We start from the raw sequence: 67,578 nt of genomic DNA, 5'->3' as shown, positions 1-67,578 counted from the left end.
TTTGTACTCTGAACATTCACATATGCTTAAATAGACTTCCTCCAACAATAGGAGAGGAAGCTTTGAACTTCGAAAGCATGATAAACGAGGTAAGAAGCCAAGGTGATAAAAAAAACATCCTAACAAAGTTGTGCAACTCTACCACTAGAAATGTTTAAAGAGAGATCCTTCAGCATTGGGAGATTCATCTTTGAACAACTATGGCATGTAAACACGAGGTAAGCAACGGAGCAGATACTTCTTCAACGCTATCATAAAAAGAGATTTCAAGAATCCTAAGGTTGGGAGCTTTCAAGACAAGGCGAGGGATCTCATACCTGATCAGTGCAAGCCTCTCCAGCTCCGAGAGCCCGGCATACGGCTCCCTCTCCACGTCATAATCATTGTAGTACAACTCGCTTTCAAGATATAGGGTTTTCAGATTTGGTAAGGAAAGCCGTTTAGGTAAATAATGTGGTTGGAGTATGTAGAACTAGGGATGTCAATGTAACCCGAACCCGCGGGCCGGTCCGAATAACCCGATAAAAATACAGGGTTAGGGTTATAATTTCGCAGCCCGAATATAAAATCGGGCCATTCGGGCTGACCCGTTCGGGTTGTCGGGTTAGGCGGGCTGACCCCGTTCGGGTTACGGGTCGGCCCGTCGGGTTGAAGGCTTCTGCACAGCGAGCAGTTTTTGTAACGGTCATAACTTTCTCTACAAAGCTCCGATTGGGGCGTGCAATATATCCACGCGAAGCTCTTTCGAAGATGAAGAGAATGATATGTATTAGAGGTTTATCAGACTTCAAAATCGCGAGAAACATTGACTCAAACAAGGCTGCTGCACATCCACATATTTTGTGTACATTTTCTAATCAATTTTCTATCATTTCTCAACAAACATGTAAACATACCAAAATATAGAAATATAATCAAAATCATCCAAGACAACCCTCTAAAACCATGTAAAATCTAAATACGTCAACCGACTATATAAGATCACGAAAAAAATCACCATGTGGTTCATGGATTCATAAATACTCGTATATAGAAGCTTTCTTTTAGTATATTTCCAATATAATAGTGCAAAGTGTTTTGACGCCGCTTCGTCATTGAATTATGCGTACTTTGATGATTCTTAAAACAAAGATGAATTATTATTTGACTTATTTACAGCTGGAATAAATTAAATTTGACCAATCATAATTCAAGAAAACTTTGAGTTACTCCAATTAGCTAGCATCTTGATAATTCACTCTTTAACAATTCAAAATATTTTTGTTACATCTACGATGCACCTCTCACGTTATGAAAATTTTATTTAATTTTCTACGAATTGATTTGTGTTTGAATTTTGAAACAAAGTGTTGATTTATGTTTTAAATACATAAACATAAACATAGTATTGATAGATATTTTGTAAATAAATATGTAATGAATAAGTTATTTAAATTTAAATAACTTAATCTTTTTTAAAAATATTAAAGAAAATTAAAAATATGTATTTCATTGTTGAATGATTAATTAAAAATATGTATATAATTAAAGAAAATTTAAAATATGTATTATTTTTTGAAAATATTAAAAGAATTAAAAATACGCATTGGCCCGAATAACCCGGTGGGTTAGCCCGAAACCCGAAGGGTTAGGGTTAGGGTCGAACTTTTATAACCCGAAAAAATCATAACCCGAATAGCCCGTACCCGAATGGCCCGACAACCCGAACGGGTTGGCCCGAACCCGAACGGGTTGGCCCGATTGACATCCCTATGTAGAACAGTATCGATATTCACATATCCATACTATCCTAAGCTCGCATTCATGGATGCAGTTTATGAAAATAGTAGCATATGCATGGGCGGACCCACCTGTAAAGAGGGTAGGGCTTTAGCCCCTATTGAATTCAATTTTAAAATTTTTTTCTATTATAAAATTTTAAAATTTATTCATGTTTTGAACATATTGGTATATAAAAGTCCCTAATAATATTTTGAATTACATGAAAATTTATTTTTATATAAAATTTTAAAAATTTAGCTCCTACTCATGTTTATTTCTGCGTCCGCCCCTGAGCATATGCTACTTTGTGTTGCAACGGTGGTTCATTATATATTATATGAAGTTTCTATCTTTCTCATTCATAAATTCTCTAATTTATTTTCCTAGTTACTATTTGTTTTCCTAACTTAATTCTTGAATAGAGTAATTAGGTAAAAGGAAGGTTATTGATCAATATTTATTAGTTTTAATTTGTATCCTTTTCTATAAATTAGGGTTTTGTTTTTTGGTTTAACCACATGTGTACCGAATCCGCCTTTTGGCGGAATCCGACTAATCTTGCTCGACCGGGTTTGCAGATTAAGGCCGAAAGTTGGCCAAATTCTAGTCCAGTCCATAGCTTTCAATATAACATATTGAACTGACTTCATTTATCTCTAGATTAAATATTGATCAATATTTACTTTTTACTGCTTTAAAATTAAGAACTATACATTTTAGTAGTAGTAGTATAAAACGCTAAAAAAAGGACAATCGAATATTTATTCTAAAAAGATAGGAGTATTTTTATATAAATTGAAAATCATGAGATAAAAATAAATCATTAATGCTAACGAAATGAGTAACGAATACAGTAAAACTTTTCGAGGTAGAAAAAGCAGCGGGAAAATTGAAACAAAATCGAGAAAAGCATAAACCATAGCTCAAAACGCAAGAGCCAATTGAAGAAATGTCAAATTCAGCTTCTGAAGATCACGATCACGATGATGGTGTGGAAGAGTTAGGGGAGTTACGTGAGCCGCCTTATCAAAACCCTTCCGCACCTCCTCACGAGGTACTTTGCCTCACATTCTATTGATTTTATATCCTTTAACTGTTTTTATTAATGTGTATTTGCGCCAATTGCAATGTATCCGTCTATTTCGACAAATTGCTGCACAGAACATCTATTTTTTGGCCTTTTGTGATTAAGTTATGATGCTTAGTTGGTGCATTATAAGTTACTACTATTATTGTTGGAAGTATTGGCTTACTTGGCATTGAAAAGGGAGATAAAGAGTATCGTGATTAGGCTGCTGATTATAGACAGAGATAATGGTGAGTTTATGATTTTTTTTGTGCAGTCATTCGTTGTATCAACAACGGTTGATCCAAGTTACGTGATATCTTTGATAAGGAGACTTCTGCCGTCGGATGTGAATGGTTTGGTTCGTGAAGAACCAGCAGCTGAAGGCGTTATTGAGGATGCCACAAACTTGCCTGAAAATGGCAGAGGAGCTGAAGCAATGGAATCTTATGAGAACCATGATAAATTAGAGGGACGAGAACCATCGAATGGTTATAAAGATGAAGGCGGAACTGTTGGAGAACGAACTTGGGAAGAATGTGGATGTATATTATGGGATCTTGCCGCAAGTGAAGATCATGCTCAATTTATGGTATCTGTCATCTTCATTTTCGTTTAAATTTTATTTTTTTCTCAAATCCGTACGTGCCTCCCCCATATGCACACAAACTTATCTGTAGGTTAGCTTAAGCGGAAAAATGCTAATATGATAAAGAGCTAACTGAAAAAAAACATTATCTATAGTGGAAAGCATATATCTTGAAGTCAATAGCTAAAATTTGATACTTTTGGGGGTGGAGTTTGTACCTTTCATATTGTTCTGAAGACTACGATATGGTCCAAATTAACTCATATCGAATATTCATATGTAGGTTCAAAATCTTATCCTTGAAGTGCTTTTGGCTAGTCTTGCAGTTTCTCCATCCTCGTGTATTACTGTAAGTAACTCTTAGTTTGACATGTGTGTCTGATTGTTGTAGCTATTTTCATTGTTTAATATGCATCAAGACATATATTGACTTCCTTAAAGCTTGTCAGATTCACGTATTAAGGTTGCTTTCCGTTACAGGAGATTAGTCTTGGAATCATTGGAAACTTTGCTTGCCATGAAACTGCCAGAAAATGTATAGCCTCTGTTAATGGAATGGTTGGAGCTATAGTTGAGCAATTACTTATTGATGATGTACCTTGCCTCTGTGAAGCCTGCAGGTAATTGATGTCCATTGTTTTCAGATAGTTTGTCTCCTGCTGAGATAAGTTTAAACTTTTTAATATGTGGACAAATGCAAGAGGTAACTCAGTAGAATGACCCTGATATTAAAGCAGTGTGAACTACTTCTGACTAGTGTGTACTTTCATGTTAGGGCCATTGTTTGGTGAAAACAAAGTTTATTCTCTGACAAAACCTTCAATTTGAAGAAAATATAATCAAGAATACTTCCTCTCTTATATTCCCAACTGCTTTTATTCTCTCAGCGGGTGGGATACAAGTACATTGTGCTTTTAATGTACAGTAAACACCATCAGTATATGATGATATTAAATGCAAGGTTAATTGTGCATGATGTTGTGTCAATTACATGTAGTTCAGTATACCTCATATTGTGGATGCTTGTTGTCCAAATGATAGTTGTCAGATGCAACAGGGCGGAGTTTGCAACTACATCTGTCCGTTAACTGTAAATTGGAGCTCATTCATTTGCATTGTACTGATTGAGGTGACAAATTAAGTTTACTCTGACTAATTTTCCATTTTAGGGTGTTAAGCTTGTGCCTGCAAGGAGGTGAAGGTCTTATTTGGGCAGTAGCATTGCAGCCGGAGCATATCCTTTCTCGTATCCTCTGGATTGCTGAAAATGCCCTGAATCCACAGCTTATCGAAAGGGTGAAAACCAGTAACTCGGTCTTATCTCCATTTAAAAGTTGCTAGCCTGCAAATTAAGTAATGCAGGCCGTAATTCTCGGTTATTCCTGTTACTAAGGTTTGAATAAAATCTTTGTATAATACTAGCTAGTATTCAGTATATCTCAGGCATCTCAAGTACCTTGCCCAAGTAATTTACTGATAAAGTTGAGCTTAGAGTATTTCAGATGATGATCGTGAAATATTTTTATATTAGTCTATACACTGAGGAGGGGTAAATAAATATTTTTGGTGTTTCCATGAATAAGATGGTGCAGAATCATCAAAAATATTATAGGGTAGTGAGAATTTAGCTACTGATTGTATCATACAGTTAGTTGGTTTAAGAATGAAGTTATGTCATATCTACTGGTTGCTACAATTACATTTTGGTTGTCTCTGTTTCAGTTGTTACCACTACCTGTAATTTATAGATATCAGGACAGCAGGATATGTTGAAATAAGAATGTGATTATAATTTGGGAGTGTTTAATCTGATTCTCATGGAGTTCCAAGTGGGAAAATTACATTTGGAAGAAGAACCGCCCCTAATGATAAGATGGCAATGACTATCTAAGTATATGTAATTTTTTCTTATAGGTGATTTTTTAGGCAATCTCACTATACATTGTCTCTGTCTGCATCTCAAGTTTCTATTCTATTTTCAGAGTGTAGGTTTATTGTTGGCTATTTTGGAGAGTCTACAGGAAGTAGCAACTATTCTTGTTCCTCCTTTGTTGAAATTGGGCCTTTCAAGTCTTCTGATTAAACTCTTGGCTTTCGAAATGACCAAATTAAAGGAAGATAGGACGCCTGAGAGGTATAACTTTGTTTCTTTTGGAATTATTTGGAACAATGCATTCACTGTTTCCTTGTTGCCATGCTACAGTTCTGTAGTTCGCACGTTGTACATTTTGTGCTTAATGGTGTGCAGTCAAATTTAATATTATCAGATTATAATTCATGCCCCAAGGTTTCATATATGGTCAATAACTCTATTATGGTTCACACCTTTGAACATTTTCTTTCTCCAATGTTAGTTGTCACTTGTGCCCGCTCTTATCACATTTGCAGACATATATGAGCAATATATTTGGTTAAAAGGAAGTATATGTTTGTGTGTCAGTTTCTGTTAACTTTTATAGTATCTTCTTGTGGGTGAGAATCATAACAGTGTAATAAATCATAAATTAAAGAAATGTGATAGGCTAGCAACATGGTGCAAAAATACCTACTGCAGCTGGATTACCTCATCTGATTCATACTGCATCAGGTACAGTGTGCTGGATCTGATTCTACGGACAATTGAAGAGCTCTCGACTATGGATAACTGTTCAGAAGAAATATGTGAAAATAAAGAGCTGTTACAATTAGCACGAGAGCTGATCGATCTTCCTGATAAATTCGAGGTATACTATACTTGCCAAAGATGCCACTAATCACCGGGCACGCCTTACCTGGTAGAATACATATTCATGTCATGTATGTTGCTTCCCAATACTAGACAACATTAACAGTCTTATGCACTGTAGTCTTTTAGGCTTTTAGCAATGTTTGTTGATTTTTATGAAACAAAATTAGTCTAGATCAACGATACAGCACCTAACTATTTTCCATGTGAAATGGAATTCAGTCGTTCTCTACTCATAAGAGTAACACGGTTCCCAAATTATTTTAATAAATCTCGAATTACATGTTTGAGGCTGGTGCTGTGTTTCTCATTTCAACTCCAGTGTTAAATGTGAGAGTTCTATAACACTAATTTTTAACTTTTTTTTCTTCTGAAATTGTACATCCCTGCAGGTTGCTAGTTCTTGTGTGACTGCTGCAGTGTTGATAGCAAATATCCTTACTGATGCGACCCACTTCGCTTCTGACTTATCACAAGGTAAATCTTTCCATAATACAGCAGAAAATTGTTCCAGCTATTAGAATCATTGGCAGTGATACATTGGTTTGTTTCAGATTTGAACTTCTTGAAGGGTCTGTTTGATGTGTTCCCCTTTGCTTCTGAGGACACCGAAGCTCAGACTGCGATTTGGAGCATTATTTCGAGAATATTGACAGTACTTCAAGAAAGGGAGATGACTCCAGCAATATTGAACTTTCTCGTTTCAATTCTTGCAAGCAAATTGAAGATGAACTCCTCGCCCACCCATCCGATCATGAAGAACAAAGTACCTCTGATACTCCTGGCGCTAAAACTGAAGCCTGACTTGTTTCTGTATCCTTCTTTGTCACAAATGGTGGCAAATTGTTTTGAATTTAACATATGTATTTTCCAGGATTCCTTTGTATATCATTCCCTATCACTTTGTTCCCTTTACTTACTTGGCAGATGAAAAGAACCTTCGATATTTTGACGTATTGGAAATCATCCGATGATAGCATAAAGAACACCTCTTTTGATGAAGGCTGCTGCATTAATGAAGAAGATGTTGATAAAGTGTTGGATCTCTGTCGCAAAGCTTCCAGGTGTGAGATAAACTGCTCTGTTTCCTATCACTCACCTGTGGGGCATCTGACCTCCATGTTTAGATAGGTCGGCGTCTTGTTTCGATTTATGCTGCATACATTCAAAACTTATAGCAGTGTTTATCTCCTGAATCTGATCGTCTCTAAATCGTTACAGTCACTTATAAAGACCGCTTTCTCTTTAGACGGTTTGCAGATTTAGTTTTCGACAACGTTTTGAGTATGGTTATCTTGTTTCAGGTTTACTACCAGCCTATAGTTGGCAATCTGGATTCTAGAATGAGGATCTGGACGAACTTGACCTAGATGTGGCTCTCTCATCAAGAAAGAACTCAAAATGTAGTGCTGTGAAAACTCTATTCTAGAGTTGATCTTGGATTTCAAACTTGGCTCCAAATGTGATTCTTTTCTGCATCTGTGATAAAAATTGAAGGGGCTATTGAAGAGATTTATTCAATTGTTAAACATGAACAAGATAATATTGAGATATGGTTCAAATATATCAAAATGAGATACGTTCAAGATTAAATTAATTACAGAAATGGAGATGAGAACCACGCCGAAATTTTAAATTTGGTTCTGTTTTTTTTTTCAAATTTCGGTTACGTTTGATTTAAAATTTTGGCAAATTTAAGTTATCGGCTAAGTTTGGATTCGATGTATATAAATTGACTTTTTTTTTAATACTATTATACTACTACTTAAAAACAAATTCTATTTGTGTTGGTTTGGATATGTTAATTGATTGATGTGATATTTATTTTATGTAATTAAAGAAAATTAATTTTTAAATTTTCAATATATTGTGCAATTTATTTTATGGGTTCAGTTTTTGTAGTTTGGATTTCGATTTTTTCAAAAAAAAGTATTTGTGCAAAATTTTTTTTTGGTTTGGTTCGATTTTATAATTCGGATTTCAATTATTCAGATAATTCGATTCGGTAAAAAATTTTAATTTCTCAGTTCGATTCAATATTAGTAAAAAACCTAACCAAAAATTGAATACTCATTTAAATTCACAAGTAAACATATAAACTGAATGCAACTTGAAATGTACTATCTTCATTTGGTGGTTTTAGCATTTATGATGGTTTAATCTATCAATATATAGAGTTTTGAGGGCAATTTAGGTAAATGAGAGATATTTTGAGGGCAATTTAGGTAGCTAAGAAATATTAATGCCATTAAGAAAATATTGTAAGTTTTGTAACAACAATATTACAAAGTCAAGCAAATCCCATAGTAGCTGAGAGACGTTAATGCCGTTAAAAAAATATTACTAACAATAGTATTACAAAGGCCGAAGCAAACCTCATATAAATGAAATGATTCTCCACTAATTGAAATATTAAATTATGTATTTAAAGTTAATCAAAATGCCATTAAACATTTTTTGACAAAAAACGTTACATGATGATGGAACAAAAGTAACAACCGGGCAAAATGAAACTCATAAGGTGGTTCATATTCTTAAAATTGAAGTCAATTTACATTGACATTTATGGAGTGCAATAAATTGGTAAAATACATCACCCACAATCTTCTATAAATATCACACTACTTTGTGAAGGTTATGAAAAAAACGAACCCTCAACACACAAAAAAAGTTATCCATGTAATGAAATTGCTCGCCGAAAAGCGAGAGACGAGAAGGTCAAGAGAGTTAGAGCAAATATTGTTAGCATTATTCTGACTATGCGCCACCACACCGTCAAGAAGAATATGTAAATTGGTGAAGAACCGACGTGTGATGGCTCGAAACGAGTGTGGTTGATTGATTGTTTAGCCAACAAATTTTGACTACTAAAAGAAATTAGAGAAGAGACGATGAGAGATGAAGAACAATGGGTATCAATCCCGCATGAGAGAACAAAAATGTGGTGGTGAAATTAGGGCATATATTGTTAAAAATATAGTTTGTTATTTCTTTTTGCATGTAGTATTATTGAGTTAAAGTCCAAAGTTGAATGCCCACCTAAACATTTCAAGTCAAATTAATTTGTTGTACTAATATGTTTTTATTATTATTATTATTATTATTATTATTATTATTATTATTATTATTATTATTATTATTATTATTATTATTATTATATATCTTCCTCAATTTAACATTAGTCTATATTGCAGAAATTCAACATTAATAGATAAAGCAGTTGGTTTCTGCCTCAATTAGTCTTATCTCTTTCAATTCAATCCATTCATAACCTTCTCCGCCATGTAATTCCCAAACTCCAGCCTTTGCCATAACTCGAAACCTCCATTTCCATGGAAGGAACCGTCTTCCCCAATCGCCCCACATTCCCTATTCACCCCACCAAACCCGCCCCCACCCACCGCCTCAAATTCAACACCTCCACCCTCCCCCTCCCTCCTCTCCAGCAGCAGCAGCAATCTTCCCACTCTTTCCCGCTCGATTCCCTCCTCCAGCACCTCCTCCACGTCTCCCACCCTGTCAAATCCTCCCTCGCTTCTTCCCCTTCCCGCACCCAAGATTCCCTCCCGCCCCATTTCCGCAAAGATGCCGCCGCCGACGACACTTCTATTGCGATTCCGGTGATCATCCAAAGGGCTATAATCGACGCCGATTTCCTCCCGCAGAACTGTAAGTCGCTTCTCGAATCAATTCTGAAGCTCCCCGTCTCCGAGCTGCGCTCCTTCTTCGATTCCGCCAAGTCGGAATTGCTTCAAGAAGTTGATTTGATTAGTCTGCTGAAGGGTTTGGATGTCACCGGCAACGGCGCGAGGGCTGTCTTGCTGTTTGAATGGGCTGTTCTCAATTTGGACGCGTGCAATAGTGATCGATTGGATAATCAGATTATCGAATTGATGGTCAAAATTCTTGGTAAAGAGTCTCAGCACTCGGTTGCATCGAAGCTGTTTGATGTTATTCCTGTGAGGGATTTCGCGCTCGATGTTCGAGCGTGGACCACCATCTTACATTCGTATTCTCGCAGTGGGAAGTACGAGAAGGCAATAGCGTTGTTTGATTTCATGAAGCTGAGAGATTTGAGTCCGACTTTGGTTACTTACAATGTGATGTTGGATGTTTACGGCAAAAAGGGACGATCTTGGGATAAGATTTTGGGGCTTTTGGATGAGATGAAGAGTTTGGGGCTTGAATTTGATGAGTTCACTTGCAGCACTGTCATATCTGCTTATGGCAGAGAAGGGTTGTTGGAGGAGGCGAAGAGTTTCTTCGATGAGCTCAAGTTAAACGGCTATGTGCCGGGAACTGTAACGTATAACTCGTTGCTTCAAGTTTACGGGAAGGTGGGGATCTACAATGAGGCGTTGAGTGTGTTGAGGGAAATGGAGGAGAACAATTGCCCTCCTGATTCGGTGACTTATAACGAGCTTGTGGCTGCTTATGTGAGGGCGGGATTTCTTGAGGGGGGAGCTTCGTTGATCGAAACTATGAGGCGTAAGGGTGTGATGCCGAATGCTGTCACTTATACGACTGTCATTGATGCCTATGGCAAGGCGGGGAAAGAGGATAAAGCGCTGCGTTTCTTCAAGCAAATGAAGGAGTCGGGCTGTGTCCCCAATGTGTGTACTTATAATTCCATTATCGGGATGCTGGGGAAGAAGGCGCGCGCGGAGGAGATGATGGAGGTGATATGTGATATGAAGTCCAGTGGGTGCACGCCAAATCGTATAACGTGGAACACGTTGCTTGCCATGTGTGGTACGAAAGGGATGCACAAGCATGTGAGCCGCGCATTCCATGAGATGAAGAAGTGCGGTTTTGAGCCGGATAGGGACACTTTCAATACCTTGATAAGTGCTTATGGTAGGTGCGGGTCTGAGATCAACGCTGAGAAGATGCACGACGAGATGATGAGGGCAGGGTTTTCGCCATGTATCACGACGTATAATGCGCTTCTAAATGCCTTGGCTCGGAAAGGGGACTGGAGGGGGGCGGAGTCTATCGTTGCAGACATGAAGAGTAAGGGTTTTAGGCCTAACGAGACGACACATTCGCTGATGCTTCACAGCTACTCGAAAGGAGGAAATGTGAGGGGAATCGAGAGGATCGCTAAGGATATCTACGAAGGTCGTATATATCCGAGCTGGATGCTTTTGAGAACTCTGATTCTAGCAAATTTCAAGTGCAAATCACTCTCGGGAACGGAGAGAGCGTTTCAAGAGTTGTTGAAGAAGGGCTACAGACCCGATATGGTGGTGATGAACTCCATGGTGTCCATCTTCTCGAGGAACAAGATGCACGAGCGTGCTCATGAGATGCTGGATTTTATCCGGGAGAGTGGGCTGCAGCCGGATCTTGTCACCTACAACAGCTTGATGGATATGTACGCTAGGTCTGGCGACTGCTGGAAGGCGCAGGATGTACTCAACGGGCTGCTGCAGGGTGAACGAAAGCCGGATCTCGTGTCTTACAACACGGTCATCAAGGGCTTCTGCAGGCAGGGGCTGATGGAGGAAGCGATGAGGGTTTTCTCTGAGATGACGAGTAGGGGGATAAGGCCGTGCATCGTTACCTACAACACCTTCATAGCTGGCTTCTCGTCGCGAGGGCTGTTCCAAGAAGTCGACGAAGTGATGAGTTATATGACCCAGCATAACTGTAACCCGAATGAGCTAACGTATAACACCATTGTAGATGGCTACTGTAAGGCTAAACGGTACAAAGAGGCCATGGATTTTGTGGCCAGGATCCAAGAGCAGGACGCCTCCCTCACCGAGCCAGCTCTGCAGAGGCTCGTCTCGCGCATAAGGCAAAACATGGAGTCATGAGACTATGCATCTGTACACTTTTGCTAGATTATTTATACATACTGTTTTATTGGATTTCAAAGTTGTAAGCAATTCAACATCTTTCTTCTACTGTGAAATCAACAAAAATGGAAGGGTGATTTTCATTTCTTGATGTTAACTGGGAAAGAGCTTTATTCAATTGGTTACAGCTGATGACTTAAAACTAATAAAATTAGTAATCTAACCCACCCTTTACTCCCAACTCTCTTTTGATGCTTCAAACACTCACTTGTTTGGCTTTCAAGATTGTACCTTTCTATCGTTCTGCTGCGTTCCGATCCGATCCACTCTCGAACACGATACACCATTACAGGTGAATCTTTATTTTCTCTGATAGCTTCATGATGTCTGAATAGATCCTGTCTCCTCCCAGCTCCACTCCAGATGCACCGGCAGCCACGCGCAGCACATCCTCGATCAAAGCAACGTTTCCCATAATGTCGACATGTGCTCCACTCTCCAGACCCCTTCCATGTAGCAAGTTTGCAGGTGCTATGTGTTTGTACTCACGTATGTAGGTAGCGCTTCCAGAGGGATTGAACCGCGTCTTCCCTTTCCATCCCTGGGCGCACATGAAACCGGCGCTCAAAACTGGTACGCTTTCGTCTCCATCGACAAAGTATACCCCACCCTTTAGACAGCCATTGTGGCTGCCATCTGCAGAACTGTCGATTTGGAGAGGTATACTTCTGCACTTTCCCGGGGGTGAGAGCTTGTACACGTATGATCGCTCTGTAGGAATCCCGACCCCATATAAACTGTAAATCTCCATGTCCGGAGCTTCAGGTAACCTGCAATCGAAGAAGAAGTTATGCATTGACAGTGTGTTGAAGTTGATAGTCACAGGCTAAATTATGGAGTTGTGCTCTTACTCTGTCTCGAGCGGATTCGACCAGTACTTGTAGTGGCTATATTTCGGATCGCTGAGATTTTCTGCTATGCCATGTGAGAAGTGAGCTTCAGCCCTCTTCATCATCTTTGGTGCAACGGATCGAAGAAGATCCAGTAAAGTGTCTGCAGTGTACACTCTTTCTTCGGAAATCCTCTGTATCGTTTCCTGGCTCACCTCGTCGTATTCTGTCTTCACTTTTCCACAGGATGCATTAGGCTTTGAAGATATAGCATCGGGTGAAGATCCTGTCTTGCCAAAGGAGACGATCCTTCCAAACTTTGTCGGTTCTTGTACTTGAAAACTGTGTCGTCCATCAGTTTCATTGCCCTTTGTCTTCGACTGCTGCTGATACTTTCTCGTCCCCCACTCACATACATGATCTTCCTCCGGAGACCAATCCAAGTTGCCCCAAACGGCCTCTCCACCTTTAGGTAACAAAGAGACGAGCGAGTCCCATGTCCGTGACACGCGCATGACATGTTCCAGAGCTTGAAGCCGAAAAATCTCGGAATCCAAGAGACCAGGTGCCATAGCTCTGCACAAAGTTTGATCATATCAAAATATGGTTCGATTTCAGAACAAAGATCGAACGAGAGGCTTGCGTACCTGAGAAAAGCAACATCTTTGCTCTCTGCGGACAGTATGCTACTAACAGCTTTGGGAACGCCTAGAAACACCGGGCCTATATTCATTATCGACTTGATGTGCTTGGCACACCAGCCTCGGCCACCCCCTCCGGCCGACTCGACCCACTTCATGAAGTGGAGAAAATAGTTGGCACCCATAGAATGTGGCACCACCACCACTTTTTTATACCCGTTCGAGACATACATAAGCTCGATTTTGCTTTTTAATCTACTCAGAGTTTGGTCCCTCACCTGCTTCACCAATCACCAAGATATTAAAAGTAGTTGATATAATTATAGACATTAGCCAATTTTATCAGAATTGATGCAAAAATGTACCTCAGTATTTTGAAAGGATAACCTCCAATCGTAGGCAGCCATGTGCATATTCTTCTCCTCATACCCAATTCTAGCCAAATTCTCAATCAAATTGGCCCAAACAAAGTAACCTGGAGCGAAATAATCGGCTGCGACCAGCCCGGAAGAGGCTCTCACCCGGATTCCGGCTGGGTCTAGCCCTGTTTCGTTGTCCAGGGACAGGTGCTCCAACCAACACATTGGCCTGAATTCCAACAAAAAAGCTCAATTTGATGTCAACACATACAATTCAATCAAGAATCTTAATTTTGAATTCAATCACAACCTCAGCCAACTACAATACATACAATTCAATCACAACCTCAACCATCTGCAATACATACAATTCAATCAAGAATGCTCACTTTTGAAGTCAGTCACAAATCAAACAACTAAAATACATACAACTCAATCAAGAATTCTGAACTTTTTTATAATCACAACCTCAACTAACTAAAATGCATACTACTGTACAACTCAGGCAAGAGTTCTCAATTTTGAAGTCAATCTCAACCTCAACCTCAACCAACTACAACACACACAATGCAATCAAGAATGTTCAACTTGAAGACAATCACAACCTCAACCAACTAAAACACATACTCCTAGTATACAATTCAATCAAGAATGCACAACTTGAAATCAATCACAACCTCAACCAACTAAAACAAATACAATTCAATCAAGAATGCTCAACTTGAAGTCAATCACAACCTCAACTGACCAAAACACACACAATTCAACCAAGATTGCTCAATTTTGAAGTAAATCACAAGTCACAACCTCAACCAACTAAAACACACACAACTCAATCAATAATGCTCAATTTTGAAGTAAATCACAACCTCAATCAACCCCAAAATAAAACATACTATACAACAAAGCATTGAACCAATGGAGACTAGTACAGCACTCAAACCTCTTGAAAATCTCAGCAAAGCTACCGGCCCAAAGCCGCTGGCGGAAGAGGCCATCGGAGCACGGCCTCCCCTCCCACAGCTCGAGCCCCCCGGTGACAATGCCGGGCACCAGAACCACCGGGTGCAAGGCCACGACGCCTTGCCGCCTCAGCCTCACCCCCGGCGGCTCAGCACCGGGCAAACTCGCCGGCATGCAGTGGTGCAGGAAGAGCAGCAGCCACCACGCCGTGCACATCAATCCAATCACCCAACAGCAAGAGTCTATGCACCTCCACTCCTTCACACCCTTCCTTCTCAATCCATCTTCTCCTGCATCACAATTCTCCCTCAATTTTTTCTCATCCCTCTTTGCGGTTTGCTTTTTATGCTCATTACATGATGATGGTGATGATGGCTCCAGAAAACAGAGCTTCCGGAACCGCAGAATTGCAGCCATTGCATCGAAAGATTAGATTTTTTTTTCAAGAAGTGGTGCTGTTCATATTCAACTTGGGATGAAGAAGAAGCCCAGAACAAAAAAATATATGAACGGTGAAAGGGAATCAAAAAAGGTGAGAAATTTAAGGTTGGAAGTGGTTGTGAAATCCACGTGGAGGAGGGGGAGATATGTAGGTGTCTGTGAAATCTTAATCGAGGAAGGCTCTTGTGGTTGATTATGGAAAACACAGAGGAATAAAGATGGGTTTTTTTTTGGGGTTTAAATCAAGAATTTGAGTATTTGCCGAAGAGAGAATGGATGCTAGGAGAGTTTTTTTGACTGGTTGTGTTTGGTGTCAAATTTTGATGATGCAACCGAAGAGATATGGGCTGACAAGTTGACTCTTTTCGATTGCAAATTTCATTTCATCTTCCTGTTTCTAATTTTACTAATATGATATATACCATGAGAATAAAGTATTTTTGCAAATACATAAGCCAATTCTTTCATTATGGTAATCTTATAATGATATGGCAAATCTTAAATTATGCATACACTATTTGTTTTCTAAATTATTCAAAACAAAATTAAACTAACGTAATATGATAATAAGAAACTAGAGATATGTTTATTTCACACTGACACTTGGTATTCAGCGGTATATTAATTACTAGTACTATAAAGTAACAATATAGTTATATGCAAGTAAGAATTTATAGTGGTGATGCAAGTGAAAATTAAAAGTGGTGATTGTTGGTTGCGAGTCTTGTGACACCTGTGTGCAATGCATGGAGTGCCACTCTCTCACCGCTCTCCTCACTTTTTCATCACTACTCTGTGTGTTTTTTTGTGTGTGTGAGAGAGAGAGTATCCAAGAAGAAGACCCCCAATTATCGGAGAGAAACACAGAGGTGTTTCCACAGCCATCTGTATATTTTCAGGCTTACAATTTAGTAATAATGGTGACGTTCGATTTGGTAGATGATACAATAATAAGATTTATAGGGGATTAAATTGATAGTAGAAATGTGAGGATGAGATGGTTAAATTATGAATTACAATATAATCTTGGTGTTGTGAAAGCATGTCAAGAGCTAAGCTTTAAGAAAAATACTATACAACCTTTAATCACACAAATAGTTATAGCAACTGAACGGTCCATAAGAAGACACCTGATGCATTAAACAAGATAGTACTGAGATAATGTGGAATAGAAAAAAAATAAGATTTAGTACTTATTTAGAACTGAAAGTAATATAATTTGAGATGAGATAAATAATCGTGAGATTTAGATTGTAAAAGCTTGTCATGAGCCAAACTTATGAGGAAAAAACAACCCCACAATAAATAGTAGTATATCTTAACTTGTGGGGTTGGAGTATCAATTTCAGAAGGAAAAAAAATTCTTTTTACTTTTTTTTCTTTCGAATAATAGCTGAAATAAGCTAAATTTTACTTCTTCTAACTATGCCGTATGTGGATTTCTTTCCTAAGTATTCTACCATTACCATACCACTTTATTGAGTTTCTTCAATCGGTTATCATATATTGCGTTAAAGTAGAATGATATCTATGCAAAATTGATGTGAAAAAATAGAAGGGAACATATTCTTATAATGAGTTTTGCCGCAAATGTAGCATAAGCTACACACATTTCTTATGGTAGGAGACTAGGATAGGAGTATCATTTTTGTACTTTGCAGAAGCATACAACATCAAACCATTTAAAATAATAATATCAATTGTCAATATATAATTGGATGAAAGTGTAAACAGCAAATCTCGAAAGTGTTGGCAATCTTGAAAGACTAAATCGAAGCACAATGCCCAAGGAAACTGGGTGATGTCTATGGTCGTATTCTTTGTATGTATATTAATTGTACTAATCCAGCAAACTACTAAATTACTACTAATAGTCACAGTGAATCAGAAAATGAGACATGGATTTCACCTGTCGTAAAAGAGTCAGTTGTTATTTACTTTCATTTAATACGATCACTCTTGAGTGGCAACACGTTCTTTGGTACGATTTGGTCGTTTAGATCGAGATTATCTTTCAAACTAACACCATTTTGTAGTTTAGTAAGTAGTAATAAAAATGAAACCAAGATAACAAAAAACAGGTATTCGATACTAAGGTGTCAATTTACATTTTCATCCTTCCCTCACCACAGCCCGTAAAGACGCTAAACCACCGGAAAACGCTGCACTCTCTACTGCTGCTCATTCGATCCACCGGAAAACGCTGCACTCTCTACTGCTGCTCATTCGTTCGCATCTCTACCTCACAGCCATAAAGAAGCGTCGGAAAATGCAGCATTATCTACCACCCGAGATGGGCCCGTAGTCATAAGCACGAGTTTGCTTCTACTCCTAATAAGCTAGTCTTGTACTAACACACCGTATCAATTGTTTATCGACTATACATGAATGATGGATCAAGATTTTGAAAGAAATTATGATAATCATATATAGTTGCTTCCTGCAACCAACTACCAAAAAAACATAACCAACTCTAATCCACAAATTAAGAGCTGTGGTTATATCATGATAATTAATGAGCAGTATTATTATGAAATGATCTTAGGCAGTAACAACAAATTAACATGATCAACCACAACATTTAGGGCAAGAAGAAGAAGAGAATTAATGAGAAATGATAGACTAAAATCGTTCAAGAACAAAACAATACATGAGCTGGTTCTCTTCAAGGCAAACTAGAGCAACAGGTAAGTAACTAGCAAACCCCCCTCTAAAACTTTTCCTCACCAAAAATTTAATGGAGGTAAGGTTTATATCTAGTGAAGGAAACTTGTCAAAAGATATTAGACAAATACAAGATATCGACGATCATTACAACCGTGTAGCCTATAGGCTTGTGAGGCGAAGAAAGAATATTGTTTATAAGAGAGAAATGAATATGCAGAGTGCACAGCACATAGAATAGAACAGAAACCAATGCACTATATTTAGTGCTCAACTTGCCACGGGTTTTGAGGTTGCCTTCTTCACTGCCTCAGCATACGTCCTGTGTTGGTAGGTAAGGGTCGACTCCAGCAGGTCGAAGAGCGACGTTTTTGGATTCCATCCTGATCATTTTGCAGTCAATATAGTGTGTTAGAGAAGGGAGTGATAACTAGCAGCAGCATAAATATACAAGGGGGAGGGGGAGAAACTATTTCATTACCAAGTTGTTTGTTGATGATAGTCATGTCTGGAATTCTCTTATCACTGTCATCGTATCCTTCGCCATAAAATTCTTTTGAACTCACATCTACTGTTGGTGTGTCTAGTGAGGATTCACCGCTCACCTTCGCGTAAACCTGAACAGTATTGAATTAGAGACCAGCACAAACAGAAATCCAAGAATGAAAGGTGTAGTCGCTTCTAATAAACATATATTACCTGAGTCATCATTTCAGCAAGCTGCCTTACTGTAACTTCGTTGTTTGGGTTGCCCACATTGAAAATATGGCCATTAGCCCTAGCTGGGTTCTCCTGAATAAAAAAAGAGAACCATTTAGCCAAAGTGTAATGTGGAGTAAATAGCATACAGAAACAGAAGCAAAATATATTAGTATAAAATAAAAGTGAACATACAATCATCAAAATAACAGCCTCAATAGCATCCTTAATGTAAACGAAGGTTCTCTGTGACTGTCCCCCGTCAACAAGCTTCAGTGGTTCACGCCTCAAGAGATTCTGCAAAATTAAACAAGATCAGAACATAAAACAAGACAAGAATAGTAATTCTAAGGGCCACCGTCTCAAACAACAAATGAAAGATACATACATTGCTAAAGCAAGCGAGAACTCTCGGAACACCTTCGCTGGGGCCATCAATACCAGGAATGAAATCCATCCTGGGACCAATCCAGTTGAAGGGCCTCACAATTGTAAATTCAAGACCGTTCTCAGCACCCTCAGCTGTAAAGCACTTAGAGTTAGGGTAACATGTAAGGAAATTTCCACACACAAGAACTTACAGACTAAGCATGAATGAATGCATCATTAACTCACCATAAATCAATCTCTCAATCAACTGCTTGGCACATGCATATGACCACCTCTGCTTCTCAATGGGGCCAAAAATGCAAGGGGATTCATCCTCCTTGAGGAGAAAATAATTCGGATCCTGATGCAAGATGGCGGATTTTAGACTACATTTAGAAACCATACTTGCTCTTGTAAAAAAATACACATTTCCTCCAAGGAGATAAAGTAAAAGTACTATTGACAGAATATATATGATCTTCAGAAGGTAAAGTTCAAGATCAAAGCAAATGCAAATAAGCATTCCTCAGTAGGAAACCAATCTTATGGAATCTGATAAAGACTAAACGATTACAGCAATGGCCAAACAAAAATCTAGGTCTACCAACCGGAACAAAATATCCTACTCTAATACATGAGCAATTGAGCGACACAACCAAGCTAAAAACATGGAAAAAAGTACTTCTACCGCAAATAAAACCCCTTCAGATCAACCATAAAGACTTGTTATGATGAACCTAGTAGTAACGGAATGGTTACCTGCCGTAGTGGGCTATCTTTTGGCAAGAAAGCACCAATGGTTTTCCCATAAATTTCACAAGTAGAGAAATGTATGAGACGCTTGTTGTTTTCTGAACAGTATTTGACCTATATGCAAAAGAGCCAGAAAAACTTATAAACTGATCAACAAGTAAATCATACCAAATCGTAACATCTTACAAGCTGAACATTTAAAAGCTAGAAACACAGAGAAACTAACCACAGGCAGAGCATCGATGAAATTGCTGTAAATTGTATCAAGTGGACGCGTGTTATAATCAGCTGGAGTGCATATAGCAGCAAGATTGATGGTCTGAAACAGGAAACGTTCGTATCAAACAGTCTGAAGTCTAACAAATAGTAGTTAATTCACTACAGTAAGACGGAACTAGAAATTCCACTAAGCAGTAATTCAGCATAAAATCGTAAGAAACCTCCGCAAAAACTAGATAGCCTCAGCTCAAATTACATATCCAGTGCAGATCCAAGAGATTCATAAATCAAGGCAGTATCTACTGAACTTCAAATCAGGACAAAATAAACAGTGAAGACGCATTGCTCAATTACGATCTATCAATATCCGCCACGCAAAGACTCAATCAACGCAAGCAGCAAAGAAGCCAGAAAATTCAGATCCGGAACCAAAACCTAGCAATTGGAACAAAATGCAAGAGAAGCGAGGGAAATTACGAGATGTGCCATGCGGATGAGGCCTTCGAGGCGCGAGTCGTTCTTAATGTTGAGGCGGTGGAACTGGATGCGGTCTCCCCACTGCGAGGTCGGCTCGAGGAGGTGCTTGATCTTGTCATTGTAGACGTCGACGGCGAGAACCCTGTGAGCCGTCTCCTCCATCAAGTACTCGCAGAGATGCGAGCCGATGAAGCCGCCGGCGCCGATCATGCATATCGTTATCGGCTTTATCGCATTGCCGTCCAGATCTACTCTTGCGGTCGCCATTTTCGGATTGGAATCCCTGAATTCGTAAATTTGGGGAATTGAGATAAATTTGGAGGAGAAAATGCGGATGTATTTAAAGCTGGAAAAAAAAAGGAGGGAGGAGAGGTATCCAGTCGCTAGGGCCCCACTCGCTTCCAGACGTCTAATCATTACTCGCCTACTCATTTCCGTTCATTCTACTCACTCTTGCTTGCTACCACGTGCAAGGTTGGAAATTGGTAAATTAAGATATTTGTAACTTTGCACGCGGTATTTAAAAATTTCAATCGGAATATTTACCAAAATATTTGTGCTCAGCAATAATTAATGTATATTAGAGCATCCATAATGGGGCGCCGGGCGTCCTAAAGCCCATCCTATGCACCGCCACATCAGCATTTTATCCTCATGCCCTTCCACCTGCAGTGAGGCGCCCTAAACATTTTCTTCTATTTGAATACTTAAATAACTACAAAAATTGGGAATAACATTCATTTCATTTATAAAATTAATACATTACAATACGGATTACAAAAAAATACGCAAACTCAGCAACGGCGGTTACGGGCCCACACTTCTTCAACCATGTCGTTCATGAGCTGCGCATGGTCGTGTTGGTTGCGCATTGAGGCCTGTCTAGATAGAACCTCATTGAAGCCCGTCGGTAATCCTCGAGCGGGGGGCTCGGTCGCCGTGCTGGAGGAGCTAGATGCACTTTCGTCATTGGTCCAATCGGTGATGCTCCCACCTTCATGTTCGACTATCATGTTGTGCAAGATTATGCACGCATACATGACATCGGCGAGGACTTCCTTAAACCAGAGACGGCACAGCCCTTTCACTATTGTCCACCGTGCTTGGAGCACACAAAATGCCCATTCCACATCCTTCCGCGCCACCTCCTGCTTTTGCGCAAATAAAACTCTTTTTCTCACCAATTGGGCAGCTGATCGTCTTCAGAAAAACAGCCCACCTTGGGTATATGCCATCGGCCAAGTAGTACCCCATGTGGTATTGGTGCCTGTTGGCGGTGAACTCGATGGTCGGGCCGTTGCCGTTGCATTGCTCGGTGAAGAGGGTGGATGAGTTGAGGACGTTGATGTCGTTGTTCGACCCGGCTACACCGAAGTAAGCAAGTCAGATCCAGAGCTGATGGTCAGCGACGGCTTCGAGGATCATCATCGGGTGGCTGCCCTTGTATCCACTAGTGAATTAGCCTCTCCACGCCGTCGGACAATTCTTCCACGCCCAGTGCATACAGTCGATGCTCCCTAGCATCCCAGGAAAGCCGTGCGCCGTCTCGTGCATTCTCATTAGGCCCTGGCAATCTACAGCTGTCGGCTTTCGCAAATATGTGTCACTGTAGGCCTCCACAACTCCCCTACAAAATCTCTTCAGGCACTCGCGGCCTGTTGTATCCCCGACGTGGAGGTACTCGTCGAACATGTCAGCGCTGGTGCCGTAGGCCAACTGACGGAGTGCAACTGTGCACTTTTGCAATGGAGTAAGTCCGGGTCTGTCGATGTCATCTTCCCGATACTGGAAGTATTCATCATGTGACTGTAACGGAGGCGGAAAACAGTCGGGCCCCACCGTGGTTGCTCGGCAAAATAGTATGTACGTAGACGTTCGTGAGCTGCGGCGTGGTCGCGTCGGACAAACGTCCGACGTCGAATGGGCCTGGGGATCTGCTCCGCCGCCGCTGTCGCCTCCACCTCCTTGCTTTGCATTATGGCTAAGCATTCCGCCATTGCGTCGTGCACGGCTACATTTAAGGCTCGAGTCAAGGTCGGACTACCGTCCTCCGAGGAACTCCGATCGTCGTCGTGGTTCATTTTGGTTTGTGAGAGATGGAGAAACGTGAGTGATGAGAGAAATGAGAGATGCGAGAAATGTTCGTATGAAAAATATAATGACAATCGAGGTTTAAGTAGACAAATTTCGAATTAAAAAAAAAACAAAAAAGCGTTGCATCGTCCGATGGCGCGGACGATGCCCTATCGTTCGCGCTTCGTCAGCGGACTAGGCGTAGGGCGCGGACGATGCCCTATCGTTCGCGCTTCGTCCACGGACTAGGCGTAGGGCGCGGACGATGCCCTATCGTCCGCGCTTCATCCACGGACTAAGCGTAGGGCGCGGACGACGCATCGTCCGTCGTCCGCGGAGCCACAGTGGTGGACGATAGCGCACCGGATGCATCGGGCACGCTATCGTCCGCGCCACTGTGGATGACCTTAGTATTCAGATGATACGATGACTTAATTAGACACTAAAATTACATCCTATTGTATTAAATCAATAATTTAACTTTTATAAATTACTATATGATACTCTTATTTTAGATTACATAATAAATGGTTGGAAAGTCATTAATCGGTATTAATTGATCATAATTTGATTTTCTTCTATCAATCAAAAAATTAATTGTTTTATTCTATAGTGTAATTATTTGATTTGAATATTTGTTATATAGAATATAAAAAAGTAAGAGATGGTTTAAATACTCTATAACTTCAAATAATTAAATAAAGGAGTAACAAATTAAATTTTATTTTTTTATAATACCAGTAGTTTATAAAATAATAATATGCCGGTGGCTTACGCATTGAAGCAAATGAGCTGTCGGTTTCTCTTAAATCACGTGGATCTTATCTTTTTCGCCCAGTTTGAAATCAAATATACTAACGTCAATCCAAACATTTAACTAATTACTCCATAATTATTCATTGCCATTTCTGATCCCCATGTTGCACTAGTACTTTATAATTTGGTAAATTGTCCTAAAATCTTATAATTATTAAAATTAATTATAAAATTTAAAAATTTTAATTTGTTATCAATTATTTCGTGATGATTTTTTAGCGAAATTATATCTAATATAGCACTACTCCCTCCGTCCCATGTTACTTGCACTGTTATTTTTCGACTCGTCACAAACTCCTTACACTATTTATAGTTTAAGTTAGAATTAATACATTTAATTAATATGTTAGTTTAAGTTAAGAGCTCCTTTATTAAGTGATGTCTCATTACACTTAAAATTTTAATTTAATTACACTAAAAAATCAATCCTAAATTTACGACCTAAAATGAAAAGTGCGAGTAACATGAGATGAATGGAGTATTATATTTTCAAAGTTGAGGTAGCAATCATAATTCAACTAAATTTAGTTGGATGTGTTTTTAGGCAATTTTAAAAAAATCATATATTTAGCTAATAAATGTGGATAATTAATCCGTGACAGGGCCGATTAATCACCTTAATATTACTTTAATGTCATATTTAAGTTAATTATTACTATAGTGCGTATAATTGATTAAGATACGTCCTTTTATTTCTTTATTTATGATGAGCTTTTTAAGTGTTCAAATCAGTTAGTCGTAATGTGAATTAGAAGTAACATGTTATTAGTCATTTAAATAGGAACCATGCAAATAATTACGTGTCTCCAGCTATTGACAACTAACAATAGTTTGGCAAACATAAATAATTGATTTGTGCTTGACAATAGAGTGAAGAAGGCGACAAAGAAAATAAAATCCAATGCTACATCTTTCATTAAATAATTGTTTTTGTTCCCTGAAACCAATAATCTATAAATATACTACTACTATACTATATAGTATATATTGGAGTCACTACTAAATAGTATAGTACTAAGTATTTGTAAGATACAGTTTTGTTGAGCTTATAACCTCACCTCCTTCAAAGTGTTTGACAAAATAAGTGATGGAGTATGTACTAAACAAGCCCATCAGCCTAAAGCCCAAGAAAGAGTATCAGTTCGGCGTTACCAAAGAGTTCGGCCCCAGCCTATAGCTCGGTAAAAGCCGACCAATCAAGCTCTACAAAGCTGCTCGGCAATAGTTCAGCAGTTCGGTCTCAGCATCGGCAAAAGCTGCTCGGCAATACCGAACTGGGAGCCACGACCTCCACTACACGATCTATCTAGTGGTGGACCCATGCAGGCTCTCATGACCTCCACGACATCCACGACATAATTACTGATGATGTAAGCCACTGCCTAGTTAGTGGCCATGCAGGATCTCATGACCTCCATGACCTCCACGACTTAGGGTGGTGATGCAAGCCACGATCTCAGTTCAATATATAAATAGAACTTAGATCTGATAGACCAGGATTTACTAACTCTAGAGATAAAAGATCATATAGCAAGTCTGTGTTGTAAGCTGCAATCCCAGATCAAGCAATACAATCTTGCCCTCCCTTCTTCCCGTGGACGTAGATTTACTTCAGTAAATCGAACCACGTAAATTCTTTGTGTCGTAGTCTTTATCTTCTACCAGCATTTACAAACATCAGAAATTCGCGGATTCATCACTGGCGCCGTCTGTGGGAAACCAGAGAACCAAATCTGTGATAAAGCGAATTTTTGATCCTTTTTCCACCACTAAAAAAAAAAAAAAAAAAAATGCATACCAGATCACATAACACCCGTGCCTCCGTCCGTGATAACCATGAGGAAGCTAATCCAGCAGCCCATAGGCCTGGAAAGCAGCCTCGTGAGAAATCTGTCTCCAGTTCTCACGAAGAAGGAACAAGCCACTCCAGGAGAGATCGCACCGAGTCTTCCCAGCAGCCCGATTTAAATGAAGCTGTCAAGCTGTTCTTGGCCGAGAAGCAGGAGGAGTTCTTAACCTTCCTGCAGAAGAGCCAACAGCCGGAGAAGACAACGGCGGATTCTCCCTCCTCATCCAGACATGAAAGTCACTACCGCAGTAGTGACGTGTCTTCCAGGAGAAAGAATCCTCAACCCCGACATGTTCCTGTTCCTCCTCGGTACCGGAACCACAGGAGAACTCCATCTCCTCCGTACCGAAGAGATGTCGGGTTCGCCATGTACGGAGCATTAAAGACTCCGTTCTCGGACGATATCACCCGAACTCCTTTGCCGCGGAACTACCGGACACCGTCAATGACTTATGACGGGCTAGTGGATCCTCATGACTTCTTGGGATGCTATCAATATAATATGGCGAACCAGGGTCTCAATGAGGTCCATATGTGCAAGCTGTTCCCCGAGCTGCTCATCGGGAACGCCAGAAGGTGGTTCGACAGCCTTCCTCAAGGCAGCATTAGATCCTACCGAGATCTAATGGATGCTTTCCATAGGAGGTTCTTTCAGAAAGCGGAAGCCCGAATTACTTCGGCTCAGCTGCTTTCTATACGTCAAGGTCGCGACGAAAAGATCAGCGACTTCCTGACGAGATTCCATAAGGAATGCCTACAAGTAGATAATCTCAATGATCTACTTGTCATTTCGGCATTCCAAAATGGAATCCTGCCCGGAGCTCTCTACAGAAAGCTCGTGGAGTGCGGTCCGCAAACAGCTCAAGAAATGTGGGACATTGCGGACCAGTTTTCCCGTGCGGATGAGGCAGACTGTCGAAAACGGTCTTTAGACAGCTCATCCCGAGAAGAGAAAAAGAAGCCCGATCAAAGCGGCCAGGTGCTTCCTCGCCGAACTCCTTTTGAAAGAATTCAAAGGGCACCGGTACAAGGCAGATTGGGGCCACGTCTCAATCCTGAGAAGCCGCCCGCTCAGTTCGTACCATTAAACAAGTCAAGAACGGAAATTTTCGAACTACATTCCGATATGTTCGAAAAACCAAAGCGGATGACGAAATCAGCCGCGCGGCGACCTCAGGATCAATATTGCTCCTTCCATCAAGCCCACGGTCACGATACCGAGGAGTGCCGAAATTTGGCTGCAGGTATTGATGTTCTTGTGAAAACAGGAACGTTAAAAAAATACCAAAGCAAGCAGCCGAAAAAGAACAAAAAGCAGAGAGGTGCGAACTGCAATCCTCAGGATCCGAAAAGGCATGAAGATCCCGAAGACGACGACGAGCCGCAATATGATGGAGTAATCCAGACTATTGATGCTCTCCCTGCCGGGAAGACTAAGTCGTCCCTAAAAGCAGAACGCAGAGGTTCCAATCAAGAGGAGCCGACACATAAAAGGCTGAAGAAAGACGAAGTGATTACATTTTCAGATGCCGATCCCGTCCCAGCCATCTCTCCTCACCAAGACGCTATTGTCATTCAAGCCGGAGTGGCAAACAAACTGATCCACAGAGTATTTGTGGATACAGGAGCGTCAGTCAGCGTTCTTTTTAAAGAATGTTTCGATAAAATGGAAGTGGATCCAGCTCGGCTCAGCCCGGCTCCACTTCCTCTGAAAAGTTTCGCCCAGGAGGACACCCGCCCTGAAGGTATTATCAGCCTTCCGATCACGGTGGGAAAAGCGCCTACAAGCTCCAATACGATGATCGAGTTCTTTGTGGTGAAAGCTCGGTCCCCGTACAACATCATCCTGGGGAGAGACTGGCTCAACACAGTTCGGGCCGTTTGCTCTACTTATCACCTCACCATCAAGATCCCCACTAAAGGTGGGATAGCGGTCATCCGAGGTGATCAAAAGAGAGCAAAAGAATGTCTGCAGATTGCGCTTAAAAGTGCCGAGCAATCAGTTCGGCACCATCAAGCATAGCAATCACAGCAACCGGAGTCAGAGGCAAGCGAGATGACCGAAGTCACTTCAGAGCCGAACTCAATGACCGTTCAGTTATACGAAGATGATCCATCCAGAACGGTCAAGATCGGCTTCACAGGAACGCCTCTACTCCGGGAAAAGACCATTCAGCTCCTCAAGGAGTACAAAGATGTCTTTGCATGGTCTTCGTTGGACATGACCGGAGTGCCCCCCGAGGTAATCACTCATCGGTTAAATATTGATCCTTCAATCCGGCCAGTAAAACAGAAGCAAAGACTCTTTGCGGCAGAAAGAAGCCAAGTCATCCATGACGAAGTCCGCCAATTACTAAAAGCGGATGTACTATTCGAGGTGAAATATCCTTCTTGGGTGGCCAATCCTGTGATGATCAAGAAAAAAGGAGGAGGATGGCGGATGTGCATAGATTTTACCGATCTAAACAAGCACTGTCCTAAAGATTGCTATCCCCTTCCGAATATAGATAAAAAAGTAGAAGCTTTGATCGGCTTCGAAATTTTCTGTTTTCTTGATTTATACAAAGGATATCACCAAGTGTTGATGGATGAGAGTGACGCTCCGAAAACAGCTTTCATTACCGATTTCGGCATTTTCGCTTATAAAAAGATGCCATTCGGTTTAAAGAATGCCGGAGCCACTTATCAAAGGATGGTAGACAAGCTTTTTCGGCACCTAATCGGAAAACAGGTTGAAGTGTATGTCGACGACATAGTTGTCAAAAGCAAAAGCACTTCGGAGTACGAAGACAACCTCAAATCCACTCTCGACGTGCTCCGAAAAGCCAACCTCAAACTCAACCCCCAAAAATGTACCTTTTTGGTAGATTCGGGAAAATTTCTGGGTTGTTGGGTTTCAAAGGACGGACTCAAGGCAAATCCCTCAAAAGTTCAGGTTATTCAGAACATGGCGATGCCGAAGTCCATACACGATGTGCAAAGACTAACTGGATGTCTAGCCGCATTGAATAGATTCCTTTCCCAAGCAGCCGAAAAGCAACTGCCGTTCTTCAAAGTGTTAAAAAAGGCACCAAAGTTTGAGTGGGGAGCCGAGCAGAAAAAGGCTTTTGACGAGCTCAAAAGTTATTTAGCCGAGCTTCCAATTCTCTCTGCTCCAACAGATGCCGAAGTGATTTTCTTATACTTAGCGGCATCCGATCAAACCATTAGCGCGGTGCTTGTACGAGAAGAAGGCCTAAAGCAGTTTCCCATCTACTTTACAAGCCGAGCATTAAGAGGTCCAGAAACAAGGTATCAACCTCTGGAAAAAATTGCTCTGGCGTTAGTAAATGCAGCAAGGAGACTGCGGCCATACTTCTATGCTCACAAGGTATGCGTCTTAACCGATCTGCCTCTTCGGCAAGTTTTGACCAAGCCAGAAGCATCAGGCAGAATCGCCAAATGGGCCATAGAGCTGGGAGAACACTCAATCGAGTACCTACCTCGGAAAGCCATCAAGGGACAAGCCTTGGCAGATTTTCTTGCAGAGGCCAAGTTCGATCAAGCAATCCCTGTCATTGCCGAACAGAAAAATTCTGCCAATGCCGAACTAGCACAGCCCTTGGAATCCGAAGAAGAGCCGCCGGACTGCTGGAGCGGATTCGTAGATGGAGCTTCGAATAAAACGGGAAGTGGAGCTGGTATTCTGCTTATCGCTCCCGATGGACACGAGGTAACCTATTCACTTCGGTTCTCATTCCCAACCACTAATAACGAAGCCGAATACGAAGCCCTCCTTGCCGGACTCCAGCTAGCGCAAAGTCTATGTATCAAGTCTCTCAAAATCCATTGTGATTCACAAGTCATAGTGAATCACATGTTGGGTACAAGTGAAGCCCGTGATGAGAGGATGAGGAAATATTTAGACAAAGCGCAAAGCATTAGCCGAAGTTTCTCTTATTTTCGGATAATCCGCATTCCCAGAGCAGAAAACAGCCGAGCAGATACTTTAAGTAAGTTAGCCGCATGTCCGAGCTCAAAGGTGGAGGAATTGATGCATCGAAGCATTGATGAAGCTGAGGTACATTCAGCAACCAGCTCGCCGAACTGGATGACGCCGATCTTACAGTATCTGGATCAAGGACAACTGCCCGAGGATAAGAGAGAAGCTCGGAAAATCACATGCCGAGCACTTCGGTACGAACTTCATGGAGGAGTCTTATACAGAAAGTCCTACCTTCAGCCGTTATTACGATGTATAGGGCCAGAAGAGACGGACTACATCCTCAGAGAAGTTCATGAAGGATCGTGCGGCAGCCACATCGGAGCTAGAGCTTTAGCTAAAAAAGTTCTAAGATGGGGATATTATTGGCCAACCTTGGTACAAGAAGCAGTGCAGCTCGTCAAGACATGCCCGAAGTGCCAAGTCCATGCAAATATCCCAAGGATGCCGCAGACCGATTTATCCACTATGCAAAGCCCTTGGCCTTTTATGCAATGGGGTATAGACATAGTAGGACCACTACCACAAGCTCCTCGGCAAATAAAATTCCTAATCGTTGCCGTGGACTACTTTACGAAGTGGGTGGAAGCTGAACCATTAGCTACGATAACGAGCTCGAAGGCATTGGATTTCGTCTGGAAGAACATAGTGTGCCGATTTGGCATACCCCACATCCTCATCTCGGATAACGGGACTCAATTCACCGACAAGACGTTCAAGAATTGGTGCCAAGAGCTGAATATTCAACAGCGGTTCACTTCGGTCTCTCATCCACAAGCAAACGGACAAACGGAGGTAACAAATCGTATCCTGGTGAAAGGGTTAAAAGCTCGGTTAGAACAAGCCAAAGGACAATGGGTAGAAAATCTCCCTCAAGTCCTATGGTCCTACCGAACTACACCCACAACCTCCAACGGTGAAACTCCGTACAGTCTTGTGTACGGCACTGAAGCCGTGATTCCGGTGGAGATCGGCATACCCAGTCCCCGAACTCTAAATTTCTCAGCAGAAATGAATGACGACGGACTGAGAGCCGAGCTAGATCTTGCCGAAGAAAGAAGAGAATTGGCATGCATAAAAGCAGCCAAGTACAAGGAGCAAGTAGCCCGGTATTATAACCAAAGGGTGAAAAAGCTGCAATTTCAAGTGGGAGATCTCGTCTTGAGAAACAACGAAGTAAGCCGAGCAGAAAAGCTGGGCAAACTCGAACCCACATGGGAAGGTCCGTATCGGGTATCAGAAGTCCTCGGCAAAGGGTCTTACAAATTGGCTCACATGTCAGGAGAACAGGTACCCCGAACATGGCACATTTCCAACCTCAAGAAGTTCCATTTGTAAGAGACAGTCCGGTCAGTCAGTCAGTCTTGAGTCCTGTTCGGTCAATGTGCTTTCTTTGGTTTGCTTGGTCTTTTTGTCTATGTGCGTTTTGTCTATGTGCGTTTTGTCTGTCTATGTGCGTGTCGTCTCTTACAAATGTTGCTGAGGTATCTTGTTCTTCGAAGGCTGATCCCCTTTTTAGAACATATATAAGCTAACGATTGTGAGTCAAAGCTTCTAAAGAGGATACAAGACCACAATTCAGCTTAAACAAGCAGTTCGTCTGAAATGAACTGCAATAAGCCAACGATTGTGAAGTCCAAGCTTCTAAAGAGGATACAAGACCACAATTCAGCTTAAGAATCAAGCACTTCGTCTGAAACGAACTGCAACAAAAGTCCGATTCACGCGATAAAACTTGCCTGAATTAGGACAAGGGAAAGTCCGATCCACGCGATAAAACTCGCCAAATTAGGACACAAACCAAGTCCGGTCAAAGAAGAGTTTACTTCATAAGACCGAGGACAAACATCAACTTACCCCGTACCTTTATCCAGAATGCTGAAGTGACTCGCTTCGCCGAAGTGGTTCACTTCGCTTTTCGGGGGGGGTAGTGATGGAGTATGTACTAAACAAGCCCATCAGCCTAAAGCCCAAGAAAGAGTATCAGTTCGGCGTTACCAAAGAGTTCGGCCCCAGCCTATAGCTCGGTAAAAGCCGACCAATCAAGCTCTACAAAGCTGCTCGGCAATAGTTCAGCAGTTCGGTCTCAGCATCGGCAAAAGCTGCTCGGCAATACCGAACTGGGAGCCACGACCTCCACTACACGATCTATCTAGTGGTGGACCCATGCAGGCTCTCATGACCTCCACGACATCCACGACATAATTACTGATGATGTAAGCCACTGCCTAGTTAGTGGCCATGCAGGATCTCATGACCTCCATGACCTCCACGACTTAGGGTGGTGATGCAAGCCACGATCTCAGTTCAATATATAAATAGAACTTAGATCTGATAGACCAGGATTTACTAACTCTAGAGATAAAAGATCATATAGCAAGTCTTTGTTGTAAGCTGCAATCCCAGATCAAGCAATACAATCTTGCCCTCCCTTCTTCCCGTGGACGTAGATTTACTTCAGTAAATCGAACCACGTAAATTCTTTGTGTCGTAGTCTTTATCTTCTACCAGCATTTACAAACATCAGAAATTCGCGGATTCATCAATAAGCTTCTAAACATCAGCATAAAAAAAAACTTCAACAACTTATACAATCATTATAAAAATAATTCCTTAATTTATCTTTTCACAATCTTCATGACTTACAATCTCTTATTCTACAATTTATAAACTCTTTAGAAATATTTTAAAATAAGGCAAAACAAGCCCATTTTTCGTCCACGCACCTAGTGCACATTATTCACATGCATCGAAATGTAAAACAGTATAAATATGCCGGTAAATAATTGGAATTAATACATAAAAAGCTCTTCTTATTTAAAGTGGATATTTATATAAAAATCAGAATTGCATTTAAAAATATAAAAAGTTGAGAAAAATATGATAGTGAAGTTCGTGCTTGTGCCACCGACACGTTCGGTTCAAGGCGTGAAGAAACAAAGGAGGAACCGCATATCTAGTGGATGTAGAGAAACAAAGAATCCAAAGATCCTACGCGCGTAGAAGAAAGCGTGTATGCACCTTCGCCGAAATAGTGACGATTACTTGCCACCATTTCTTAATTCACCACTAGATTGTTAATTGGCTTAATTCTAAAAAAATTATGAAATCTATACAAAGAAGTAGAGTTCATCTTTTATTTTTCAAAATTTAAATAACAAGTTACTAAGTTTCAAAAGTTATCAATTATTTTATTTGACCAAATTTGTTTATTCTTTTTATGTTAGTTTCTTAGGTTCAAAACAAAATCATTTAATCGTTATTACATTAAGACACTATCATTGTTCATTGATATCACCAAATTTCTTTACACGTGAGTACTATTTTAGCATCAATTTTGCCCCCGAAAAAGTTATGGTAAGATGATTAAGAACTTTTGAAACTGTGTGATTTATCATTCAAATTTTAAAAAGAACGTGTAGTATACTAAAAATTGACCCAAATTTCGTAGTAATAATTTTATAGGCAATTAACCCTATCAACAATGGGTAGGACTTAGGAGTATAGTTTTGGCTAAAATACTCATGGTATCAAAATTCATCACTTTAAGTACAAAATATAGAATAAAAAGATTGATTTGCAATTTGACATGACATGACATGACATGACATGAACAATCAAGAAATAAAACAGGAGACCATACTACATATCCCCCATCAACAGAGTTCCATTCCAAACTGCAAATCTAAGACTAGTTAGTCATTAGTTAAGGTCCAAAAAAAATCTTAAGCATATCATCAAATGCTAAACTGCACAAACTTCACATATACTAACATGTCTTAGGTCAGAAAATACCAAGTTTCCCGCACTTGACTTACTAAGAAACAGGCCCAAGGTAGTCTCCCTCGAGGCTGCCTACAACTCGAAAATCTTTCTCAATCTCGATAAACTTCTCTCCGATCACCAGGAACCGCAGCACCACGCCCTTCTCGATCTTTGAGGACTTACCATTCATGAAGTAGGGGTTTTCCCCAGGCACAAATTGGTAGTCATCCATTTTCTGGTGGGAGAGAAAGATGGTCTCGACCGGTCCACACCTCAGGAACACACCCGGCTTTAGGATTTTGTGGACAACGCCTTCCAAGATTTCACCCGGCAGTACCTTGAAGGTTATGCAGCTGAAATCTACAGGAAAGATAACATCACCTGACTGCTTCCGGACCTTCCCCTCTCCAATCTTCCCCACTGTGCTCAATGCAAGGAAATAGCCAAGGTCCTTAGTAGCCTTCTTGGCTGCAAAATCAGCCATGAGGCGAGTGATTATAGCTTTTTGAAGCATTAGACCTCCTGCATCGAGGCTCTCAGCAGGAATCAAAACATTCCATGACAAATTTGACTTGAGATACATCTTCCTTTGGTGCCACCTACCATGAATAAAGAATGAGTTTTTAATTATCTACCATTTCTGGAAATAAAAGCATAGTAGTGAAAGACTAAGCAAGCATAATCAAAACTGTGATGTTTCTATCTGAAGAAAACTGTGGTTTAAGAAGACAAAGAAGGAAAGAGTGGTGTGCTGGCAAGATTAAACTGCAACTGATTAGTCCATTAAACGAAAGGAATACATATATTAAGAAAAAAAGGGAGCACCAAGAACTTTTGTTCCTAGGTTTAGAAATTTTAGTTCTGAGTAAAGCAAAGCATGGACAGACTATCTTCAGCCGTGCTGCAATGAGGAAGAACTTTGAGCAATAATGTACTAGTACTTCAGCTGCATCCTCCTAAAAGCTAACAATTTAGAGTTGAATGAGGATCCTAACTGCATTTTACTCGAGTTGAAAATCCCCAAATCGTCACGCTTGCAGCAAGACCAAGCTTCTTGATAGTGTCATTTGGATTATTCAATAAGCTTGTTTGAGCTAAGTTCTATGGAAGAAGCAAAGTGCAGGCATTGGTTTAGTATCCTCATAGATATGCTATATTTCCTTCTATTTCTTTCCTTCCACATTTTCATTTCCATTGAGACGCAAGTGTAGTTTACATTAAAGGTTTTGACAACAAATGTATAATCCATATGAACAACAATTGAAATGCCCAAACACAAAGAGCTCATTTAGGACGCAAACAGCCTTGAGTTTTATCGAGTTAAGCTCACACTATATTCAGCGTCACTAACAACAGTTTTATCTAAAATACCTAATTAAGAAAAAGAAGCAGCATTTCATTCTAGGAGGCGATAAATTACAATTACCAACGGAAAAAAGAAGCTGAATTTAGGGTTTATGCGGCGAAATTTTCCCTGAGAATGTATAATCATGAACAAGAGAGAAATTTAATTGCGATCCAATCGAGGAATTAAACAAAAAGTAAATAGAAAATTTAACAATTCGCAGTTCTACGAGAAATTACAGGAACAGCATGCACGAATTGTTAAAGAGAATCAAAATTATAATCGACTGGAATCAGCTGCGGCGAAACCTGATGAGCTTGAATCACGCGAAATGCAGTTTTCGCCTTCGCTGTGAACTCTTCGACTCTGTTAAAGTGTGTGAACTGTGTGTTCGTAGTTTGAAATGCCGAATATGTTGTACCAAGTGTCGAATACATTTGGAGGATTTGACCATTTTAGCCCCACAAAGATTAATTCTATAGCAATAATATTAGGTGATTTGTTGCATGTTTTAATGTTTTATTTACTTTGATTATATAAATTTTATTATTAGTGTCAATAATTTACAAATTTCATAAAAATAAATTAAAAAATTATCTATTTAATTGCAGTTATAAATATTATATATTTTTTACATTTAAGTAATCTATTTAAGTAATGACATTAGTAATATTTTTTAAGATTAAAAATACAAAACAAAACAAATATTATCAACATTAATTACCAAAGGCGGTGCTCACAAATAGTATTCAAATAAGATGCATAGCATAACATTTCTTACAACCTTAAGTTTTTTTTACAATTACTAATAATATTAGGATAGTTTGATATTTTTGTTGAGTTTGGAATTGAATTCCAAATCCAAATCATCTAAATTCAACAATTTGAATTCTACTATAAAAAATAATTAAAATTTCAAATAATTGGGAGTACTTCCTAGCCCACATTATGCGCACGCGAGCACACACACAATATTGCATACTCACGCACACGGGACATACACATACATAATGCTCACACTTCAATCGAAACAGACACGTTTTAAACATACTAATACACATGCTACCCACACATAACACATGTAATGCTCACACTTCAATCAAAACACGCACGTTTTAAACATATTAATGCACATGCTACCCACACATAATGAAAATATAATCGTCCGCAGGGGCAGCAGCCGGCAACGGAAAGGCAGATCTGGCTGCAATAAGTCTGGGTTCAAATCCCACTGCTGTCGTGTAGTTGCTTCCATATCTCATGCACAAGTGTGGGGCCTTGGGAGATGGGCTTCTGGCAGCCAGTGGGTTAAGACCCCCCTTAACGGGCTACTGCGTACCCTGATTGGACCTCCTCACATGATGTCGGGTCGGAGTGTGGAGGCCGTCAAGGCTATGGAATCGTCTTTTTTTGCTGCAATAATGAAAATATAATGTACACACTGCAAACAATTTAGAATGAATTGTCATATACTAGTAGTATATTATTAAACCATTCGTCATAAACTTTACTTTTTAGGTTATTTTTTTTCGTTAATGAAGTGAGATACATTTTCCATTAAAACATTTTTATTTATATTTCACTCTTACGATATCAATTTTACATTAAAATTCATATCTTTTTAAAAGTTTCTATTTTTAGGAATGGATGGAGTATAGTTTTACCATGTTAGATTCGAAAGGGAGAATATATAGTTTTGGAAAAAATTTAGATGAATCGGAGTTTGTGTATTTACTAGTCAACTAAGAAGTCAATTTGCACAAGTAAAAAATGCATTATTTTAAGCTATTTTTTTAATGTTCTATAAGAAAAAGGAAAAACTGACTAATGGAGTACATAACATCAAGAAAATCCACGTGTAATTTTGTACAAAATTCAAGATGATCCTACTTTATTTTCTTTTTATGTAGAGGGCCTTGAATTATGACTTTCAGTTTGCCATCTCAATCTCCAATTAACATTTTCAATATCACTTTAACATGTGTGATTGCTTCATTTGCTTGCCAAAATTTATCACATCTTGTTTTCACAAATTGAGCTGCAACTGACCCCAGCCATAACTGTCTAAATAAATGAAGTGAATTGACATTTGACCCATACCAAATTAAATACCGTGTGTCACGATCACAGCTCAATTTCGCCAAGAGATTGTGAGATATACTAAAGTTTGAAAATTATTCCAAAGTTTTGGTCCATTTTAATAAGTACTAAATGACTTGCAATTTGCAAAAACATGGAGTAGTTAAAGTGTACCTTAGCTAAATCATCGAACAACAGCTGACAAGTACTCATAACAAATTAACAATAACATGCCATAAAAGCAATTGTACCACAAATTCAAAATGAGATGTATTGTTGCAATATGGTATTTAACCGTTAAAAATGAAAGAAATCCAATCCACATGTGAAATTAATATTTCCTCACAACTCATATATAGACTATAGTCATGTCTAGATGTTCCTCAAAAAATATATATTTTGTGTTATTTGTAAGCACTGAATCACTAATCCCGTTTAATACTATGTTTTGTGTTATTTGTTTGTTTTATTTGATTCTATCATCTTAAAAATTGTTGTTGATAACAAAAAAATAAACTTGGTTCTTTATTTTATTATAGAAAAGGTGAATAAATTGGATACTAGATTTTAAGTAATTTGTCTGATTAATGGCGTGAATAATACCTTTTGAGGTAAAAAAAAACATAGTACTACTATATGATTATCGTGGATTAAACAAATATGATTACCGCGGATAAATCGAATCGAGAGCGATGCTTACACTTAATACACAGTACAGTAGATTTAACAACTTGTTCTAAATTTCAAGCCAATAAAATTGAAGTCGATATTATTTGAAACATCAGCTGAGCTGCATGGAAGTGTACTTATCTAATCTAAATGTGTGCAGAAGCAAAATCAACTGCATCTTGGTACATGGGTGAAGATGCCAAGAGCTTTAATTATTGAACCCCGCTCAGTTTGGCCCACTCTATGAACTGCACTCCACCGTAATAGTTATTGGCGAACCGTATGCCCACCGTGAAAGGCTTGGCAACCTGTGGGATTCGAGCTTCAACGAGATTTTCCAATCCATTTATAATTTGATAACGGACGTTTGAGGAAATTCCCAGAAAAACACCTGCAAACATATACAGACTATGTGAGACTGCTGCTACTCTTTAACAGTTTCCTCACAACATCTGATAAACTTGTTTTAGTACATTTGTGTTTCTGCGACAAATTGGCAAGTAGAAGCTTTTCATAGATGTTTTCTTAGTCATAGCTATGAAACAAGTAATCTCTAAAGAAAACTATCAGGTTATTTGATGTTATCTGAATCATATAGCTGAATCTATAGCCTTCCGAGCAGCTAACAACAGGTCGAATATCTTATTGATGATAACATACCCCAGAGAGCAGCACTTTTTATTAAGGGGGGCACGGGTATATCCTCCTCTGACTTCTTGATGCTCCTGTTATGCAGAAAATCGTCTCAGATGAAAAGCGAAATGACCGCCAAGGAAAATTTTTGAAATTGATACAAACTTTATCTAAAGATAAGTCGAAAAACCCATGGGTAAAAAATGATTGATTCCTTACAGCAGCAAAGTTTTCGATGATTAATGGCTCAGCAAAGTTTTAGTCTTTATGAAACTTATTTATCAAACTAAAACAGATTGTAGGAGTTATTTGACTTAGGAGTAAGAAAACTACATTCCTCCACATGATGCATGTTTGGGATTCATTTAATGCAAGGAGATATTGCTATTCCCAAATCCAACCGAAGAATTATATAGATATATAGTACTACCTTTTAGCAGTCATGATCGTATTTGCTATGCCTTGGCCGATAATACCACATCCAAAACCAACTGCGCCATATAATACGCCCTACATTCAGAAGAGAATATCTATCACCCATCAGAAATCAAATAACATCAGAATAGCTTAGCTTTTTAACAATAACGAGAGACCTTAGGAGAAAATCAGCTTTTTGCCTAAACAATGGATCATGATGTGGTACCTTGTAAAATAATGAAGCAGCTCGTTGCTGCAATGAAAATTTAACTCCTGGTCTCTCAGCTTCAAAAACACTGTGCAACCAATAAATTCATAATCTAAATAAGTTTGAAGTTACACTGCTATAATATCAGAAAAACTTAAAAGGTTGAGTTCATTAAGGGATATCCAAAAAACAAGAAGCGGCATCTTGAGGCAAATAGACTGCTTCTAGTTTTCTACCGACGTTTGTGATTGTGCAATATCACTGAATCCAGATACAATCAATCTGAAATAAAATGCACAAGTGACCTGCTGGGGAGAGCAGCAGTAGCCAGCTGCATACTCCCAAGAAAGCCACTTCCACCGCGTATTTGTTTCTTGCCTATACGCGCATATGGGGCCAGCATACCAACCAAAGCAACGTCAACGACGATACCCACTAACAAATCTGCCATATACAATTCAAACTCTGCCCAAAACTCCTTCCCTCTTTTTCTATATTCAGCAACAGTTGCACAGCAAGAATCAATTACTACCTGAAACACAACCGATAATGCCACATAACTAGCCGTATTCTTATTGTTCGCTCACTGCAATCGACATGCGTCATAACTCATAAGGCATACCCTGATGTACTGTGCAATTGCAAATGCATAAACTCAATCTCACCTCTGTTCCAACTTTAAACAAAAATGATGGATCAGCCAGCATTCGGTTCCGCAGCATCGAGAAATTTCTCATCAGAAACCCTAGCGGCCAGCCGGCACTCTGCAAAAATCAATCGAAAAATGCCAGTAACCAATGTGAAATCAAATAAGTGCAGCAATTTCATTGCTTTCTGATTCAAATTCCGAACTATTAACAAGCATTCTCACCTGAAGATCCAAGTACCTGGTGAGAAAAACCCTCCGTAGTCCCTCCGCTTTCGCCGCCTCGATCAAATCAGCCGGCAGCACCACGCCGCGGCTCTCTGCCTCCATCAAAACCTCGTCGTAGTTCACGATCGGACCGAACTCATCTTCACCGCCGCCGTCATCTCCCTCTCCACCACCTACGCCGTCATCTCCCTCTCCACCGCCACCGCCGCCACCATCGCCACCGTGGTCGAGTTTCGGTTCCTCGAAATCCTCCAGCTGACTAGTCTTCCCCTTCGCGGTGTCCGGACCGGCGCACTGTATCCGGAACGGATTCTCGGCGGCGATCCTTAACGACGGCTTATTGGAGGGAGAAAAGTTGGCGAAAACGGTGAATTTTAGAGCGACGTTTCTGCCCGTGCGCTGGTGAGATGAGCAGTGGAGATTCGGAGCGGTGAATCCACCAGCCGGAATACAAAGCGACATCGTTTCAGTCGAGGAATCCCTAGCCGGAAACTGCTGCGGCGGAATTCCACCTGACTGTGTTTGCTTTAGGTTGGACTACTGAGAGTATGAGGGTAATCCTGTGCGATACGAACTACGGGAACTAGGATTTTAATAAATCAGTCAAAAACCAGTACCAGTATTTATACTACTCCATTTCCATGGGGTCTAAAGTTAGACTTGGTATAAATTTAAGGAAAATAGAAAATAGAAATATAGTAGAAATATTTCTACTTTTATATACTATTTTTTTATTTTGTCATTTTTAATCATTCCAAGTCTTATTTTATTTTTACTATAAATGGTAAATAGACATCATATTCCACTAATTTATTCAGTTCATATTTTATTACTAAAACTAATATACATGAATGAGATTCACGTTTCACTAACTCATTTTTTTACATTTTTTAAATCCATGCTCAAATAAAATAAGACTCCTATTATGGAACAAATTAAGTATTTGTAGTTTTAAAATAAAATGTGATGAGTTAGTGGAATGTAGGAATAAAAGTTGTAAACAATGAATGAGACACTTAACATCATGGATGGATGAAAAAAAAATTGAGATACTTAATCATAGACGGAGAGGGTACATGCTAGGAGCATAATGAATTTTATATTTACATGTACTATTGCCTATTCTTTTAAAAATATATCTTTTAATCAAACTCCTAAATACTCCATGAATACCATATGCAGTCGTATTGGGCTTATTCTTGGCCCAATAAGCCCAATAAAATCTTTCTGTCCATATGTTTGTAAAAAGCCTTATTTCAAATACACCTTTTTTTGGACATTTTCTCCCTTGTTGTCTCCCACCCTCGTTTCATACATAACTCAAGAGACGAAAAAAACCTACTTCATACCTGAAAATATTAAATTGGTCAAATTTGGTTTCTGTTGTAGGAAAAAGATTTCTTTATCAATGCATTTTTTCAACTTCGTAGATTGGAATATTCAAAATGGTCATCATGGCATAGTCACAGCTAGCATTTTATTCATAAAAGAAACAGTGTTCTTTAAAAATGTACACACTCAATGTATAAAATATGGAGTAATTGGTACTTAAACAATGGAATTGCATGTCAATTTTCAAATTCTTAACCATGTTACATCCGAATTATGTTTTGTTTTTTATAGAAATGATTCAATTTAATTGTGATATTCCAAAAAGATAATGTAATTCAATTTAATTAGGACGAATAGAGTATAGAAAAGATGTACCGGAACTAAGGAATACTTATAACTGAAGCTTTTATATTTTACATTTAAAATCCATTCATCTGCAATAATTTTATAGAAAAAATTATCCTTAGTGCTATAATTTGTATATAAATGTCTTTTTATTTTAATTCTAAAATACAGAGAATTCTACCGTTACGAAGATTTGACCCGACACAAAAATCATTGTAATAAAAACCCAAAATGAAAATAAAAATAGAATAACGAAATTTAGAGAAAAAACACCAAAATAAAAGTCTTGTTTCAGTGTGCGACGGCTTTTCCCAGTTTTCTCTCTCTAGATCGCACCTCACAACACGGTCTCTATTTCTCGCTCTACGCATCCACACATCGGCGCCGGAGGAATATCACCGGAAAGCTGCGAATTCCGATCATTTCCTGCTCGCAATTTGATTGAGATCTGCGAATCGATAGACGTCGGATCTGGAGAATTGCTGGATCTGAGAGATGGCGCTTTCCGGCATGAGAGGGTTATCGGTTTTCATCAGCGACATCCGGAACTGTCAGAATAAGGAGCTGGAGCGCCTTCGTGTTGATAAGGAGCTCGGGAACATTCGAACTCGCTTTAAGCACGAGAAGGCAAGTTTGTACATGATATGATAGGTGTTTGTGAGCTATTTTTGGCGTGCGTGATTGCCTTTTTGAGTTTGAAGTCTTTCGGAATCTCATGAATGAGCTGATGTGGTGTGAAATTGTGGCATACTGGTGTAGAGACGAGCTGGAATTCAGGGTTTGCGGGATTGGGATTTCTATTTCGTGAATGTAGGTTGGACTGATTGGGGGTATTGTAGTCGTGCTATTGAGTGAGGAGGTGTTTTAAGGGGTTTATAGGATGGATTGGGGTTGGATTTTGGGTTCTGGTTATTTGCTGAGGGATGGATTGGGGGATTACGAGCTGTGTATACCTAGTCATTACTGATAGCTTGCTGGAGAAGATGAGTTTCAGCTACTTGAATACTTGGCTTGTTGAATGAATGCAGTCTGTATATTTTTTATGATTAGAATTATATGTTCCGGGAATTAGCTATAAAACATTTGAAAATGTTTTCTATTTGTCTTACTTTCGAGAGGCAGTTTGGTATCGATAGCCTGGCTTGTATTGCTGCATTGAAGCACACGTGCCATGGAAATAGTTTTGGAATCCTAGTTCATGCGTATAGGACTGTACTATCTGATGTGGTGTGATAGTGAACTTCATGGAACTGCCTCAAAATGGTTCTCATTGTCTTCATGCTGTTCATGCAGAGTTAGAAATTCAGCCAAGTTGAAATATATTCATTGATGCAATTTTAATATGAACCACAATGACTAAAGTTCTATTAAATCATCAGCATTTTTGTAATCCATAAGATCTGTTACTGTGATGCAAATTGCTATGCCCCTCTCAGCTTCAGTTAAAAACTGAGAATGATCTAAGAGTCCCAAAAGGACAAATGGGAAGTAGATCTAGATTTATTAGATAGCCTACATTTGAAAATAAGAGGTATTCATGAATTTGTTCAACACCCTTCTGATTGTACTGTGCTTTTGAGGATAGGCATGTAATCTTTAAGTAAAAGAGCATTTGTCCTCATTGTAGGCTTCTGATGCATTGCTCAGTATTTCAACCAAGGATAGCATTATGTCATCTATGGAATTAGATGAATCTGATAAATGACAATGTCTCTTGTGGCTCTTGTCTCCTCCCATCTCTGTTCTTTTCAAGAACCATCCATTGATAGGGTTCTCTCTTTTTATGTACCTCATATAAGACAAAGTGTGTTAATTTGCTAGGAATTTTCAGCTGTTTTAAGCATGGAGAATAGAGAAATATGATTGGAAGCAGTAATAGGATTTAAGAAAGTGCCTTATATTGGATGTGCTCCGTATGATTTGGTCCTAAAAGTCATGGCGCATATATTCAAGGATTTTTTGGGTTGGTCAGGAAATCGATATGATGAACTAAAAAATAGGCAAAACTTTTTTATCATTGTCTTTTCCCTCTAAAGTGCCTCTTCTGAACCAAGCCATATGAAGAGGGAAATGAGAAACAAAATGTTAGATGTAACTCAATTAAGTGGCAGAAATTAACTTGTTAGTTATGGTCTTGGCCCGTGAATACTCCAGAAACAAAGTGTAAACATATGAATTGATATACAAATCTCTTTTGTTTTCCCAAATGAGAAAAATAATTATGTGAGTTCATGATCTTTGTATGCCAATGTCCATCCAGTTGTCATGCTACCTTAGTAAGCTGGGGCTCTGAAGTGTCTCAAACCTTTAATATTTGTTAGTTCTCGGTGAGATCATAATAGCTTTGCTTATTTTTATTTTTTATTTGTGACTGAACAGGGATTGTCACATTATGAGAAGAAGAAATATGTCTGGAAAATGCTTTACATTTATATGCTAGGATATGATGTTGATTTTGGTCACATGGAAGCTGTTTCTTTAATATCTGCACCAAAGTATCCTGAAAAACAGGTATGAATTGCAGAAAAATCAGAAAACGGAATAGAATATTGTCCATCACTTGTCAAATGTTTTCACACATTCTGAGTTGCTGTAGGTTGGTTACATCGTGACATCATGTCTTCTAAACGAGAATCACGATTTCCTGAGATTAGCAATTAATACTGTCCGCAATGACATTATTGGCCGCAACGAGACTTTTCAGTGTCTTGCTTTGACATTGGTATGGTGTCCGATTTTCTGTCCGTATAACTCTTTATAAATAGTTGATGCAAATCATGCAACCATATTGGTTTACATAATAATTTTTGTGTTCTGCCTCAAGTTCTTAATGTTTCCCCCTTACTAACTTCTGCTTATTCCATTTGATCACAACTCTTAAGGTTGGAAACATTGGTGGCAGAGAATTTGCTGAATCTCTGGCTCCTGATGTTCAAAAATTACTTGTAAGTGCACACTTCTGAAGGTATTATGCAGGGTGACCTAATAAATATATCTGAAAGTTCCTATTTTCTTTAGTTATCTAGCAGCTGCAGACCGCTTGTTAGGAAGAAGGCTGCACTATGTCTGCTGCGCCTCTTTAGAAAAAATCCTGACGTGGTTAATGTGGATGGCTGGTAAAGCATCTACTCTCAATCTCTCTGTTAGTGTTGTTGATTGATTGGAAGAATCTGATACCAGTTCTCTTCCTCGTAATTGACAGGTCAGATAGGATGGCACAGCTATTAGATGAACGTGATTTAGGAGTACTGACTTCTTCTATGAGTCTCTTAGTTGCTTTAGTGTCCAACAACCATGAGGCGTACTGGAGTTGTCTACCAAAATGTGTTAAGACCCTGGAAAGACTTGCTAGAAATCAGGATATTCCACAAGAATACACTTATTATGGTATTCCTTCGCCTTGGCTTCAGGTTTGTGCTTTTCTTGACACTATTTCCTTAGAAGAGGGTGACACTGAATAATTTAGGATATCAAAATATTTTCTTGGTTGCATTTTATTTATCGGATTTAGGTATTTGCTGAATTTCTAGATTCAAGTAGGAGAGATAAGAGCTTCTTCATTCTTCTAAAATCTAAACATTTTCTTCTGTCCGTGCCTGCACTGCAGGTTAAGACTATGAGGGCTCTCCAATATTTTCCAACTGTTGAAGATCCAAATACAAGAAGGTCATTGTTTGAGGTCTGATATTATTTTTTACTCTATTGGCTATTCTGGTGTGCTTTGGTTTCGTATCGTAATCACTAGTATATTTGTAGTTGTCAGCATCTCCGCCCAGTATGTTGCTGTATTGGTTTCCGTAGATACATATTGGTGTTTGTGTGGAAATTAAATATGGTTGTGGCATGTTATGACATTTCCTTATTGGCCATTTTCAGGTTCTGCAAAGGATTCTAATGGGAACTGATGTTGTGAAAAATGTAAACAAGAATAATGCATCACATGCTGTTCTTTTTGAAGCTCTTTCTCTTGTAAGTAATCGCTGTAAATTTTTTTTTTGTTTTGAATCAGTTCTCAGATATGTTTTTTTACCTACTTTTCTGTATCATGTTTACAGTAGCTGTTGAGCAACAGTAGCTTATACTCATTTACCTTTTGATTTATCTTCCCCGTAGAGTCTTATTCTGACATGGAATTTTTATGCCTTGGCTCCATTAAATTCATGAATCTGTGCTTCGTGTCTCCAAGGGTGCCTAAACCTCAAAGGGCTGTTTTACATTTAATATTGAATTACTGGAGAGGCTCTCTGAACACACAAAATGATGTCTTATCAGTTTATTCCTTTTAAGATGTGTTATTAGAGTTGTCAATAACTTGTGGACCTAAACTTCTTTATATTCAGGTCATGCATCTTGATGCTGAGAAAGAAATGATATCTCAATGTGTTGCACTGCTTGGGAAATTTATTGCTGTTCGTGAACCTAATATAAGATACCTTGGCTTGGTTAGATCTTCGCTCACTATATTGCTACTTGCTCCCTGTTTTTTGTTTCTTTAACAGAAGATTGAATATTTTTTTCGTTAAGGTTATATTGTTGGAATCCTAACAAATTGTCTTATCAAGACTCTGCATAATTGTGGTCTTGATTGCAAAGATTTTGTTGTTTAATGCAGGAGAACATGACTCGGATGTTGATGGTCACAGATGTGCAAGATATTATTAAAAGACATCAAGCTCAGATCATTACTTCACTGAAGGATCCCGATATCAGGTTACCTATTACTATTTTCATGCTTGTTGAGTGTTGAAGACTTAAATAACCACTCAGCATTAGTTATCGTGATATAAATAAACTCATGGAGTTGCTTCCACCTATAAAAGATGCACATGTCGTGACCATGATCATGTCTTTATTTGGATTTTACAAATATTATGTAATTAAGAAGTTATTAAGGGATCTCTCTCCTTTTCTTCTTGCAAGTATTTTACTAGCTTTGACAGTTGACACACATATCTAACCATGCTTTATTCTAACAGCATCAGGAGACGTGCCCTTGATTTGCTGTATGGCATGTGTGATGTTTCAAATGCAAAGGACATAGTTGAAGAATTATTACAGGTGCACATGACTTACAAGCTTGTAGTGAATGCATTCAAAAACCTTTATTGGTTGATATAACCAACAAGGAAAGTAATACATGCTTGGCCATCATCTGGTTTCAGTATCTTAGCACAGCAGACTTTGCAATGCGGGAAGAATTGTCACTTAAAGCTGCAATTCTTGCAGAAAAGTTTGCCCCGGACTTGTCATGGTATGAAATTGATTCATAAAAGGCTATTCGTTTACACTTGAGAATAAATTGGGTTTCAGTTAGAGGACAGATAAATAATCCCGCCATAGTCATGTGACGTATTTTATGAGTGATTATTTTCCTTTCCTCCTTACTAATTGAGACTAGATCAAGTTAAGCTAGAAGTAAGAGTAAGTGCTCAAGTTCATTCCTTTTTTAATCGCTTACACCAGAGTTGAATTTTAATTTTTCTTAATTCAGTTATATGTGCAGTTATGAAAATTTTGTTGTGAATTTGTAAAACCTTACCTAAAGTTTCTTTAGAAACAAGTCAAAGCTAGATATCTATGTCATTATGTGATCAATTTCTTTGCAAACTATGCATATGAAATAGCTCGGTGTGTGTCGGACTTTGCTATGAGTTTTATTTAGGAGTATAGTCATACACAAGGCAGTTACTTGATCTACTTTTTCAATGACATATTTCTCCTCGTTTCAGGTATGTGGATGTTATTCTTCAGTTGATAGATAAGGCAGGGGATTTCGTAAGCGATGACATTTGGTTCCGTGTCGTGCAGTTCGTTACAAATAATGAGGATTTACAGGTAACTGACACATTGACAGGCTTCTCAGTTCTCATGTTATTTCTGTAACTGCTAGTTGATGTAGCCTAATAATTGATAAATGAACTTTCACACAACTTGTTTTGTATATTCATGCTTCTATCTTACCAGCCATATGCAGCTATGAAAGCCCGAGAGTACCTTGACAAGCCTGCCATTCATGAGACGATGGTGAAGGTGTGTTAGACTCACTGATTGTTCAAATTTTGCTAGTATTTTGTAAAAGAAGGCATGCCAGAATCAAGAGCTATATTGACTTGCATGATAAATGTTACACGATTCTTGTACAAGTTTTGTATACTTCTAATATAATATGTACCATAAAATAAACTAGTCGTATATCTGCTCAGTGCTCATATCATCTACTATTTCTTAAGTTGTTTACAATAATTTCATTACAATAGACTAACTAAGTGCTGGATAGGCTGATGCCAATCAGTCAAAAAACCTGAGTGGTGAAATCAAAATGTTATTGGTTAATAAAAGTTCAGTATCTCTTTGGATGTTTGGATTTATTGTTTCTGTCTAGAACCTCTACAGCCAATCTCTTCATAATACTAGAGTTAAAACAATTTTATGATATCACAGGTCAGTGCATATATCCTTGGAGAATATAGTCATCTTCTAGCCAGACGACCAGGATGGAGTCCAAGGGAAATTTTCAACATTATACATGAGAAACTGCCCACTGTTTCGTAAGGGCCTATCATTGTATATCTCTTTATATGTCCTAACTTCTCTACTTATTTAACTAAATCATATATGACCAGGACACCAACAATTCCTATCCTTCTTTCCACGTATGCAAAGATTTTAATGCACACTCAACCACCTGACGCGGAGCTACAGAAGCAAATATGGGCAATCTTCAGAAAGTAATTACATGAAACAACTATTTTTTTTTAGTTAGTATGTTCCGGTTTTCCACTGAGGTTGAAGATTGTATGTTCCAGGTATGAGAGTTGTATTGATGCTGAAATACAGCAACGTGCAGTTGAATATCTTGCTTTGAGCATGAAAGGTGCAGCTCTAATGGATATACTTGCTGAAATGCCAAAGTTCCCTGAGAGACAGGTTAGAATGTGGATGCCGACTTAGTATTGGTCTACTATCTATTATGTCACACCATCATTTGTTAATGTAACTTTGTCCTGATTTACTAACAATGCTGACCATGCCAATTTTTTGGTTATAGTCATCATTGATAAGAAAAGCTGAAGATTCTGAGGCTGATACAGCCGAGCAAAGTGCAATTAAATTGCGGGCACAGCAGCAGACCTCTAATGCTTTGGTACTTACTGATCAACGCCCTGAAAATGGGACCCAACCTGCACCCCAGCTTGGTCTTGTGAAGGTGCCTACCATGAATAACACGGTGAGATATCATTCCGTAGATTCTGACTGGACTCACTTTTTAAATGACAAGTTTTGAATATGTATCCAATAAGCAAATATGTGTGCAGGACGAAAGCACCTCTGGACAAGGATTAGCACATGCAAATGGGACTTTGGCATTAGTGGATCCCCAACCTCCTAGTACACCGTCTCCTGACCTCCTTGGAGATCTTTTAGGGCCATTAGCTATTGAAGGCCCACCAGGTACTGCTCCTCAATCTGATCCAAGTGTACCTTCCAGTTTGGAAGGTGGTTCGAATCTAGATGCTTTAGCCCTTGCACCTGTTGAAGAGCAGACTAGTACAGTTCAGGTATCATTTTCTTCTGCTTACTTAATATATACTTGTTTCATAAGTATAGTATGCATTTTGGGAAAATTAACATGTTAGAATTTTGTTTGATAATTTGTAAGTGCTGTGTTGTGGTTTATCTTTTGGGCTGGTGCAAAAGAACTTCACTGTTACCTACTTCTGTCTGCAGCTTATATTTCTCTTCTTCTTACTTTCCCTTTGATACTTGCAGCCAATTGGTGATATTGGGGAAAAATTCCGTGCCTTATGCGTGAAGGATAGTGGTGTTCTATATGAGGATGTCAATATCCAGGTGCACTTTATCATTTCCTTATTCAGTTTCACAGGGCATATTTTTCAGTATCAAATATATGAGTATGAGCTTCAAACGATTGTTTCCTAGTTAGAGAGTTACTTCAACCTTTGTTGTGTTGCAGATTGGCATAAAAGCTGACTGGCGAGGTCATCAAGGTAGAGTTATTCTCTTCTTGGGAAATAAGAACACTGCTCCTTTAGTGTCAGTGCAAGCGATGATATTGCCCCCATCACATCTAAAGACAGAGCTCTCACTAGTACCGGATACTATTCCCCCGAGGGCACAGGTTGAATCTCTAAAACTTCTTTTGCTGGATTTTGCTCAGTTCCTATATCGGTTTCAATGTTGAAAGTAAATACGTTCCCCCCCCTCAGGTTCAATGTCCACTTGAAGTAGTCAACCTCCAACCAAGCAGAGATTCAGCTGTGCTGGACTTCTCATACAAGTTTGGAGCCAATGTGGTACTGTTCAAGGACCATACATATAATCAATGAGTTGGAACTGTTATTTTTCATTAGAAGTAATACATTGCATGAACAGGTCAATGTAAAACTTCGCCTTCCTGCTGTCTTGAACAAGTTTCTTCAGCCAATTTTGGTTTCTCCCGAGGAATTTTTCCCACAATGGAGATCACTCTCAGGACCTCCACTGAAGCTGCAAGAAGTTGTATGTTCCTTTTGAATTAAGTTAATTCTTTCCCTATTACCCCAATAAAATAACTAGGTCCTTATCTTCTTTCAATTTTGTTCACCAGGTTAGAGGTGTAAGACCCATGCTGCTTGCAGAAATGGCAAACTTATTTAGCAGTTTGCACCTGACAGTGTGCCCTGGCCTCGTAAGTTCTTCGTTCCTTTAAGTTCCTTTTTTATATGGTTATTATTTTTTGCCTCGTATCTTGAACATTACTTCATCTTATATTTCCCATCCAGGATCCCAATGCTAACAATTTAGTAGTCAGCACTACATTCTACTCCGAAAGCACTCGAGCCATGCTATGCTTGGTATGCTTTTAGTTCTTAATGAAATAGAAATGTTTTGTTCCAAAGTCTTTCAGCAGATATCTAAGAGTTAACCCTATATGTATGATAATTTGCTTTGTGACTGCCATGATATTAATTCCTGCAATTTTGGGGATATTATCATCAGACAAGAATAGAAACAGATCCAGCAGACAGAACACAGCTGCGAATGACCGTTGCATCGGGAGATCCAGCACTCACATTTGAGTATGTATATCTATATATGTTCATTCTTTCACCCCAGCACCACTTGAAAAAACTATCTGGTGATTAATGTTGAGCTTCATGCCATCATATTTACAGACTGAAGGAGTTTATTAAGGAGCAATTAATCAGCATCCCTGTTCCTTCTCGATCACCTGCACCGATGCCACCTCAAGCCCAGCCGGTAACTCCACCGACTCCCGCCTCAGATCCTGGAGCTATTCTTGCTGGTTTGCTTTGAGCGGGGTATCATTCGCACACAGTTATTCACGACCGTGTAACCAATGTTCATACAACACAGCTGCCGTGTCACCCCCTCCTCCCCGGTTGGGAGGCGTTGAACGATATAATGCAGGGGCTGGCGGAATCAAGGGTGAATCTGTATGTAATCGGCTGAGCGTTGGAACACTTTGGAGGCTTTCAAGTTTTGATATTCTTTTGCACAACTAGATTTGTGCTTTAGCGAGGGGGTGAGAAGGGTCTATTCTTGTTTCTTTCATTTTCTTTTTTATTTGAGTGTTGTCTTTTTTATTATCCACTTCTTTTCTAGTCAGGTTTTACAACATTGATTCCTGTAAAATTTGAATCACACATCGCAGATAACTGCTCGAGGTTGTAACAATCAAATATTTTGTTTGTGGATGTGTATTTGTTTTAACATCAATAGTGGAATTTGTAATCGATGATGCTGCGTAATGTATTTTTCTTATGTTCAAAGCTGTAATTTTTCGATGATGTCTTCTTTAGTCATATGATGTCGTTTTGAAGCACAAAGATCATGCTCTTTTTATGGTTTCGAGGGTTAAAAATTAGACATAGTATATCACATATCTAATAAAGTACTCCAATCTGTTATGCCATAAACGAGATATTTCTTTTGAACATGGAATTTAATAAAATGATATTTTATAAGAGAGATAGGATATAGTATCATAGGGGCGATCAATTGCTAACTCATCATTTAATTGCTAGTTACAATTAATTTAAGATTATAGGATTTTAGAAATCTTGTGGTCTAAAATTTGTCACGTGTAATTTCATTTTTAATAATTAAATCGAAAAAGATAAAAAAAAAGTACCAAATTAGGGGTTTGGATGAAAATGTCAATATAGTGTTTCGAAAATATCAACACAGTGCGCTTTGAGAATGTTAACACATTGCTTATATTGACATTCTACATGTATTATATTGACATATTTTATATACTAGGTTACATTTTGTTGTACGAAAAAATTGAAAATTTTTTAATTTTTTTTCAAATTTTGACATCAGAACATATGCAAGTGAGATCTCGTTAGAATTCTTATGAAATTATCTTTAATTTGATATATGTTGTGCAAAAATATAATTTAAATCGAGAAAGTTATATGCGTTTTAAAGTTATATGATATTTTTCAAAAGTTTGTTATAACTAATTTGTTGTAAATTGACCTTAATATCCTTGATTTAAGCCCTTGATTTGAATATCTAATGACTATTATTTAATTGTAATAAGCAATTAAGTATTGAGTTAGCAATATAACACTCTCCCATAGTATCACAAACACAAAAAAGTAGTAATCTTCAAAATAAATCAAAACATTCAGATTGCTGAGAAAAACCACCAGACTTATCAGCATTTCAACTGTGCACTTGGACACAAATATATACACTAAATCAATGTTTAATCATTTGCTGCACTAACTAAATAATGGTTGATTAGCTGCTGATAAATCATTTGACATCAGACAGCAACTTATGAAATCCTATATATAAGCAGCATCAACGAATTCTAAAGACAGAAAATGGCTTCTAACTACTTCGTTGCAGGATCAATGCAAACTAGGAGAGTATTCTTATAGGCTATCTTTCAAGCTCAGCTTTATGTTTTGGACTTCAACGGATAAACGCTGCTTATGGTCCTCTACATCCTTCATAAGCGAGAGGAGATTTGTGCGGTATACTTCACACTTGCGGTTGGCACGCTCCAGATCCACAAAGAGCTCGTTAATCTTCCGATCCATGTCATCCTACAGAGATAATGCGGATTTATAAAGACACATTGCTGTATTTGTGTGGTTGATGTAAGAGTAATTGTATAATGAGTCTAACTAATCCACCATATGAACACGTTTAGTATCGGAATTCAGGATTAACAACAGTCTAATAGAATTATACGATTCAGTCATTCAAAAGCTGTTATAACACTAAAGAAAAATATTTACAAAATCATCCAAACTCAGCTAAGTATTAAAGTTTAACTAGAGGGAGTGACAAACCTCAGACAGTTGTTGGCCCGAGCTCCCTGGCACTTCTGCAGTGCATTGATTCGCCTGAAATCCAATCCGTGCTGAGACATCCCTCATTCGATCATTGGTCAAAGATGACTTCCCCTCACTCTTTAACCCAAGAGCAACTTTGTTTGAAGCCTCTGCCAAAGCAGCCATAGCGACATTATAGGAATCTATGGACTCTGCTCCTTCCTCCACAAATTTGAAGGCCTCATGCCGAAGTGTGTTATATCTAACAGTGTGGGATTCCAAATAACTCTGGTATGGGTCACTGACTCGTTCTTCCAGTGTAACACTACTCTTCGCGTTTCTTGTCCATCTCTTTAAGATGTAATGAGATGGAAGCGTCAGTACGTTAGTCACTCTGAAAACAGCCAATACATGTCTGCAAAGAAGTCCCGAGAACTCAAACATCTGGCAGCTACAAGTAGCTCTCATTTCAAGAACATTGAACTTCACGTGATACGCTCTGTGTTCTTCCCCATATTTTGATACTTGATAACTTATTACTTCTTCGTCATCATCCACTTTCAATGCCATAAAAGTGAGAGTACTAACCAACTCCTCTTGGAATCTTGCGAATATTTTTCTCGTGTAAAATTCAGACACCTGTTTCTCCATTGGGGAAGGAGTTTTCAGAACAGGCGATGCATTCATAGTATCAAAATCCGCCTTAACTTCTTTCTCATGGCGGCTCTCTAACGCCTTTTCATACAACTTAAAGAACTGATTCAAATTGGTTGATGCATTCACATACCCATCAAAGTAAGAATTCATACTGTCACTTCTCTGAGTGACCGACATTTCAGCAAAGAAAGTATCGCGTAGATACACAGGGACCCACTGTTTCCGATCCTCATAGATGGCTTGAAGCCACTTATGATCTCTGAGGTCATACTTATCCGCAAGGGAATGCCAGCACGATTCAAATTCATCGGTGCTTTCAGACAAGTTCACAGACTTGTAGAAAGCAGCTTCGAACTGAGGATGCTGTAGCAACACATGAGACAACTTCTCCTGGCATTGCTTGAACATATGCCATTTGCAGAACCGGTGGCGAGTGTTGGGGAAGACCTGTGTGATGGCGGAGCGAATCACACCATCATGCTCTGTGGTGATTGATACCGGAGAGCGGCCAGAAATAGCCTCCAGCCAAGTTTTGAATAACCACACAAAGGAAGCCTCTGATTCATTCATTAGGAAGGCACAACCAAACAGGACAGGCTGTCCATGGTGATTCAGCCCCGTGAAGGGCGCAAAAGGTAATCTATACCTATTTGACCTGTACGTGGTGTCAAACGTAACAGTATCTCCGAAATGGCTGTAGTCAGATCGCGACTTTGGATCAGCCCAAAACACGTTACCGGTGTACTGATCCTCATCCCCCTGCACTGCATAGAAAAAGTTAAGATTCTCAGACTGCTTCTGTTTCAAATAATCCAAAAGCAGCTGAATATCACCCTCCATATTCCTCTGCCTACTGTTTCTCATATAATTCCTACAATCCACCTCTGTGAACCCGACTCTACTAATCCCGCCATACTCCTTAATGAGCACAGACATTATCCTACGCGGTCCCATCCCAGCAGCCTGCAACGTGTCGATCAAAGTCTTTGCAGGGCCAGAGATTTGGCGATGGGAACGGAGGCAATGCACCTGATCAGGCGGCACCAGATCATGATTATGCTCCTTCACAAACCCCGACACCAACCACTTCCCCGACTCCTGTATCTTAACAGACAGGGACGCCTTACACCCCACACGAGTCACAGTCCTCGGCCTCTTGATCTCCCTATCCATAGTCCTCTTCTCATTCAAATTCCTAAACCCCTCCTTGGCACACACAAACGACCGCTGTATGATCGCACCATCCTTCCTAGAGCGGCGCGAGGAGCTCACACGAGTGCTAAACCCAACCCTCCTAGCATACGAGTTATAAAACGCTTTCGCAGCCTCCTCCGACTCGAATTCCATCCCCTCACACGGCTCAAGATCATGATCCCCCTCCGGAATGTAAACCCCAACACTAAAAGAGGTCTCCCCACTACCACTGCCGAGAGAATTAGCATCATTTGATGATCCATCAGGCATGTCAACGTCATCATTCGAGGGCTCAATATCAATCCCATCATCTCCCCCGCCTAAACCAACATCAAATTCTATAACCCCATTTTCCATTATTCTATGCACCACACCAATTCAATCACCTGAAATCTGCACAGCAACTATCCAAATCACAAACAACAATTACTCCACATATACATAAAGGACGATTCTTGGATGCCAATCTGATCCATTTACCGATAAATCTTCAAGTAATTCAAATTCAAAAAATGAAAACTGAAACTCAAATGGATTAATTTGCAAGAATTGAGGGAGGCAATGAAAGATACTGAAGAGACTTACCAGAATCTATGATTGTCTTTATACAGAAAAATTAGAATTGAGTGAATTGGTTTGTTTGGAAATGGAAGAAAACTCAAAAAAAGGAGAGGGAGTGACGAGTGAAGAAGGCGTGTGGGCGTGGTTGCAGGCAATCAGAGCCCTAATTTTACGAACTCCTATTTATTTTGAGGGCCAATTTCGTATTTTCGATTCTGTAGGGGTCTGCTTGCAAAAGATGAAACTCTCAGCATGATTAGAAGATTGAATCTCAAATATTCTAAATTAAATGGTTATGATTAGATCGTTTTTATATGGAGAGAATATCTAATTGATTTATAGACCAAATGATAAACTGAAACTATTTTGTATAGAAAGAAAATAAATGTACATAGCGGCGGATCGAAAACATAATTTTGAAGTATTCATTAAATGAATTGGTTTGCAGTTTGAAGTTAACGAGCTAAAGAGATATAAGATTTTTATATTTTAATGAGTAAAATTATAATTCGTTGTATAAGTTTAAAAAAACATCGCTTGTCGTCATATTCAAAAATAAATTTTGAGGGATTCATTAAATGAAATGATTTGCACTATGTAGTGAACGAACTAAAGAGATACAAAGATTTTTATACTTTAATGAGTAAAATTGTAATTTGCCACATCAAAAAATTAATTTTGAAGGATTCATTAAATGAAATGATTTGCAGTTTGAAGTGAAAAGAGATATAAGGATTTTTATATTTTAATGAGTCGTATAAGTTAAAAAAACATTGTTTGTCGTCTTATTCAAAAAATAAATTTTGAGGGATTCATTAAATGAAATGATTTGCAGCGTGAAGTGAACGAACTAAAGAGATAAAATTTTATACTTTAATGAATAAAATTGTAATTCACCGCATAAGTTAAAAATACATTGTTTTTCGTCTTATTAAAAAAATAATTTTGAGGGATTCACTAAATGAAATGATTTGCAGTGTAAAGTGGACGAACTAAAGAGATATAAAAACTTTTATACTTTAATGAATAAAATTGTAATTTACTTAAAAATATCGTTTGTCGTCTATTCAAAAGGTACTCTATAGATTGGTGGAGGATGATGACATTTATGAGTGACCCTAAGTAAAAATTAGGCCATTTGGCAGTCGCCCCCCAAATCGGGCGATGTTTACTCAATATATATAAACAATTTATTATAAAAATTATTTGTTTTAATTTCTCACTAATTGGTTATTATTTTTTTATAGGAAAAAAATTCATAATTTAATTAAAACTAAAAACTAAATTAATGATTTATTTTTTTGCTACATTTACGACTGGTCTCGCTTTCGATTTTACTTCACCACTATACATATAAATAAAGCATTTCATTTTAGCGTGTTAGTTTATGTAAATAACAGTCCACAATTTATGAGCAATATTTGTAATAAATTAGAAAAAGATACTTATTTTTTGTGAAGAAGAAAAAAAGGGGCTTCACACAGATGAAAATGGGTGAACAACATACATCATGTTTTCTTTTTATTTTCTCTTTTACTTTCTTTTTTTTATTATGATAAATGCTCCGACAAAATGAGAAATACACTAAATAGTAAGCACAATCATAAGAGAATAGTATAGCATGTCAAGTGATTGGGCATGGTTAGTTACAAAATGCTGGATTGAATGAATGCCAAATGTTTTCTGTTACCAAATCAATAAGATAAGCACACAAAAAAACCAGCTTATCAATCAAAGTCGGATAAGAATGCTCGCCTCTTTCCCCTGACATAACGTACATCAACCAGCCCGTCTCAGAGCAACGAGGGAGTTCGTTCCACTGCTCTAGCACTGCCTCGATTTCTAGTCTCAACCGGATAGAATGAGTGGATACCTTTCAACTTTGTAACCAGAGTGCACAATTATATACCTTCTTCCTCAAAATAGCACTTCACCCAACAATGTGGAACAAAAAGCTCGATTTTCGACTACCTCCATTCACGACAGTTGCCACACCTCCAATTCTCCTCCCATGATGAGGGTTCACGTTCGACCCAGGGTGAGCAGTGGTTGTGTATCCACATACCACATAATTGGCAAGAGAGGTCTGGGCATGGCTCTGTGTGCGAGCAAATGTTGCAAGGCACAATATCCATCTCTGTTCCTATTGATATGATGGGATCCTCGTAGTCATCATAAGATATATCAAGCATTTCGTTTTCTGGAAGCGTGGAGGCACTCTCCAGATTTTGCATGACATCTCCTGAAGGTGCATTGCCACTTGCACGGCTACCATCATCAGATGCAAGCAATTCATGGAAGGAGAAATACGTCTGAGGTTCAAAGTCCATATCATCGAAACCAAGACCATCGTAGTCCAATGTTATACCATCATCAAAGCTCCCATTAGAAACATCCCAATTGACCTCAGAGGATAACGAATTCACCCCTGAGCTCTCGGCCTTGGGTTCGAAAGGGCTGGGAGTTTCAATTTGATGGGGATTGACTGCTGAATAGTTAACTGAGTTGTTTTCGCTCTTTGTATGACGCCTGACTGGCAATTTTCCAGAAGAATTCAAGACATTTGCTTCGAAAGGATAAGGAGAGTACGCATCATTCACCTGTTTCACATGTCTCCTTACTGGCAGCTTGTTGGAACCAGAACGAGGTACGTTTGAGTTATTCCATCCATAATCACCGTTCATCATGCCAGTGCTTTCGGAAGAAGGAGAAAGGACAGGAGGAACATCTGCTACTACACGACCAACTTCTTCCTTCATTGGCATTGCAGAGTAAGCAGGGCGCTCTTCCATGTGATGTCCAAGAAACGGAGAATTAGAGTCCATCTCATATCTCTCCAGCTTTGGAGCCTTGCTCTCTACTTTATCATCTAGTGGCTTATAAGGACACACAGGATTTTTTATCCTACGGCACCGGCTACATTTGAACCCTGCCAAGCGATAGACATTCGACTCATCCAATTCCACAGCATCAGCATGCACCCAATCTGTAAATTGGCAGCAAATGGACACATAAATTAGTACTGTACAGTTCCAAATTTATTAATTGTTTAAAAAAGACAGAAGCACAACTACGTAAGAAATGGAGATCAAATATGAAATTTACAGAGAAAGCTTACATTTGCACGCTTCGCAACAAATGTACATAAGGTCAGCATTATATGGTAGATTACAAAGACGGCAAACAGGATTTGTCATATCCATATCTGGATTGCCCCTCATAATAATGTTTCTCAATCTGAAATCCATGCCAGTGTCTTCACCACTGCCCTTCCTCCAAATAAGACCCCAATTTTTGTTGTTACTTTTCTTCTTATTTGCAGAAGCATTAATTGATTTTATCTCAGAAGAATAATCCTTCACCCCAACAGATTCTGATGGACGTTTATAACCGACTAATTTTTCACTTCTGCTAGCAGTAACCCCATTTAGCATGTCTTGACCTTGAAGGAGCAAAGGGCTCGTAGGAGACCCATAGCTATTTTGAACTTGAGCAAGAGCCTGAGCATCAGAGCAGGACTTGCAGGTGACCAAAAACTCACCTTCCTCATTCTTTTGAACTGTTGAACTGACTGTACAATGTTGATGATAGAAACCTGGCCGACAAACATGTTATGTTCTCACCAATACAATCATAACCAAGAGAAGGAAAAAAATACTAGTTCTTTGCCACTACAAACTCAAAGAATGAGATAAAGTGACAACATAAATTCAAACATTTACCAACTGTTGCAAAATTTGTCTCAGGAAAAGAAAATCACCAAACACTGAGCCACAGTGAAAAGATAAAAGAAATCTAGACACCATGCAGACAAGGTCTCAGTATGTGATGCGTAAGGGAAAATAATACAGAGTCAAATGAAGTGAACACATTGATTTTTGCTAGCCTTAGTGCAAAGAACAGATGGAGATAAGTTCATCCTCTTTTCCACATGTATGACATAACAGAAGGAGATCACTCTTAGACACGAAAAAAACAAGTAGGTTTATATAATAAAGAATGTTTAAAGGGAAAATAAAAGGCGAAAGGGTACTGGCAGCAGGAAATGCAAGATACAGTTACAATGGATTAGCATCAACTTAATCATCTTCAAAGTTCAAACTACAAGGGATCAGTTTATTGGTCATTGAGTATGACATTTTATACTATTGGGAAAAACCATTCTGTGGTATTTTAGGGAAGAATGATGTGAATTTAAAAAGATAGTGATGCAAATACAATACTACTTATCATTTCAATACCTTGGCATGAACTGCACTTGACAGCATCCCTGAACATCAAACCAAAACACGCAAAATGATTATAATTGATATAAAGGGAGAAAAAAGTAATGAGCTCGAACAGAATAGCACACAAATATGTTGGTAAAATACCTATACAAGACATCTTGATGACATGAAGAACAATTACTTCTGGTAATGATTTCCTGTTTCCGTGCAAGATAGGTGAATATATTTTCCCGAGAAGCCTTCCACTGTCTCCTATGCAGCTTGGGCATGTCTAGAGGGTTGTTTTTCTCTGTTTTTTCTTCATATTCTTTAATCAGATATAAGGGGATCCGTGTCTCAGCAAACCAGTATCTTTCCTTTCCATCAACAGGAATTTTCTCTACCTCTACTACACTTTTCAAGACACGAGAAGGCAGGTGCTTTTGATTACCAAAATCAATGCAGTATCTGACTTCATTTCCCAAAGATCTCTTATCACAAATAAAAGCATTTCTAAAAGCAGAAGCCTCTGCGTCAGGACCTTTTCCATCAGGAGGGTTCTGGTCTGGACGTATTAGATCATTCCACCTTACATGAAAGTCAAGGCACCGAACCTGATCCAAGGTCAATAGTTGTATCAGGAATGAACAGAATTGTAACAGAAAAGAAATTATTGCCTGAATATACAGCTCATAGAGAGTGGGGGTTGTGTGTGTTCAGATGCACCTGGAGAGCCAATTGTGCCATGTTCCTACTCATTTCAACTGCTGACCTCCATATAAGCTGCCTGCTAATTTTTGGAGTTTCGTGTCCTTCAACATAATTTATTCCAGGTATCTTTTTTGAACCACCTGCTATTCGTTTAACTTGTCATCAGATAAAGCTATGGATTTCCACAAAATCATATACAGAAACAACACAATACATCCAGCATGGAACTTCTCTGCTGAAAAAAAGGGTCCAACACATTACCTTGACGGGCTGCTTTTCTAACCATTGACGAAGGCAGAACACATCTTTGGAACATAAGCTTTGACAGTGTACCTCCTCTCCACCAGGTGAAGTCAGTTGATGTATCCTGGCAATCATCAGTTGCAACTTCCACTACAGCAGAAGGTTTCCGGCCACGCCTTCCTGGTCTACGCTTCTGGGTCGATCCAGCAGCATTTGCTGCAATCTGAGTGGTAGAAGATTGAGTTGACCCATTATCAACAAGCTTTATCCAATCTCCAGAGAGGGCAATGGGGTGCACATTCTCCTCAAGCTGTAAACAGAAACAAGGGTTGAGCATTTAAACTACAATTCTATACAAGTAAAAATTTTCAACTTCAGGAATACAGTGGTCAGCTATGGGAGAACTAACAAACAGTTTAAAGCAGGAATCAAGGAAAGCTTGCGAACAAGAAGAAGCCATGATGGAACACCGGCCCTTGAGTCCATGCCACTATGTCTCCTATAGCTAAACAACTATTAAGTAGGACCGGTAACCTGATGATGGGTACAAAAATGAAGATGCTTACTTCAAGCAAAAGTACTTTTATTGCAATGCAATCAGTGGCTTGTTCAACTTCTTTACGCCATCTTTTCCTGAAAGTGTCACTACGGAAGGGACCAATAAGTAGACCACCTAAGCTCTCCTCCATAAACATAATATATGTTGCAACGCCAGGAAGCCTCCCATCCTTCTTCATAGAGCGAACACCAGCAAGTACCTTTATAGCCCCTCTGTTGGCATTTGAAGCAGCTGCATTTAATAAGCATCCTCTCTTGCTTACAACATTAGCTTTACAATAAAAGCACCAGGTACATCTCTCCCTTGGGATCTCAACAAGCTTCTTCTCGGAATTTGGCCAAAAAAATTGCATATATGCTGAAGCGAATGCTTTTACATGAAGTAAAACATTTTCAGACATAACTTTCCGGCGGTTATATGAAGATCGATCAGGGACATGATTCTCTTCAGACGAAAGAATGGCCAAATTAGCAGCTGCAGAAGCAGCGAAATCTCCATGCAAATAATTATTTATATAACCAGATGGTTTGAAGGAAGACCCCATGTATGAGCAACCATCACATGAATTTCGATAGAACAGCTTGTCCACCCGATTGTTAAGTTCCAGGAACGAATTGGAAATGTTGGCTTCTTGAGAAACACAGCTGCTTGGACCACTGTAATAATTGCTCTGGTTTCTTGTTGAGTGGGCAACAACTTCTGTCACATTTGAAGTGCTTTGTTGGCTCAAACCATTGGTATCAGTAGGCTGACCAATTAAACCACTGTAAGAAGTGGGTCCATCACATATGCTGGTGTTCACAATAACACTAGATTGCTCTCTAGCATAATCAACGTTACCCAACTGAACAGGTTTGGCCACCTTATCCGAAGAGTTCACACATTGGACAGGTTCATGAACACAGTTCATAAGACTTGAGACAGTCATATCTGCTGCACTGGTAGTAGTGATACAACTTCCAGTGTTCTCAACCTCAGTCGTCTTTGCAACTGAATTGTCCAACAGATTATCCACATGAGCGGTACATACACCACCTCCAATTTCATTTGTTAATTGCACACCGACTTCAGTCATCTTATTGAGAGGTATAATTTCCTCAGGCAGTTGCCAATACTGCACGATCCCCATACATATTTCTGAATATATGGCAACATGCTCTGCTTTTGAGCAAAGGGCGTGGAGAGCCCTAGGAATGTCACTTCTATTGTAGTATCTCAGACAAATTTCAGAGTCAACTGAGGCCTTCAATCTGCACATATAATTCCAGAAAAATCAAAGCACATTAGTAAAGATAATAAACTTTCACATTAGATGAGGCAGCTGAGAAACCTCAGATAATGGCAAGGACAATAGAACAGACCAAATTCCACATGGAACAAGCAAAATTTTAGCAAATAAAAAAACTAAAGTAGAGGTTCAAGTCAAAATTAGAAACATACACAAGAAGATGGTCACATGTAGCAACAAATACTTGTCCGTATGGATCGACGCCAAAATTATATCCTCCTCGTAAGGTTGTTCCTTGCAAAATTTTCGGTTCAGTTGCATTCATTTTACACTCAGGGCAATACCATGAACCTTCAGGCATATGCATCTTGTTAAGTCCCACGCATCTTGAGTGGTAGGACAATGGACATCCATCACAGCAAAGCAGCAAACCATCCATGCCACAGATGCGACATTCATCACCATTAGCATCATCATCAGCAGAACTTTCTGATCTGCCTTCTTGAATAGATTGCCTATCAAGAGAAGACTTCATCTCATATGCATCTTGTTCTCTATCCTTGAACCCAGAGGCTCTAGGATGTCTTCTAGATGCACCTGTAGGTTTGACCACTGTACTCGTATCCATGTCTATTCCTACTTCTGATTCTTCACGCATATCCATTTCTGCTCTCAGTTCTTCAGCATCCAAAATAAAATCACACAAAATCTGCAAAACAATTAATTTCCTCCCAGCTGATAAAGTGTAATAATCTCTCTCCAGCGAATGGACATAAAAATCATTCCAGTCAGGGTCATTTTTATGATTCATCACCATTAGGTAATGGACCAAGTACACTGGCCAAGTTAAGTTGTCCAGTAAGTTCCAGTCCAAACACCTATACAGACAGAAAACAGGAAGTTTGATATGCAGCAAGTAAATTTTAAACAATAATTTGCTAGAAGTTAAAGAAAAAGCAGACAGACAAACAAGACCATTTTACCAAAATGTTTGAAAAAGTAACTGTCAGGATAGTAGTTCCAAAGTAACCAACACAACATTTTCCAATGATAGGAAATTTAATTTAATAGCTAATGCAAAGCTGACTTGAAGCACAATTTCTAGATTCTAGTCCCTTGTATGAGTGACAAAGCAAGATAGCACTAGCAGACTGGGAAAGAAGATGAGAAGGAAAGCAATATTATTGTGCATAATATTTATACAACCCCGCTCCGCTCCAGCCCACCCAAAAAAAAGGAGTATGATCAGACTCACAAGAACAAACAGATCAAGACTCATGATATAAATTCAAATCATAAGGTACCTCATGCATTTTAATGCCAGCTCTGAACCTTCTGATGAGAGCCTCTCAATGTGGCGCTTCAAAACATGCAACATAGCAACATGAATGGAGTCCAACAACGTATTTGCGACAGAGCAATTTAGTGCTCCTACAAAATCATCTAGTCCAAAGGGGTATAGAAACAGCGGAACACTAAATGAGCGTAAGAAACTATGTACGGAGAGAAGGTGAGAAACATACTCCTCCGGGACACCAATGTGCCCAGAAGACTGAGGCAACTCTGGAGGTGGAACAAGTGCCTCTTCCATGTCTATACTATTGTCTTGATCTTGAGTATCCTCACATGAATCATTTGAAGAATCAGCATCTGCATTGCTATTGCCATCATCATGGTTCTCTGCTACAATGTCTGCAGCAGTTTCATCATTCCTCTGGTCACTTGGCAGTGACAACTCAGCTTGATTCACATTTTCAGGCTCTAGCGCATCCTCAACTTTCGAAACCTTACCATTTACATCTTTAATTGGCAGTAACTCGTCCAATTTCTCTTTCTTCTCCGACCACTCACCATTCAAATCACATTCTTCCACCAAAATCGCCTTCACTTCACCACTATCCAAATCCTCAAAATCGCCGTCCTCATAGTTTACCCGATACAAACCTGAGTCGTAAGACATTATCTTCCCCAAAAACAACCCACTTCCCTGAAAATTTTTCCGCACATATCTTCCCAAGAGCCTTAATGACCTCGTCGACATTATCCTCTTCCCATCACGCCCCTCCGTGCTTTCCAAATCACGATTCTTCCGTTTTCTCCCCCGCCGCTTTGGGGGTTCAGCCACCGCAGACTCCATTATACCACCAACTGCGATCCAATTCCTCCGACACAACCCCTAAATCTAATTCACCATTCCAGCTTCTCCTCCCCAAGCTTCTCTAATCAAAACCTATCACATTTAATCACCACAGCTCTCAGCACATTCGCATCTCAATCAAAATTAAATAAACACGAAAAAAATAACCAGATGCGAATTTCTAGACGGCTTTAGATCCAACATTAAAACTCCACATCCAGTTACCAAAAAAACTGAACAACAGAGCAACAACCACAATTTCCAAACAGCAAACGACAATATGAACAAAATAATAGCGGAAAAAGCGAACAGAAGTTACCGATAATCGATTGAATTCCGATTTGGACGCCGATTCAAATCAACTTAGGGTTCGCGTATTTGCGCATCGAGGGCGAAAAAACAGCGAGACTTGTGCAGCTTTTAGGCTAGAAAGGTAGTGGAATTACACCGCCATTGAAGAGGAATTCAGAGGGAAAAGGGGAGTAGCGTTGCTGTGAGATGTGATGATTTTTTGGAAATGATAAAAACAGCCTAACCAAAAAAGCCTTCGCCTTCTCGTAGATTCTTTCGTCTCGGGATAGTCAGATTAATTACTGCCTGAGTCGACTCGCAAGACTCGTCCGAGTCTTAAAATTTCAATTACCGCGGAATATTTCCATATTTTTTTATTTCGTGAATTTTATTTTATTTTATAAAGCTCTACTTTTTTTAATTTGTACTCAAGGGGGCTAAGGTTTCTTTAAATGATAATCCTAATTTTTAGGATTTTCAATGGAGTAATTATCATAGAACTACTTATTTTAAACACTAAGTTGCATATGAAAAATATAAAATTCGTATAAATTACTCTGCAGAAAACTAAAAGTATGAGTGTTGGACATTTTACGAACTCAATTTTCCACCCCAAGCTTTTTTATGAAAAATCCCAACAAAAATGGAATCATTTTTATTCAAAAATATTTTTATGTTAATTTTTTGATCAATCTCATAACTTTAAAATTTTGAATTTCTAATATTATAACTTTTTTATTTTTTCTTAATTCTTAATTGTCTCATAATGGACAAAATTTAAAGCAATGAAACGGCATTATTTTTTATAAATTGACGTTATTATATTTTAATTGTTATTAAAATTTGACGGTATATATAAAACGATGTGATTTTGTCATACTAATTTCATGATAATTATTTCTAAAAGAGTAATATGATACAACCATTGGAACATATACTAAAAAAAATAGTATAATTATTATAGATCTATATTAAACTAAAATGTATTTCCCTAATTATTTTACACCTTAGTAACGATCATCCTTACTTTTAATAGAAACACGATTAATCATCCATTTTTCTTGAACGTAATAAACATTTTAAATATTGTTGGGAATGAGACGGAAAATAAGATTAAATGAGTGATTAATTTGAGGTAGTTTGAATTATCTGAGTTGACCCGGTGAGTTTCGAGTGGGTGTGTGGGAATTTTTGCATAATACAGTCACATTTTTTTCATTTATTGAACCAAAAAAAGGGGCGAAGGCATAATTGGCGGGAGTTGATTTGCAAGCTGATTTAGTGTTACCCGCCAATAATTGTTTGTTGTAAATTTTCAAACCATGTTATATTGTTATTTATTTATTTATTTATGCAAATTTTAGGCACCCATTTGTTAGTTATAATTGAAATTGTATTTAGCATACTATATACTCTCATTATTCTAAATTGGTTGAGTCATTTCCTCTTATGAAATAAACTTTATTCCATTTCGTACTTTATTCCCTAACTTACTTTACTCTCTCCACTTTAACCTACCAGCATATTAATTTCTTAAATCTCATGTCCAGAAGAAATACCCAACTACCTTGGGACGGAGGGAGTTGTAATGTAGAATCTATAAAATATTAAGTTGTTTGAGGTTTTTGAGGTTTCGAGTGTTTTTATTGTTTGAAATGTATAAATATTTTATCTTATTTTACATGATCCAAACTTCACGAGATGTTAGGACTCTCTGGCTATGTGTCTGTTGAAGACTGGCTTGGTTAAGAAAATCAATTGAATCGTAGCGAAAGTGAGCCTTCATGTGCTGTAATTGTCATTGCCTTATGGCTCCGACCCTAAGTGATCTATCTATGACGTGGATGTAACTTGGGTTGCTATTATGAAATTGTTATAATCGATGCTTAAGCATCTCAGTTGAAGTCTAAGTGATGGCATGGCGTACATTCTCCTCATAAAAAAAAAGATTTTACACTAAATAATAGCCTGAATTTTCTATCTAGTGTTATATTTAAGGATATCTAAGTGAGTGAGTGTACGGTCACTATAAATTCCATGTAACTATTTATTTAGTGACGGGTCCAATGAATCATTGCGGGATCGAACTAATTACTACATCATGATTCATAAATATAATATTTAAATAACTATTTATTGAATAACACGATCAATGTCATTGGAAATTCATCACTTTCACAAAAAGTATTTATTTTTTATATGACCATATTGTAAAAGTATTTATTTTTTATGGGACCATATTGCTTGATTCTCTATCACGTAGATATTTTTAAAAGGTTCCTTCTATTATTTGATTTAGATTGTATTTATATTGGACCATGCCGGCCAATTCATTTATATAAAAATACACTAGTATTTCATTTTTGTAACTACGCCCACTAATCAAGTTGAACCATTTTATTCAAACTATTTTTTTAATTCAATCGTGATCTTGAGACAAACAAATCAGTATTTTCGATTCCAACCATTTTTTGAATCCAGATAATGTGCACACGTCCATACAATGTGTAGGTGAAGCTTCATATTTATTTAAGAAAAATAAAATAAAAATAAGAAAAGAACTCTCCCAATATGGAAATTTGGGATGACATTAATGAGAATTGGTATTGAAGAATAAAATTTAATTTAAATTTAGCGGGTTGGTCAAATTGACAAAACAAGCATGTTTTCTTTCCACCAAACCTTCCTTTGAATTTCTATATTCTTTAATTCTTTTCATTTGAACTTTATGTTGTGGTGCGATTTTTTTAATGAAAACATACTACTCTACTTTTGTTTATAATTACTCTTAACAAAATATAGAAACAGTAAATTTTAAAATAATTTCTTCATTTATGTGAATTTAAAGAGCTTTGTGTATCAATGTGCTAGTTCGTTTATTTAGGTAGCCATAAGTCCACATCAATAGTTCATTATAGAGCGGCCTTATCACTTTTAAATAGTGGGGATTACAAATCTTTTAATAAATGCTTCACAATTGTGCTTGCCCTTTTCGATTATAGGCTTCGAAGAGTAATATTAATGGGAATTTTAGGTCGGATTGGGTGTCTTACTACAAGCACATGTCCATCAGTGTATCCCCATTAGAACAAAGAGAGAAAAACATAAAAAAGACTCTTATGCCTTGCAGGACATTTCAGTCATATTACCATTTCTTGCAGGCCTACTCTGCACATAGCTGCACTTTTGCAGACATTAACTCAGCACTTTTGTCAAATCAAAGTTGATGTTTCCCAAGGCTGTGTACTGAAATTAATTTAAGTATCTGAAATTAAGTGTCTGAAATTAATTTCTCTTATCTCACTATAATTTAACTTTCCATTGTCTTTCGTCGTTTGATCTCTACCGTCATATACTTTGCTGTCAGATCGCAATTTAGGTAATTTCTCTTCTCGCACTGTAATTCATCCTTCCATTGTCTTTCGTCGTGTGATCCCTACCGATTTGGGTTGATTTTTTGGGTGGAATTTGCAGTTAAATTTGGTTGTATTCAATGTAGGGTTTATGTGTGTTAGGCTGGGTCGCGCAATTTTTTTGGGATTTCATTTCAAATCAAAGTTGATCTTCGAATTAATCTGTGTACTTCCCTCTACATTTTAAGGGTATGAAATTAATTTCTCTTCTCTCACTTCAATTCATCCTCCCATTTTCTTTCGTCTAATGC

General features: G+C 38.7%; 10 protein-coding genes across 14 annotated transcripts; 4 read left to right on the top strand and 6 right to left on the bottom strand.

Annotated features, from left to right (window-relative positions):
• Positions 1-2,710: 2,710 nt before the first annotated feature.
• Positions 2,711-3,957, top strand: LOC121741657. The gene is made up of 4 exons (XM_042134509.1): positions 2,711-2,815; positions 3,105-3,419; positions 3,700-3,765; positions 3,880-3,957. The coding sequence occupies exons 1-4, from the start codon at positions 2,711-2,713 to the stop codon at positions 3,955-3,957; spliced, it is 564 nt and encodes a 187-aa protein (XP_041990443.1).
• LOC121741121 lies at positions 3,924-7,636 on the top strand. Its single transcript, XM_042133822.1, has 8 exons — positions 3,924-4,036; positions 4,586-4,712; positions 5,399-5,550; positions 6,004-6,139; positions 6,534-6,618; positions 6,696-6,954; positions 7,069-7,272; positions 7,446-7,636. The coding sequence occupies exons 1-7, from the start codon at positions 3,972-3,974 to the stop codon at positions 7,070-7,072; spliced, it is 828 nt and encodes a 275-aa protein (XP_041989756.1). The 5' UTR covers positions 3,924-3,971; the 3' UTR covers positions 7,073-7,272; positions 7,446-7,636.
• A 1,753-nt stretch (positions 7,637-9,389) lies between these two features.
• Positions 9,390-12,088, top strand: LOC121811369 (pentatricopeptide repeat-containing protein At2g18940, chloroplastic-like). Its single transcript, XM_042212215.1, has one exon. The coding sequence runs from the start codon at positions 9,474-9,476 to the stop codon at positions 11,961-11,963; it is 2,490 nt and encodes an 829-aa protein (XP_042068149.1). The 5' UTR covers positions 9,390-9,473; the 3' UTR covers positions 11,964-12,088.
• Positions 12,089-12,227: 139 nt separating this feature from the next.
• Positions 12,228-15,536, bottom strand: LOC121811371 (putative phospholipid:diacylglycerol acyltransferase 2). Its single transcript, XM_042212216.1, has 5 exons — positions 14,779-15,536; positions 13,842-14,064; positions 13,483-13,754; positions 12,857-13,411; positions 12,228-12,775 (listed from the first exon to the last, which is right to left on the bottom strand). The coding sequence occupies exons 1-5, from the start codon at positions 15,213-15,215 to the stop codon at positions 12,292-12,294; spliced, it is 1,971 nt and encodes a 656-aa protein (XP_042068150.1). The 5' UTR covers positions 15,216-15,536; the 3' UTR covers positions 12,228-12,291.
• A 2,307-nt stretch (positions 15,537-17,843) lies between these two features.
• Positions 17,844-20,745, bottom strand: LOC121811372 (UDP-D-apiose/UDP-D-xylose synthase 2-like). Its single transcript, XM_042212217.1, has 9 exons — positions 20,421-20,745; positions 19,951-20,043; positions 19,731-19,838; positions 19,218-19,332; positions 18,991-19,124; positions 18,798-18,899; positions 18,603-18,695; positions 18,385-18,520; positions 17,844-18,286 (listed from the first exon to the last, which is right to left on the bottom strand). Exons 1-9 carry the CDS (start codon positions 20,685-20,687, stop codon positions 18,174-18,176), a joined length of 1,161 nt encoding a protein of 386 aa, XP_042068151.1. The 5' UTR covers positions 20,688-20,745; the 3' UTR covers positions 17,844-18,173.
• An 11,905-nt stretch (positions 20,746-32,650) lies between these two features.
• On the bottom strand, positions 32,651-34,680 carry LOC121810936 (DNA-directed RNA polymerase V subunit 7-like). Of its 3 annotated transcripts, none has more exons than XM_042211678.1 (2): positions 34,559-34,680; positions 32,651-33,508 (listed from the first exon to the last, which is right to left on the bottom strand). In XM_042211678.1, the coding sequence occupies exon 2, from the start codon at positions 33,486-33,488 to the stop codon at positions 32,958-32,960; it is 531 nt and encodes a 176-aa protein (XP_042067612.1). In that variant the 5' UTR covers positions 33,489-33,508; positions 34,559-34,680; the 3' UTR covers positions 32,651-32,957. The 3 variants fall into 3 exon arrangements, with proteins under 3 accessions (XP_042067612.1, XP_042067613.1, XP_042067614.1); XM_042211679.1 differs by having other exon boundaries at positions 32,651-33,504; positions 34,559-34,659; XM_042211680.1 differs by having other exon boundaries at positions 34,490-34,604.
• Positions 34,681-36,982: 2,302 nt separating this feature from the next.
• LOC121742292 (protein RETICULATA-RELATED 1, chloroplastic-like) lies at positions 36,983-39,705 on the bottom strand. The gene is made up of 7 exons (XM_042135396.1): positions 39,128-39,705; positions 38,922-39,020; positions 38,562-38,788; positions 38,275-38,344; positions 38,062-38,141; positions 37,659-37,723; positions 36,983-37,389 (listed from the first exon to the last, which is right to left on the bottom strand). Exons 1-7 carry the CDS (start codon positions 39,590-39,592, stop codon positions 37,211-37,213), a joined length of 1,185 nt encoding a protein of 394 aa, XP_041991330.1. The 5' UTR covers positions 39,593-39,705; the 3' UTR covers positions 36,983-37,210.
• Positions 39,706-41,075: 1,370 nt separating this feature from the next.
• LOC121741917 (AP-2 complex subunit alpha-1-like) lies at positions 41,076-50,565 on the top strand. Its single transcript, XM_042134870.1, has 27 exons — positions 41,076-41,434; positions 43,187-43,318; positions 43,404-43,529; positions 43,690-43,752; positions 43,826-43,923; positions 44,010-44,217; positions 44,415-44,486; positions 44,684-44,776; positions 45,148-45,249; positions 45,420-45,517; positions 45,784-45,865; positions 45,970-46,058; positions 46,537-46,642; positions 46,772-46,837; positions 47,249-47,355; positions 47,431-47,535; positions 47,614-47,734; positions 47,856-48,035; positions 48,124-48,366; positions 48,578-48,658; positions 48,783-48,947; positions 49,036-49,122; positions 49,202-49,327; positions 49,416-49,496; positions 49,591-49,662; positions 49,808-49,887; positions 49,984-50,565. Exons 1-27 carry the CDS (start codon positions 41,303-41,305, stop codon positions 50,123-50,125), a joined length of 3,057 nt encoding a protein of 1,018 aa, XP_041990804.1. The 5' UTR covers positions 41,076-41,302; the 3' UTR covers positions 50,126-50,565.
• A 907-nt stretch (positions 50,566-51,472) lies between these two features.
• Positions 51,473-54,685, bottom strand: LOC121810293 (protein FAR1-RELATED SEQUENCE 5-like). Of its 3 annotated transcripts, none has more exons than XM_042211089.1 (3): positions 54,562-54,685; positions 52,144-54,369; positions 51,473-51,894 (listed from the first exon to the last, which is right to left on the bottom strand). In XM_042211089.1, the coding sequence occupies exons 2-3, from the start codon at positions 54,331-54,333 to the stop codon at positions 51,721-51,723; spliced, it is 2,364 nt and encodes a 787-aa protein (XP_042067023.1). In that variant the 5' UTR covers positions 54,334-54,369; positions 54,562-54,685; the 3' UTR covers positions 51,473-51,720. The 3 variants fall into 3 exon arrangements, with proteins under 3 accessions (XP_042067023.1, XP_042067022.1, XP_042067021.1); XM_042211088.1 differs by having other exon boundaries at positions 52,144-54,380; positions 54,562-54,677; XM_042211087.1 differs by having other exon boundaries at positions 52,144-54,464; positions 54,562-54,656.
• Positions 54,686-56,129: 1,444 nt separating this feature from the next.
• On the bottom strand, positions 56,130-64,183 carry LOC121811312 (DDT domain-containing protein PTM-like). Its single transcript, XM_042212149.1, has 10 exons — positions 63,943-64,183; positions 62,791-63,716; positions 61,699-62,364; positions 60,266-61,508; positions 59,718-60,009; positions 59,472-59,596; positions 58,911-59,359; positions 58,779-58,807; positions 57,656-58,132; positions 56,130-57,523 (listed from the first exon to the last, which is right to left on the bottom strand). Exons 2-10 carry the CDS (start codon positions 63,621-63,623, stop codon positions 56,505-56,507), a joined length of 5,133 nt encoding a protein of 1,710 aa, XP_042068083.1. The 5' UTR covers positions 63,624-63,716; positions 63,943-64,183; the 3' UTR covers positions 56,130-56,504.
• Between the last annotated feature and the right edge of the window lie 3,395 nt (positions 64,184-67,578).

Source organism: Salvia splendens, chromosome 7 (assembly GCF_004379255.2).
Source record: "Salvia splendens isolate huo1 chromosome 7, SspV2, whole genome shotgun sequence".
In the NCBI taxonomy this organism is placed as follows: Eukaryota; Viridiplantae; Streptophyta; class Magnoliopsida; order Lamiales; family Lamiaceae; genus Salvia; species Salvia splendens.
This window is presented reverse-complemented; position numbering and strand designations above follow the sequence as displayed.

What these genes read in the sequence shown, in the direction of transcription:
- LOC121741657 (XM_042134509.1), top strand. Translation starts at nt 2,711, where the DNA reads ATGTCAAATTCAGCTTCTGAAGATCACGATCACGATGATGGTGTGGAA. An exon ending in CTTCCGCACCTCCTCACGAG is followed by an intron (nt 2,816 to 3,104) that starts GTACTTTGCCTC and finishes TTTTTTGTGCAG; the next exon opens with TCATTCGTTGTATCAACAAC. An exon ending in AAGATCATGCTCAATTTATG is followed by an intron (nt 3,420 to 3,699) that starts GTATCTGTCATC and finishes ATTCATATGTAG; the next exon opens with GTTCAAAATCTTATCCTTGA.
- LOC121741121 (XM_042133822.1), top strand. Translation starts at nt 3,972, where the DNA reads ATGGTTGGAGCTATAGTTGAGCAATTACTTATTGATGATGTACCTTGC. An exon ending in GAAGATAGGACGCCTGAGAG is followed by an intron (nt 5,551 to 6,003) that starts GTATAACTTTGT and finishes ATACTGCATCAG; the next exon opens with GTACAGTGTGCTGGATCTGA. An exon ending in CGCTTCTGACTTATCACAAG is followed by an intron (nt 6,619 to 6,695) that starts GTAAATCTTTCC and finishes GGTTTGTTTCAG; the next exon opens with ATTTGAACTTCTTGAAGGGT.
- LOC121811369 (XM_042212215.1), top strand. Translation starts at nt 9,474, where the DNA reads ATGGAAGGAACCGTCTTCCCCAATCGCCCCACATTCCCTATTCACCCC.
- LOC121811371 (XM_042212216.1), bottom strand. Translation starts at nt 15,215, where the DNA reads ATGGCTGCAATTCTGCGGTTCCGGAAGCTCTGTTTTCTGGAGCCATCA. An exon ending in TATCCTTTCAAAATACTGAG is followed by an intron (nt 13,755 to 13,841) that starts GTACATTTTTGC and finishes TTGGTGAAGCAG; the next exon opens with GTGAGGGACCAAACTCTGAG. An exon ending in TCGAATCCGCTCGAGACAGA is followed by an intron (nt 12,776 to 12,856) that starts GTAAGAGCACAA and finishes CTTCGATTGCAG; the next exon opens with GTTACCTGAAGCTCCGGACA.
- LOC121811372 (XM_042212217.1), bottom strand. Translation starts at nt 20,687, where the DNA reads ATGGCGACCGCAAGAGTAGATCTGGACGGCAATGCGATAAAGCCGATA. An exon ending in TCATCGATGCTCTGCCTGTG is followed by an intron (nt 19,839 to 19,950) that starts GTTAGTTTCTCT and finishes TTTTGCATATAG; the next exon opens with GTCAAATACTGTTCAGAAAA. An exon ending in GATTGAGAGATTGATTTATG is followed by an intron (nt 19,125 to 19,217) that starts GTGAGTTAATGA and finishes AGTGCTTTACAG; the next exon opens with CTGAGGGTGCTGAGAACGGT.
- LOC121810936 (XM_042211678.1), bottom strand. Translation starts at nt 33,488, where the DNA reads ATGTATCTCAAGTCAAATTTGTCATGGAATGTTTTGATTCCTGCTGAG.
- LOC121742292 (XM_042135396.1), bottom strand. Translation starts at nt 39,592, where the DNA reads ATGTCGCTTTGTATTCCGGCTGGTGGATTCACCGCTCCGAATCTCCAC. An exon ending in ACTGCTGCTCTCCCCAGCAG is followed by an intron (nt 38,345 to 38,561) that starts GTCACTTGTGCA and finishes TTGGTTGCACAG; the next exon opens with TGTTTTTGAAGCTGAGAGAC. An exon ending in CTGCTTCATTATTTTACAAG is followed by an intron (nt 38,142 to 38,274) that starts GTACCACATCAT and finishes TTCTGAATGTAG; the next exon opens with GGCGTATTATATGGCGCAGT.
- LOC121741917 (XM_042134870.1), top strand. Translation starts at nt 41,303, where the DNA reads ATGGCGCTTTCCGGCATGAGAGGGTTATCGGTTTTCATCAGCGACATC. An exon ending in TTCCTTCGCCTTGGCTTCAG is followed by an intron (nt 44,218 to 44,414) that starts GTTTGTGCTTTT and finishes CCTGCACTGCAG; the next exon opens with GTTAAGACTATGAGGGCTCT. An exon ending in TTCATGAGACGATGGTGAAG is followed by an intron (nt 46,838 to 47,248) that starts GTGTGTTAGACT and finishes ATGATATCACAG; the next exon opens with GTCAGTGCATATATCCTTGG.
- LOC121810293 (XM_042211089.1), bottom strand. Translation starts at nt 54,333, where the DNA reads ATGGAAAATGGGGTTATAGAATTTGATGTTGGTTTAGGCGGGGGAGAT. An exon ending in CGGGCCAACAACTGTCTGAG is followed by an intron (nt 51,895 to 52,143) that starts GTTTGTCACTCC and finishes TTATCTCTGTAG; the next exon opens with GATGACATGGATCGGAAGAT.
- LOC121811312 (XM_042212149.1), bottom strand. Translation starts at nt 63,623, where the DNA reads ATGGAGTCTGCGGTGGCTGAACCCCCAAAGCGGCGGGGGAGAAAACGG. An exon ending in ACATGTGACCATCTTCTTGT is followed by an intron (nt 61,509 to 61,698) that starts GTATGTTTCTAA and finishes TTATATGTGCAG; the next exon opens with ATTGAAGGCCTCAGTTGACT. An exon ending in TAAAAGTACTTTTGCTTGAA is followed by an intron (nt 60,010 to 60,265) that starts GTAAGCATCTTC and finishes TTCTGTTTACAG; the next exon opens with CTTGAGGAGAATGTGCACCC.